The sequence below is a fragment of the Nicotiana tomentosiformis genome, chromosome 1 (assembly GCF_000390325.3).
Source record: "Nicotiana tomentosiformis chromosome 1, ASM39032v3, whole genome shotgun sequence".
Lineage (NCBI taxonomy): Eukaryota > Viridiplantae > Streptophyta > Magnoliopsida > Solanales > Solanaceae > Nicotiana > Nicotiana tomentosiformis.
Window position 1 is genome coordinate 95,342,273 of NC_090812.1, and position 72,089 is coordinate 95,414,361.

The 72,089-nt window shown below is 38.5% G+C and overlaps 4 protein-coding genes across 8 annotated transcripts; 3 read left to right on the forward strand and 1 right to left on the reverse strand.

The window, feature by feature from the left end:
• Positions 1-2,240: 2,240 nt before the first annotated feature.
• LOC104106881 (caffeoylshikimate esterase) lies at positions 2,241-6,780 on the forward strand. Of its 5 annotated transcripts, XM_009615537.2 has the most exons (8): positions 2,365-2,607; positions 2,725-2,815; positions 3,035-3,067; positions 4,989-5,135; positions 5,428-5,558; positions 5,700-5,837; positions 5,960-6,058; positions 6,181-6,780. In XM_009615537.2, the coding sequence occupies exons 1-8, from the start codon at positions 2,587-2,589 to the stop codon at positions 6,574-6,576; spliced, it is 1,056 nt and encodes a 351-aa protein (XP_009613832.1). In that variant the 5' UTR covers positions 2,365-2,586; the 3' UTR covers positions 6,577-6,780. The 5 variants fall into 5 exon arrangements, with proteins under 5 accessions (XP_009613858.1, XP_009613832.1, XP_009613852.1 ...); XM_009615563.4 differs by lacking the exons at positions 2,365-2,607; positions 2,725-2,815 and adding an exon at positions 2,241-2,358; XM_009615557.2 differs by lacking the exon at positions 2,725-2,815.
• An 11,727-nt stretch (positions 6,781-18,507) lies between these two features.
• Positions 18,508-18,834, forward strand: LOC138907249 (uncharacterized). Its single transcript, XM_070197789.1, has one exon. It carries the CDS (start codon positions 18,508-18,510, stop codon positions 18,832-18,834), a length of 327 nt encoding a protein of 108 aa, XP_070053890.1.
• Positions 18,835-45,157: 26,323 nt separating this feature from the next.
• Positions 45,158-46,863, forward strand: LOC104104824 (zeatin O-glucosyltransferase-like). The gene has a single exon (XM_009613009.2). The coding sequence runs from the start codon at positions 45,304-45,306 to the stop codon at positions 46,765-46,767; it is 1,464 nt and encodes a 487-aa protein (XP_009611304.1). The 5' UTR covers positions 45,158-45,303; the 3' UTR covers positions 46,768-46,863.
• Positions 46,864-65,758: 18,895 nt separating this feature from the next.
• On the reverse strand, positions 65,759-66,097 carry LOC138907251 (uncharacterized). The gene has a single exon (XM_070197796.1). The coding sequence runs from the start codon at positions 66,095-66,097 to the stop codon at positions 65,759-65,761; it is 339 nt and encodes a 112-aa protein (XP_070053897.1).
• Between the last annotated feature and the right edge of the window lie 5,992 nt (positions 66,098-72,089).

Sequence of the window (72,089 nt, forward strand, 5' to 3'; positions counted from 1 at the left end):
AGATTTAAAGCATGTATTAATGGTAATTTCACCATGAGCTTTTACCGAGTGTCAACTCTTGTGTCTGAACTGGTAACAAGCAGGTGAAACTAGCCACTGGAAATACTCCACTTCTCTTTAAACCCTTTCTCTTCTACTGCCTACCCCTCTTGTTTATTTTTCTCTTGAAACAAAAGCTAGAACATATGATGTCTGATACCGGATAATGTTCATATACACAGCATTTCTATTCAAACAAAAGCTAGAACATATGGTAATGGAATTCACTTTGAGTCTTACTTTCTGCAACTTTTCTCATTCTGGCATTTACCTTCTCATTGAATTTGATCTAAAGCTAACAAAATGAGCTCCTTAATTTCACCATTGTTCTGGGCAGGGTAGGATTAGGAAGCACCGTAATACTTAAATAATTCGGTATTTCGGTATATCAAAATATCGAAACCTCAGTATCGAGAATCATATCGAATCGAATCAAAAAATTGATACTGAAATACAGAATTAATTTGGTCCGATTCGAAATTCGATTTTTCGAATTTGATGCACACCCTAAGTGTGAATAAATATTTTTCCTAGGCCGTATTATTTTCCAAGGGTGGCCGGTGAAGGACAGGGAGAAAATGGCTAAATTAGTTGATGTGGCATATTAAATGGATAAGCAAAAGAATGGGCAATGAATAGATAAAATCAAAAAAATAAACGTTGGGATTCGCGATAAAGATGGGAAAGAGAAATTGGAGGAACATGGACGGATTCGCAAGAGTCTTGAGATCAGATCTACTATATATTTGTGATAGGAATGGGTGTAAACTTCCCCAATTGAAAGTCGTCACCTCATTAATGTCAATATAAGAGGACCCCCTATTATTTCCAAGAACTCTAACCAAAAAAAGAACGAAAGAAATATGCATCCGATACATTCATAAAGTATTAAAAGAATTTACTTACAAAAAAAATAAAAAAATTTGAAGTGTCATTACATTTTTTGGGGTTAATTTCATTGCACATTTATTTTTGCATGATACCCATGGATTTATTTAATATATATGTTTCTAACTACTCAAGTTACTGCTTGGATACAATGTAATTTTTGTAAGCTGCACACCGCCTAAAGTTGAATAGCTCAACTCACAAGTTATTTTTGGAAAGGTTAGGTATTATGTCTCCCTTTATTATATTTTCACTTTTTAAAATTTGATTAGGGCCATGGCCTAAACTCCTACACCATAATAGTGGCCTTTCTCCAAGTATGAACTCCTCGCTAGAGGAAGCCAAGAAAGTCCTTCTACTATTTACTCCATCTTAATTTATGGTCCGTTTGACTTAATACTAAATTTAATAAAAAAATGAACTCTTTTGTAACTTATAATCTAAAACAATTCTTAAATATTTCTGCGGCTATAATCATTTTGTTAAGGACATAATGAGAATTTTTAATGAGAGATTATTTCTACATATAAAAGGTGACCTTTTTTGGGAGAGACCAAAAACAAAAATAGTGTTACCTAAGTTGAAATGAAAAGAACAGTGAAGCATGTCAATAAATAGTTGACTTATGGTTGGATGGTTGAAATATCTCTCTCCTTAACTAATGAGTTTAGGTTTAAGTTGTGGGAACGGAGTAAGTTTGGGCAGAGGCGGATCCATGTGTTATATTGACGAGGGGTCACCGGATTCCGTAAGTTTCGGTAGAAATCTTGTATATGTAAATGTATATATCTTGAAATATGTTAATTAAAAGCACTTGGCACCTCTAAACACTAAAAGCTTTTAGGAGGCACTGGTTGAGCAGAATACATTGCCACCATTACATAAAAATCCTGGGTCCGCCTCTGTGTTTGGGTTAGAGCGCTTTACAACCTTATAAGTCTATTGTGCGCAAATCATATTAGTCGGATCACTGAATGATGAATATCAAATTGTTAAACAAAAAAATAATACTATCTACACTATACTTGAAAAAATACATATGCTTACAAAGTGTTTGTACAAAAACAAACAATTTACACTAATAAGAGTTACAAATTAAGTAAGAATACACGTGAATATGTGATTATATGATAAAACTTTATATCAATACATATGTATTCTATTAATTGATTGGGTCCAAACTCCAAATGCAATTTAGATTTTTTTTTTCCTATGTGTATTCAGTATTTTATTTCCTAATATTTCAGTGGTGATCAAAATCTAAAATTATGGGAAAGAGCAAAAGGATGGGCTTAACCAGTCACCCACGTTACCTCACAAATTTGTAAGCTTCCCTTTATCAACCAAACCAAATACTATCAAAAAAATCAAAAGTTTAATCATTTCACTCACCTCATCCTATCCCTCTCTGTATATATTCCAACTTCTCAGGTATACTTTATGCCCTCTTGCTTTTGATTATACTCCAGCTTTTATCATATCAAGAATCGCTTTGATCCCTCCTTCTTCTCTGTTTGTTCCTTTCCCTTTTTTTCCTCTGCATCTACAACTACATAAGCTGCACCATTATACACAGATCTGTCACTTACCAAATTATGTCACTTGAATGCTGAGTCACATTTTCTGAGTTGGGGTTTGGTCTTTTTTCTTGAATAGACGATGGGTGTTGAATATCACGAGGTGGGTTTTTCTCAATAGCATGCATATTTTTTTCTTAACTTTTCTATATGGGGTTTCTCTTAATCAAATATATCGCCACCTCTAATAAAGATTACGGCTTTATATCATTGGCATTAGGAATATATAAGGAATTCAAGAGGTGTTCAGCTTTTTACTTGTAGATGGTTGCCCTTTTCTTCTCCAAAGGCCCTTGTTTTCCTTTGCCATGGTCTGTTTCTCTTTCACCTATCTTTTCACTTTTTTTTCTTTATGCGGCCACGTGACAATGAGTTCAGTGGTTCAAGCCGTGAAAACAGCCTCCGGCAGAAATGCAGGTTAAGGTTGCGTATAATATATTCTTGTGGTCCGATCTTTTCTCAAAGTGCACCGGGCTGCCTTTGTTCCTTTGGTTGAAAATTAATCTAATAATTGGTAAACGATGTTGCAGGCTATGGCATGGAGTGCAGTGGATTCATGAGAGGTAATAAATGTTTCCTCATTTAATCTGTTTTCACTTTCATGGCCAATTTTCTATAGAAATAGAAGTCGTTTTTTAAATGTATGAAAAGTGCCAATTAATGCATGTCATTACGTCTTTCCTCCCACCTCCCGTGCCTCTCTGAATAGTCTCATTCAAGATATGGTTTTACTTTTACCTCTTTTTTACTTCCCTATTGAGTTTTGCCATAGGGTAACAGTACAAAAGGTACCCACTTTTTTTATATTTTTGGGGTCCATTTTCTATTTTAGTACAGTAAGATATGGTCCATTTCCTGCTACACTTGTTATTGTTTTGACTTCACAGGTGACCTACCATACCTGTGAAATTTATGGAGTACCTCCTATCTTATCATTCTTTTCTTAATCTTTTCTTTTTATATACTCACAAACTGTTGGTGCCCATATCTCATCATTCACATTTTTATAGAGAACTTCTAGTAAGTTAAATTATTTTATTTTAATTTTATATCATATTCTGATTAAGATGATCTTAGATAGAACGACACCGAGGCCAACCTCAACTGCGCTTGGGACTATAAGGATCCATATGGCCCACCTCAATTGCGCTTGGGATTGAGGCGTAGTTATTGTTTGACTATATCTTGGCATTATGGTCATATGGGTGTGGTCAGGGGCAGGGCTAGCCCTTCGGCTACGGGTTCGGTCAAACCCAGGAGCTTTGACAAATCCTATATTTGTCTTAAGAAATTCACTGAATATGCATAAATTATTAATTTAGAACCCGATAACTTGAACTAGAATCCTGAACCCATAAGTTTCAAATCATGTCTCGGCTCCTAGGTGTGGTATATCATATACAAGATTATCTCTTTTGAGGGCACAATTATTGGTGATATAAAGTAGTGCAAATGCAAGGAGCTAGTAGTTAAAGATGCAATAAAGAATGGGCCTCAAATTGATGATATCACAGTGAGAACTCATCTAGCACTATTATTCCACTCAGACTCAAGGTATTATAGATTTGTTGAAAATCAGCAATTCTCACCCTTAAATAACATCCTTTTATTGTTGCCTGCAGACTGATTGGTCTGTTTCCTTTCCCTTCTTGGTAGTTGGATAACTAACACCTATCTTGGAAATTAATTGTTTTGTCTGGTTAAAATAAGGATAAATAAAGGCTTGTTGATAGATTGGCTGACTATTGAGAAACCATTAAATTTAGAAGTCCAATCTTGGTAGTTTGATTGGTTGATTAGGTTAGCAAATAAGTTGGGATCTCAACAGAGAGATTGCTTCACGCACCAAAACTTGTGGGACACTTGGAATTCAGATAGTCAAACAAATAATAAAATTCTAGAACATAACATAGGTTTTAATAGTAGGATCTATGATAGAATACATCTGAAATCATCAAAAAATCATCTAACTTAAGACTTTGACTGTTCAAAAGAATAAGTAAATGATAAAAAAACTAAATATATTTGCTTGACCTGTTCAACTTGACTTCCAGTGAGAAAAGCTTCTGGTTTTGCAATACTTGGACCAGGGCACGTGAGCTGCTGGTCTAACCTCTACCAAGTTTTTTCTGTTGACAAACAATGTGGCATCAAACATTTGGTTTTCACTTCTATTTCTGTTTTTCAAAAAGAATGGTGGGCGGTAGATAGGAACTACCTCATTTGTGATTTACCACATACACATAACTGAATACTATTGTGAATTTACAGTGTTTGACATTGCTCAATGTCTGGTTTTGAGTGGTTCAACTAACTCTCTGAGGAAATTTTTTTGTTAATTGTAATATGAGGAAAATCTCATGCCATTGCTATCTATACCATGCCGATAGCCAATATATTGGCGCTTTTGCTTGTGCACAGTAGAACTGTGAAAACTCATGTTGTAGATCCAAACTGACATAGATATTGTACTATTATGGCTAGGCGTTGGGACAAAGCTTGCGAATCATGGATACGCGGTGTTTGGAATAGATTATGAAGGCCATGGACGGTCAATGGGTTCCCGCTGTTATATCAAAAGGTTTGACAACATTGTCAATGACTGCAGTGACTTTTTCAAGTCCGTTTGTGGTAAGATACCAAATACATGCCTCACAAGCTGTCACAGTGACAAATCATCTGTCTCTGATATGTTAATGCGGAAAAGAACATCTTTAGAATAACATTTTCTTCCTTTTTCCTTTCTCTTGGTAAATTTTTTGGAGTTCTTCCATGTGATCCTCTTTAAAACACTTCAAGACTATTCATTTTTCTTCATTTAAGTCGAATATTTTTCAACATGATATGTATGGTTATAATTGTTAAAGAGCTTCTCTGCTCTTGTTATCCTCTTTACTAAAAGACTTATTATCTTGGACATCAGCGCGGGAGGAGTACAGAGAGAAAACAAGGTTTTTGTATGGGGAGTCGATGGGAGGGGCCGTGGCTCTTTTAATACACAAGAAGGATCCTTCCTTTTGGCATGGTGCTCTTCTGGTTGCACCTATGTGTAAGGTAGGGGCCAATTAAGACTTTTTGTCTAGCACAAGTACTGTATCTTTAGTGCTTGCATTTAGTAGCGACGGACCTTTTAGAAGTCAAAAGGAAAATGAACCGGTTATGGTGTTGCTAATTTACATTGCAAAAATTCACCAGATATCTGAGAAGGTGAAGCCACATCCAATGGTTATAAGCTTACTAACTAAAGTGGAGGATGTCATACCAAGATGGAAGATAGTCCCCACAAAGGATGTCATTGATTCGGCCTTCAAGGACCCTGTTAGAAGGGAAGAGGTGAGGTTTATTATCAAGTTAATATGTGGCATTGGTAGCTTACAAGTATTAATTATATATGATGTTCATTTCTTGTCCTTGATCAAAACTTATGTCCATTTCTTGTCATTTTGCAAGAATAGGTACGCGGAAACAAGTTAATATATCAGGAAAAGCCAAGACTAAAGACAGCTTTGGAAATGCTAAGAACTAGCATGCACCTCGAAGAAAGTTTGCATGAGGTAACTATTACCTCACGCTTCACTTTATTCATGTAAACTATATTTGAGTCATTCTGATAAAAATGAAAACTAAAAGTGTAGTTACAGTACAAAAGTTGAAATTCATTTCCTTGTTTTGACAGGTCACTCTACCATTTTTAGTGTTACATGGGGAAGCAGACATAGTAACTGATCCAGAAGTAAGTAAGGCGTTGTATGAGCAATCGAGTAGTAAGGACAAGACCATAAAACTCTATCCAGGAATGTGGCATGGCTTGACATATGGTGAGCCTGAAGACAACATTGATATCGTATTTTCAGATATCATCTCGTGGCTTGACAAGCGAAATGGAGAGAATAATGATAATGCTACTTTGGTCGAGAAATCAGTTTGTCGAGCTACATCTACTCCATTTGAGATGAACACAATATCGTCACCTGCAATAACAAATGGACAAAAACCACAGAGAACACGTCCACAAGCGAATTATCTGTGTGGGTGGAAAGGGCGTCGGATGCATCATCACTCTGCAATGTAGAAGACTTGGTTGATAGGTATGGGTTGGATCTCTTTGATTTGTTCATTCACGTTATGGTAACATAAATGCTACTATTATTTGTGAGGGATATGGAAAATAACAGGTTTTCCAGAAATTGTATGATGCAAAATCTTGAGTTATTCTTGATCTCCTAATGTTTTAACCAACTTGCTCAATGAAGGTTAATTATACTTGGTACTCTTATTCCTTTTCTGTATCTTCCTTTCCCTTTCGTTTACAAAGAGTTAGCTTTAGCCTACTGCAATTTAAGGAAGTTTTACACTATCAGCTGCCTTCTTTTTTTTTCCTTCTAATTTCTTCCTATTTCTGGTATATACTCGGTGTATAACAAGTGTATAGTCAGCCTATAATATATACACATTTATTATAAACATATTATACAGTGGTTATACACTAAACTAACATTGCATACCCAGTGTATAATGTTTATAAGCATCGTAAGAGGCCTGAAATTTATAAAAGAGAAAAAAGAGGCATTCACTAGCAGCAAACACTTCTGCTTGCAAGTATAAGCCATTAGTTTGCCACTATGAACTGATTTTTTGGGTTTCTTGGTTCTTCGGATTGTGAGAATTCAAGACACGTGCAAGATAATATGAACAAAATCCTAGATATTGAGAGAGCCTAGATAAAAATTTCTGTGGCTAAAAATTGTTAATTGGCATTTGCGGCTAGGCAGATGAAGGAATGATGTGCCGATCGGCCAAAAGTGTAAAGTTCTCTTTTTTGTATTTGGGAATAACCCGGACCCTTCGTGAACGCGGGATGCCTTTTTATGTGCATTTTATTGCTTAATTCAGGTTATTTTTTAACAGTTAAACCGATAACCGATCAGCTAAAACGGATGACCGATAAAACCATACTGATTGTAAATACTGAGCCGAACAGTCCCGTTGACATCTATTTAGGAAGAGTAAGAATGCTCATGCTATTTCTTGAACTTATATCACTTTTTTCTCCTTTGGACAGAATTCTCAAGATTGTGTTTTTATTATAGAATAATGATTGGCGTAACTTATTCCTGAATCATCCAAAATTTGAAGAAAATTTACTCCATCATGTGTTTATTGTTGTATAATAAAAACTATATTTAAATGCATGGTTATATATATATAGCGCTTAGATATACTAGTATTTAATCTAAAACATTTACCAAATTAATGAATGCAAAATTGTATTTTTTTTTCCACTTTAATTTATGATTCTTAAGGTTAAATTAGTGCAATGCAAGAATTCATTTAATTGACATATCATATGCAATCCAATGCCTAGGTAAGTTTATGCATGCACCAAAATTATTTATAGTGGTTGGAGCAACTAGTTGTTGCAATTGTAATTCGAACGTTGTAGCTCTAAGTGATAGTTGCAGCAAATGCAATTGTTGTAGGATAATATTGGGGCTATATCGGTAGTTGTAGCTTTTTTTTTTTGTAATATTGGTAGGTGATGCATTTGGTGGTTGTAGCTTTTGCACGTTAGGCTAATATATTATTTTAAGTGTGAATGAAACTGTCCAATAGCTGCACCAATGATATTGTGCATAAAATATTCAATAATTTGTGTCCGTTAATTGCCTACCAATTGTCCAATTCAAGCATTCATTTGAGCTAATTCATAATATTTCCTTGACAATTCTATTCAATTGTGGCTCCTTTGAGTGAAGGAAGCATGTATATATACTGGTTGCCAACACCGAGCCATTCAATAATTTTCCTCCTAAGATCCAACAAGACAGCCTTTAGTTATCCAAGGATTTGCTCTCCTACTAGTTTTTAGGCACGTCCGTTGCGCGTGTAATCCATATTGATTAGTATAAAAATAAAAAATTATATAATTTAAAGAATATTTGAGTTAGAAAAATAAAATTAAAAATAAAAGTTTAAATTATTAAAAAAATTATAAATATGATCCTATTTAGCTCACTCAAACGATAATTGAATAGGAAAAATTATAAAATTAAAGACGCAAAATAAATTTTGCATTCGACTTCCAACCGAGTCCGAGAGTGAGGAAGTATTAGATTTAATTTCTTAGTCCACGCCCTCATTCTGAGCAACGAAGAGGGACCAAAATTGCCCAATTCGCATTCCTAATGCTTTATTTTAGGGAGGCGCACAATGATTTTGATAAACCAAAATAAAAAGATAAAATATTTTAAAACTTTTACTGGTAATATAATCATTCATAAAGACATGTATTTTTTAGGAGTTCAAGTTATCGTACTTCGAAATGATCCTCTCAATTTATTGAGAAACTTTCAGTATTATATCTTGAAAAAGTTAATGGATCAATCAATGTAAATAGATAACTCGTGATGCACTGCAGAAATTAGACTTGCATCTCAAAACACGGAACTCATTTTTATCTTTTGTAGAATAGTATGGATTGTTTACAAATAGTTAAATCTCTTGCAATTCACTAGAGAAATATATTTTTGAGTACTTGACGTTCCTGCTTAGCGTTGGAGCTAAATGCTTTGGCTCGTCTTTTGCTCAATGTTTCTGTAGAAGTAGGGAAACAAAATTAGGAAAAATAATATCACATAATTTCAAATTAAAATTTGAAAATAGAAATAACAGGAAGAGAAGAAAAGAGTGAGAAATTTCTATCAAAACTTGAACCGAAAATTATCTTGAATGAATGGAATTTAGAAAGAAAATGAGAAACGTAGTGCAAAGGAGTAAGTTGGTGAACGAAATTAGGCAAACAAAATATTCAAAGCAACTCCTCAAATTCTCTAAATATTTAATAGCAATTAAGAGAACATTATAATGTAATTATGTTGCTAATATGCTTTTTCTGTAAACAGGTTATGGAATTGTAAAAGCTAGCTCTTAAATGGGATACATGCATAGAAGGTTAGAAGAAATTAATTTTTGACAAACGAAAGCTAACCAATAAACCAAGAAATGATATAAATGATTCTTATTAGCTCATTATTTAGCAACAAAAACAAATAGAAAATACAAGGGAATTAACGTTTAAACTTTATGGTTTACAAAATAAACAGCAAATTAATGTGTTGTTATAATTCATCATTTAATAGGATTCCCAATTAACCACATTCATGTAACTGTACTATTATTTAACATTTAATAGGAGGATTTTTTTTAATGGTGAAGGTCAAAGGGTTGTCTTTATTTCAATTTAAATATTTTCTTTTTATTAATTTCTTAGAATGTTTCTTTACATCTTTGTACAAATTTATATCTAAAATAATATTATGTTGAAGGGTATTACAGTCATTCACCTTTACAAGATTATTTCGGTCTTTTAAGTTATAGTTTGGGTCTTCATACTTATAATATAGTATGATTATTACCCTGTGTCCCCTTAAAAATTGAAGGAAAAGTCATACATTTGGTCGTTCAGCAAATTATACACTAATTATATATATACTATTCCCTCTATTTCATTTTGTTTGAACTTTTTCGGAGTATGAGAGTCAAATTATCTAATTTTTTAGCGTGAATTCAAATATAGATTTTATAAATTTTTTAAAATAAAATTTGCATATTTAGAAACTATATAAAAAAATACCATGAGTCATAGTAATTAACTGAATTAGCATCCCATTAAAATAATAAACTAAAAATAAACCTAACTTTTTATATTTTACTAATATTGTAAGCGCGTAATTTTTGACTCACTCATTTTGGAGTAGTTTAGTATTTCTAGTATTTTTTTAAAAATATTTATTCGAATTATTCTAATGTGGTTATAGTCTGTTCTTACTTTTAATTTTATATTACAATTAAAAACACAAAAATAGTTTTACTTTGCCTTATTTTATATTTAAACTAAGATCATTAATATTCTTGTAGTAATACTATTTTAGTTTACTATGGTTTTAACTAATGTTTATCTATTTTTATAATTTTTAATAAAAGACCAAAACTAGTGTTATGTTATAATATAGTTTCATTTAAATTGGTTAAGATTTGATTTTTGCATTTTTTATAATATATTTTATTAGAACAATTAGCGTTTTGGGCTAGAATTTTCGGATTTATCAAAACCCAAGTATATTTAGCCCAATTTTGAGCAATGATAGCCCAAAACTCAGCAACCCAAGAGCCCTAATTTACTAGACCCGCCAACCCGGTCCGCCAACCCGCCCCAAAACCCCTTTTAATCTCAGCCTTTGATCCAATTAAATCCAACGTTCCTCCCACTACCAAATAAAAACCTAATATAACACAAACCCTAACCCTATCTCTATGCTAACCAGCCACACCCCAACCCTTCTGTCGCCCCAACCACCACGCCACCACCCTCAACTCGCCAAATCAGGCGAGTCACTCAACGAGTTACCATGGTCCCCTTCACAAATAACGGATTTCGTACTATCCGAATCTGCCTCATTCCCTCACGCGCTCATCTCATCCGAAATTGATTTGAAGACGAGATTAGGATTAATGGGGAGCGTAGGATTGAGTCTCACTCGATCTACTCCTTCCACTTGTCCTTTACTCGTTTAAAAGATTGAATTTCGGATTTTCCGTAAGGGGAATTTTTCGTTTCTTAGAGCACAAGAATAGAAGGTTCTAGGTTCATGTATTTAAGAGGATTTTTGGGAGACAGAATTAAGAAGAAAAAACGAGGGTTTCAAAGAGGGTTTCTCCTTTCATGATTTTCGGATTTTTTGTTTGGTTTTAATTTTTGAAATTTACAAAACAAAAACACAAAAGATTTCTGATTCCTCATTTTAATTTCGGATTTCTGTTGCAAAAAATGGAGTTCGATTGAATCTAGTTCGTCGCTATTGTTGCTCACCGTTCGAGGTTTCCGGTCGGGTTTTTGCTGTTTTGCTCGGAGGTTTTGTCAAATATTCTGCTCGAGATTTATTCACTGCTCAATTTTGTTCGATTCAGTTACCATAGTTGCTGAAATCCTATTAATCGGAAAGCTAATTTCATGTTTCTTTTCTAATTCTTTCTCTTATTTTATTCTTTGGTGTTGTTAAAATATGATGAGAGCCTAAGATAAGCAATTAGGATTGGTTTGAATTTCTAAAATGGTTAAGCTCGAGTGCTAATAGAAGCAGATTGTTGGATTTGGATTGACGATGAGTCCGGATGAATTCTCAGTGGTATGCGAATCTGCTCTGTTTTTGTTTTTGTGTTCAAATGTCGTACAATCTCGAATCTTCTTGATTCCAACACGCTTGATTGAAGTCGGATTTGGTTTGTGAATGTATGGATTACTGAAATATGTCACGTTACTGCTGAAAAGAGTTCGACTAGTTCCTTTGATGTTTGCAAGGTTTCCATGTTAGTGTTGGTTGATTTGTACTGATATGAGCAGCATATGCATATCTTTAGGCTTCAATGAAGCAAATCCATGCTATTTCCTGGCTGTAGGTCTGTTCTTGCTCGCAGAAATTTGAAAGTCAGACTCATGTTGGTTTGTTGGTTCTATTCTTGTTTGACTGAACATGAAACAAGTGCTGGAAATATTCGTTTTGTTTTCCTAATCGCCTTATTCTCTTGATTACCATATGTCGGCATCTTTAATCAATGCTTTTAACTAATTTGATTTGGTGACTTAGTGTCCAAGCTATGGATGCGTGAAATAATTTGTGGTTGAATTCCTGTGTCGAAGGTTCGGGGAAGATTGTGAATACTAGCCTTTTGATAGAAACTTCATGTGTGTGAATGGTTAATCTTTAATATCTGAAGAGTTTGAGTTTTTGAGCTAGGTACCTTCCGATCAAATGGTTTCTTTCGCAGTGATAATTTTCTAAACTAAATTATATGTGAGATTGATTTAGTCATGAACTTTAACTTTTATTCTTAAGGAATTTGCATCTGCTAATGGTAAAGAAGGGCATTTTCATGGTCATTAATTGAATAGTCATTGTAAAGGGTTCTTACTTCATCAAAGCCTCTATGTTAATTAAGTTTGATATAGAATACTTTTCTACCAATCAGCTTTTCTGATACATAACAGTTATAGTTAGTGAAATTGGAATTCATGGTTTGAGCATGCAAGTGTGTGTTCGAATGCCTAATAGTTGTTGAAGATCCCTGAAAGTATGCGAACATGTGACTCTTTTGAGTCATTTTTCTCATTTTATGACTAGTTAATTTCTTTATGGAAGTTGGACCCTTGTGTCAACGTGAGGATGGAACAAATTTCAAAGTTTGGGGCTTAACGTGAGTTTTAGAATCCAATACAACTGAAAGACTAAGAAAAATGGGATGGATTAACTAGATCTAGATGGCTCTTATCATATTTTAATTCACCATGTCTTTACTTCACGGTCATTTCATATGTTTTTTCTTGTGTAATTTGGATTTCGTTCTCCTTTGCTAGTATGGATGTTTTGTGTGACGTTGGGCGGTGGGGGTTGAAAGACCGATCTCATTAGTGATTAATTTGTTCACATGCTTTAGGACTGGGCTCGGTCTAACAAATGAAATTAATTGTTAAGAACATGAACATGATTTAAAATTTTCTTTTCTTTTGTTTGTTTATTTTGTTATATTGTTCGCTAGAAGCGTGTTTAGGCCGACCATATTTGGGTAGGCAAACCTTTAGAACGTTCGTGTTTTAGTTTCTTTAGAGACGAGAGGTTGTCCCTTTAGTCGATTATATTATTCGGGGAATGCCCGTGGAACTTGTAAATATTTTGGAGGCCATGATGAGCATTGTTGAGGAAGCATAGTATAGGTTAATATAGGATTTTTAATATTTTATTTTTCTTCTCTTTTCATTTTTATTTAGGTAAGACAACCTCGAACCTCTTTTGTGTTTATTTTACTTTTGTGTGTTTTGTCTCAATTAGAATATTCTTTAAAGCCAATTAGATCAAGTACGTAATCGTGACCTTCACGGGACTCGGGGAATGCCTAACACCTTCTCTCCGAGTCAAATGAATCCCCTTATCTAGATTCTCTGGTGCAAACTGGTTTAGAATCAAATATGTTTTTAAGGGAAAATTGCTTTTAAATGGTGACTTGGTACACCGAGATTATATGACAAGTGGCAACTTTGAGAAAATTCTTTTAAACAATCAATTTTGTCACTTTCAAATTGAAAACCCTTTTGAGCTTTTAAACCACTTTTATCTATTTTTAAGAGGATTAGCGAGGTAAAAAAAAAAGTGTGATAAATATTATTAGGTCAGCTATAACTTATCTACTTTATTAGCCAACTCTAACTAATTTGTCCACATGAACGCCTTCTTCTCTCTTTCTTTCCCAACTGTTTTTTATTTTAATTCAACCTTAGTTCAATTCCAATCATTTCAAAATTTCGGAATCAAGCTTGTAAACACAGTTTCAATACTTTTTTACCACACCCAATTGAGTCTAACCAATCATTTCAGTTCTGGATTGTTTCAACCCAAACATCTTCCGACAATGGTGGTCAAATTTTTCTTCAACAAATCATCAATTATGTGTTTGAGTTGCGGTCTTAAGCTAAAAAACTAACACCACAATTAAATTTTGAACAGTAATTTTCCCCAAAAAATTCGTATTTTAGATATGAGTTTTCTATTTCGAACTCTAAAACTTCATCCATGGAGATCAATTCTTCTCTTCAGAGTCCAGACAAAGTTTTGGGCTCTTCATATTTAGAGATTTGACTTCAAAATTCTTCATGTTTTAATTCTCTTCACTTTTCTGGTGTTTTGGTTTGTTTCTGATTTTGTGATTGAAAGGAAAGTGTAACCACCACCGTATACTCAGCGTATAATTAGTGTATAATATATAAATATTAATTATACGATTATACACTGATTATAAAGTTATTATACACATATTTACAATGATTATATGTTAAGCACACACTGCAAATTCAGTGTATAATGCGCAAATAAGCTATACAATATTTAAACATAATGTATATTCATAAAAAAAAAGGATGATAGACAATAGATTTAAACTGAGATTGTTCTTACTTGTGTTGAGAAATTTTTTTGTATAGAAAAACTCCATTGTTAGAAAGGAGGAGAGAGAAATCGAAGAACGGTATCTATATAAGGGTTTTCAATTGACGTGGCTACGCCATTTTAGGGCTATTATACATTAATTTTTAGGGCTAGGGAGAGTTGTAAAAAATAGTGGGCCAGCTATTTAGTTTTTTCCCTAAAAATAAAATTTATAGTTCGTTCTTTCTGAAATGGACAAAGTATTATACTATACTAGATGAGCATGAGCCCAACACGTAATTACAAAAATATTTCCTTACTTGTATTACTTCAATTGTTTTGTAAAACCATTCATATTCATTTAAATAATATATTTAAAAATAAGAACTTCATATGTGTAACGTCCGACATGTCGTTTTACTTGCTAGAACCTCGTTCCCTTAAATAAGACTTCCCGTACTTGCTTTTACTGATTTATGACTTGCGGGGATGGTTGATTCGAAATTTAGAAGAGTTTGAGTTGAAATCGGAACACTTAGTTCCTTAAGGTTGGCTTGAAAGACTAAGTTTGACTTTGGTCAACATTTTTAGTAAATGACCTCGGAATCGGGATTTGACGGTTCCAATAGGTTCGTATGATAATTTCGGACTTGGGCGTATGTTCGGATCGGGTTTTGGGTGACCCGAGAGCGTTTCAGCGCCTAATAGTGAAAGTTGGTTCTTGAAGGTTTTTGAAGTTCTTTAAATTTAGTTTGGAGTAGGTTTTTGCGATATCGAGGTCCGAATGGAATTCCGAGACAGGGAATAGTTCAGTAATGTCATTTAAGACTTGCACGCAAAATTTGGTGTCAATCCGAGTAGTCTAAGTATGATTCGACGCATTCGGAGCGATTTGGAAACTTGAAGTACAAAGTTTGATTCAATTTGGTTTTGGGGTGTGATTCTTGGTTTTGTTGTTGTTTTACACATTTCGAGAGTTCGAGCAAGTCCGTATTATGTTTATAGACTTGTTGGAGTAATTGGACGCGGTCCCGAGGGACTCGGGTGCGTTTCGGACCCCTCAAAGATAAGTTGAAACACACCAGATTTCTGCTTCTGATTTCCTTCTTCGCGAATACGGTCAGACCCTCGCGTTCGCAATGAAGGATTTGAGGTACTGTGGGCTGGGGAGCTTTTTCCCTTCGCGTTCGCGTGCACAGGACCGCGTTCGCGGAGGTTTGGTTCCTCTAGCCTTCGCGTTCGCGTGACCTAGCCCGCGTTCGCGTAGAAGAGGCTAAGCTGGGTGGCAGCTGTTCGTTCTTCGTGTTCGCGAAGAAACCCTCGCGTTCACGTAGGGTAGGCCAAGCGAGCCTATGTGTTCGCGTTACTCCTGTCGCGTTCGCGATGGGTAAAGTTTCCTGGGCCTGGGCCGTTTGCCTTCGCGATCGCGAGGCCTCTTCCGCGATCGCGAAGAAGGCAAACCTGGGCAGAAACTTTTTAAAAAACAGGACTTAGGCTATTTTAGCTCATTTCTTCCATTGTTGGGCGATTCTTGGAGCTCTTAGAGAGGGGATTTCACTTAGCACTTTGAGGTAAGTAATTTACAATGTGAGTTAAATACATAGTTTATGGGTAGATTATACATGTAAATTAGTAAAAATCATGGGTTTAGGTGAGAACCTAGGTTTTTGATATAAAAGAGATTTAACCATGGGATTTGTTATGGAATTTAGTAGAAATCATATATTTATGTTCCTACGGTTATGAGTAACAACTTTCTTTAAAAAAATTTCGAAATCCGAGCATGTGGGCCCGGGGGGGATGAATTTTAGGAATCTTGCAATTTAGGTTGGGTAATCACTTAAATGGTGGAATTATAAGCTTTTGAGCATAGATTGATTAGTTTATGTAATGTTTGACTAGCTTCGAACCGTTTGACGTCAAATTTGGAGGTTTGAGCGCGTTCTTGAATTGGGAAGTAGGCTTTGAGGCGAGGTAAGTCTCCTTTCTAACCTTGTAAGAGGGAATTAATCCCTTGGGTGAATTAAATAAATATTTGTACCTAATTGTAGGAGCTACGTACGTACGAGGTGGCGAGAGTTCGTACGTAGCTACTATTACGCTATTGTCCAGGTAGATTAGGACCCGTATCATGCTGTACTTGGAATGTTTGTGCCCTTACTTGCTAATATAATCGCTTAGTCATGATAGAAATTGATAAAAGAATTGTATAAGGTTAAATTCACTTACTTGAAGGTTTGTATGATATACTTGACTGTAAATGAAAAACTTGTGTTTTCTTGAAAATAATTATTTTTTGTGGATCGGGCCGAGCATCTCGGTAGTAAGTAGATGCATCTATGGTTCGCGCCGTTCAACCCTCTGACAATGCACAATTTAAATATTTTGTTGGATCGGGCCGTACGGCTTCGACATAATTGTGCATGTTAATTATTTGGAGCTCTCCTTGATTTATACTGCTTAAATGCCTTGAAATGTAAGTGGTTAAATGATATGACCAAAATTGAATTTTTAAATTTATGTAGAAGTACTTATCTCTTCCTGTTAATGAACTGTCAGAATTATTCATGATATCTATACTTAGCATAACACTTTAATTACATTATTATTGGCCCTAGTAAGTGTCCAGCCGACCCTTCGTTACTACTTCTTCGAGATTAGGCAGGATACTTACTGGGTACATATTGTTTATGTACTCATACTACGCTTTTGTACTTAATTGTACAGGATCTGAGGCTGGTGCATCTAGTTACCCGTCCAGCGCGCATACCGTATCTTGGACCGAGACTTCACGGTGAGCTTCCCCTTCTGAGCCGTTCAGCAGCATGCCGGGGTTTCTCTTTTGTTTTTATCTGTCTATTCTATTTCAGACAGTAGGATAGTCATCTTTTGTATATTCTACTAGTTGCCCACACACTTGTGACACCAGATCTTGGTACGTATTAGTAGACTTTGATTTTTGGGTTGTAATTCAATAGTTATAACTGCTTTTAAATGTTTCCGTTTGTTTGCCTTCAAAATCCTTTATTTATCAAATGCTTTAAATGTAAGTAAAGCTAAATGTTGGATTTTCTTAATAAAAAAAATGAAAAATCACTAAGTTGTTCACTGTTGGCTTGTCCAGCAACGGTGTCAGACGCCATCACGGCCTGACATGGAGTTGGGTCGTGACAACATGGTATCAGAGCAATAGGTTCACATGGGTCTCACAAGTTATGGGCAGGCCTAATAGAGTCTTGCGGATCGATGCGGAGACGTCCGTACTTATCTTCGAGAGGCTATGGGGTGTTAGGAAAACTACTCATTATTCGTCTCCTATCGTGCAATTGATGGTATACTAAATTTCCCTCTTATATTCTCTCACAGATGGTGAGGACGCGTACGGTGGACGTTCCAAACCCGGGAGGAGCTGCTCTCCCCGTTGCTAGAGGCCGAGGCAGAGGTTGAGGGAGGGCACCGGCCCGAGGTAGGGGACGAGGGCATCCCAAAGCTGCCCCGGTATCACCACCAGTGGATCCAGTGGAGGATCCCATTATTGAAGAGCAGGACGAGGTGCCTGCCGCAGAGCCAGCCACGATAGATTTCATGACAGCACCAGGCTTTCAGGCTGTCATGGGCCGTATGATGCGGTTCATTGACACCATGACTTGGGCTGGTTTATTTCCAGCGGACCCAGCCACATCTCAGGCAGGAGGGGGAGCACAGACCCCTACTTCTCAGCATCCTGGGTACGCAACTGCAGTATATCAGACTCCGGGTGCACTACCAGTGGACGGAGCCCAACTAGTTGCGGCGGCTGCACCTGAGCCTAGACCGGCTGCAGACGGCGATCCATAGAAGTTATTGGACAGATGGACTAGGTTACACCTTCCTGTCTTCGGAGGCGAGCGTCATGAGGATGCCCAGGATTTCATTGCTAGGTGTAGGGACAAACTGCATAACATGAGGATACTGGAGTTTCATGGAGTTGACTTCACTACTTCCAGGCTGAGGGCAGGGCCCGTAGATGGTGGCAGTCTTATCTTTTTGGCATGCCAGCGGGCTCTCCTCCCGTGACTTGGAGCCAGTTCACACAGCTTTTCCTGGATAGGTATATTCCACCCTCCGAGAGGGAAGAGTTGCGGTATCAGTTTGAGCAGCTTGAGCAGGGTCAGATGTCAGTGACCGACTATGAGGCGAGGTTTTCTGAGTTGTCTCTCCATGCACTTATGATACTTCCTATGGATGTAGAGAGAGTGCGGATGTTTGTTACAGGGCTGCACTCCGTTATTAGGGCCAATATGGCCCGAGAGGTTAAGATAGGGAGTTCTTATCAGCTGGTAGTGGAGATTGCTCGGAGGATTGAGGGCTACCGTTAGAGGGGGAGAGAGCAGATGCAGTAGGACAAAAGGGCCCGTTTCTCTAGAGAGTTTAGAGGTGCCCCGGCTAGGGGAAGAGGACAGTTTGGGAGGGGTTAGCCTAGCAAACCCCCATATTCATCACCACCACCTCCTTGAGGTACTCCAGCGTGCCCCTATTTCAGCGCCATGCCAGAGAGTTCTTACCGCCCACCAGCCCTCCAGGGTTCTTCCAGTGGGTACTCAGGTCACCAAGGTTCTTCCAACTCCTATTTTAGTGCCATGCCGGAGAGTTCATACCGCCCATCGGCTATTCAGGCTTTTTCTAGTGAGTCGACAGGCCATCAGGGTCAGACATCAGGGCAGCAGATCACCGCACCGAGGGGTTGTTTCAAGTGCGGAGATCTCATTCACATGAGGAGATTTTGCCCCAGGCTTCGAGGCAAGGCAGTGCAGCAGGGCCAGCAACCCATGATTTCAGCACCGGCTGTCCGGCTGCCCAGAGGCGGAGGGCAGGCTGGTAGGGGTCGTCCTAGAGGTGGAGGCCAAGCAGGGGGAGTCCAGTCAGCTATTGTTCAGTCAGGAGGGGGCCAGCCCGCCGACGCTCCAGCCAGATTCTATGCTTTTCCGGCCAGACCAGATGCATTGGCCTCAGATGTCGTGATCACAGGTATTATTTCTGTATGCGGTAGGGATGCTTTGGTATTATTTGATCTAGGGTCTACCTATTCATATGTGTCATCTCTGTTTGCTCACTTTCTGGAGATTCCCCGTGAGTCCTTGGGTACTCCTGTTTATATGTCCACTCTTGTGGGCGATTCTGTAGTTGTGGATCAGATCTACCGGTCCTGTGTGGTCATATTCTATGGTTACGAGACTAGGGCGGACCTTCTGCTACTTGATATGATCGACTTTGAGGTCATCCTGGGCATGGAATAGTTATATCCATACCACACCATCCTTGATTATCATGCCAAGACTATTATCTTATCGATGCCAAAATTACCGAGATTAGAGTGGAAGGGTTCCTCGGTTAGTACAGCTAGTCGGGTCATCTCTTTTCTGAAGGCTCGACATATGGTCGATAAAGGTTATTTGGCTTATCTAGCTTATGTTCGGGACACCACCGCAGAGTCTCCAATGATTTATTCAGTGCCAGTAGTCCGGGAGTTCGCCGATGTGTTTCTTTCTGACCTTCCAGGCATGCCGCTGATATTAAGGAAAAGAAATTTTATAAATAATTTTATATTCTGCTTGGTTATAATAGTTAATTATTCAATTTGTAATTATTTTTAAAATGAAATATTAAGGCAAAAAATACTTACTTGCTTCTAAGCATTAAATCAAGAGAAAAGAATGTGTAACACACTTTAAAATGACATAGTTAGTGTAATGTTTAATTAGGGTAGCCGTTTGAGAGAGAGTTGGATGTGAGATGATAATCATTAATAGTAGTTATTTAAGTGGGGCTCCCATAATCATTCTAATCGAAATATGTACATAAGAATGTGTGGAATCATAAATTCACGTGGTTCCATTGATCATAATAGCCTTTAACCTTGCTTGACATGTAAATTGCAAATTCAATGGAGCTTTGCACCAAACTCACACGTGTTTCAGAGACATTAAGTGCTATGGCAAACTGTAAGATAATTTTGTGCCAACATGTTGACCATGAGTTGCTTGGTTATTCCCATTTATAGTATACTAGTAAGGGATAGCCATGTTACGCATGGCCCAATAATACTATTAACTAAATATTGGAGTCATAAAGATGTGCATGCTAAAGTTAGACCGAGTTCATCTTCAAAGGATACTGAAGTTATTCTTAAATCACCTGAAGTCATTAAATCATAATTTTATTGGTCTTACCTATTACTTGAAAATTAAAATTTAAAAGAAACTTGTTTTCATGATCATATTCCGCGAATTAACAGGAGTTATAAATTTTCGTTTAACTTATAAGCATTGACAATTTTCTTTTGTTACAATGTCAAGTTATCTAACGCAACTACAATTAGATTCACATTTAATATTACTTCACGTCTAAAAATAAATATCGTTTTAAATTTTTTGTATGCTCATTCAAAAAAATCATATAAAACAATAATTATAAGATTTATTTGATTAAGTTATGCTTTATATCATAGTCAAATTACTCATTATACTATGTGGGTAATTTATTGGATCGAAAATAGATTTAGAAAAACACAACTAATACTGCTTTAATTTCTTAGAGCAACATTTATTTTGGCCAAATATATTTAGCTAAATAAATTGAAATTTATTTTTTAGGGAAGGGAATATAACCTAATTTAAACTATTTACATGTGAAATAAGTAAAAGTAGAGGACTCTTATTTTTCGATTTTACGTCAAATTAGACTCTATTTTACTCAGGAAAGTTGTTTACTCAAAGAAAGATTTTAATGTTATTTATAAGACTATAGAGATGCATATAATAAAATTGGATAATTTAGCTTCAATTATTGATTTTGAAAATTTATACTACTATTTCTTTATAGGAAAAAAAAACTCTTAAAATTTGATTGACGGGAAGAAATTTACGTTTAAAAGAGAACTTTTAAGTGCACATATGTCCAACTAATTATTTGTACAAACATTAACTATATAATTTAAGTTAATACAGATCAAATTAAGAGAAAAACATAATTGTGCAAGATTTAAAGAAAATACATAACCCTAGCAGCAATTATCAATTAACAAAATATGGTAGCAAATATTTATATTCTATAATAGAATCCCAACTGACCCCAATCACATTGCAACCGAAACTCCCTCATTCCATACAACAAACTCCATTAATTATATCAATCCCTAGATTTTCTATTATCATACATATATCATTCTATATATTTTTGGTCTGAAATAATTTTAGTATATTACAAAATTCAATTAGATTATTTAATTAAACAGATAGAATAATAATACAATGTATATGTGTATATACCTATTTATGCATTTTATTTATAAAATATTCCTAGTATATTTACAGAATAGGTAAAACATACATAAGATATATATCAATATACATGAAATATTTATAAATAATTTTAGTATATTTCAAATTTAACTATACAAAAAGTATAATAATTGTATAATGCATATGCCTTATTCGAAGGTCACGTAAAATAAGCTACAAAACTTGACCTTTAATTAGAATTAGGATTGCTCTTTTATTATTCAATTAATTTTATGAAAGAGAAAGAAAATAAGAGGAGAAGAAAAATGACAGTTTTTCTTTATTATGATTGGTTCTTTTATTTTTTAATTACTTAGAATAGGAAATAAAGACATGATATTATGAATGAGAGAGAAAGAGAGGTAAGATAATAATGTTATCTCTAATGACATTGAAACAACCGAAGAGAGGCCCACTTGATCAGTAAGTGGTAGTTTTAAAGTGTTTGTAGTGACAGGAGGCATGGAAAGTTGAGGTGGACCCCATAATTCCAGCAAACTTATACGTGTGTACAAGCAATAAAGCTAATAAGTACAATACCTTTAAAGCATATAAACTATGAAGTTTCAAAAATACCTCTATGCCAGGCAGACATGTTGACCATGAGCTGCCTGGTTATCCCCACTTATAGTATAGAAATAGATGTACAGATATAGATATAAATAGAGATATAGATATAGTGTATAAATTCCGAATATTTTGAATGGATCAGATTTGTTTGTTTAACCCAAAGATTTTAAACATTTTCCCCCTTTTCCTCCTCTTTTTCTCTCCCCACCAGACAAGAACCCTGTCCTTCTCTGAGTTCGGAACCAAAATGTGTGGAAAAATAATTTGGTGACCATTTTATATATAATGCCCTTTTAAAGGGCACGATACCTTAACTGTTGTTTGCCCAGTTAAGTATAACGCCCTTTAAAAAGGCGCTATATGTATAAAACCTTTTTGAAAGGCGCTATATGTATAAATCCTTTTTGAAAGGCTCTATATATATATATATATATATATATATATATATATATATTATGTGGGCCCACCAATAATTCTTCTAGGCTTAACTAACATAACAATAGTTCAACTGGGTATAGCGCCCTTATTTAAGGCGCTATATGTAACGACCCGACCGGTCATTTTGAGCTCTAGCGTGTCATTCAGAGGTTTGAGGCCATGAGCAGGTTCACTTCAGGTATTGTGACTTGTACACATGGTCGGGATTGAATTTCGGGAAGTTCAGAGTTTAATTGAAAAGAAAATTCTCATTTCGAAAGCTTTAAGTTTGAAGAATTGACTAAGATTGGATTTTAGAGTAAACAGCCTCGAAATCAGGATTTGAAGGTTCCAGCAGGTTCGTATAATGATTTCGGACTTAGGCGTATGTTCGGATAGGGTTCTGGATACCCCGGGAGTGTTTCGGCACCTATTGTGTAGGTTAGCATTTTTGGAAGAATTCCACAAATTTGGGTTGAAATGTATTTCAATATTATCGATGTCCGTTTGAAATTTCGAGTCTGGGAATAGCTCCGTATGGTGATTCCGGTATTGGGAGCGCGGCCGAAAGTAGATTTGGAGGTCCGTAGGTCATTTTGGGGTCATTTGGAGAAAGTTGGAAATTTGGATAATTTTGAGAAGTTTGACCGGGAGTGGAATTTTTGATATCGGGATCGGAATTCGATTCCTAAAGTTGGAGTAGGTCCGTAATGTCAATTATGGCTCATGTGCAAAATTTGAGGTCAATCGGACGCGGTTTGATAGGTTTCGGCATCGAATGTAGAAGTTTGAAATTCTAAAGTTCATTAGGCTTGGAATGGGGTGCGATTCATGAATTCGACGTTGTTTGATGTAATTTGAAGGATCGACTAAGTTCGTAATGTGTTTTGGGATATGTTGGTATAATTGGTTAAGGTTCCGAAGGCCCCGGATAGATTCCGGGTGGTTAACTGATCGAATTTAGAATTTGAAGAAGAGTTGAGGCAGCTGATATCTAGTGTGATCGCACCTGCGCAAAAAGGGCCGCGGGTGCGAAGCAGTAGGCGCGAAGAATTTTTTCGCGGGTGCGAATCCGCAGGTGCGAGAAATCTAACACAGGCGTGGACACCGCAGGCGCGAAGGATTTTGCCGCGGGCGCGATGATCGTTGGGCAGTGAGTGTTTAAAGCAGGGATTTGAGCATTTTTGCTCATTTCTTCATTCTTGGATGATCTTTGGAGCTTCTTGAGAGGAGCATTCACCTAGCAACTTGGAGGTACGTTAATTCTCACCTATTGCAAGTTAAATATATGGTTTATATATAGATTTAGACATGGAAATTAATAGTTATTGTAGGGTTTTGGTAGAAAATCTAGAATTTGGTATTTTTGAATTTTTACCACGAAATTAGGCATGGAATTGAGAATAAATTATATATTTGAGTTCGTGAGGTTATGGGTAAAGTTATCTTCGAAAAATTTTAGAATCCGGGCACGTGGGCCCGAGGTGATTTTTATCGACTTTTTGATTGGGGTTAGAAATTATTATAACTTGGATTATATTGAGTATTTGAGTATATATTAATGGGTTTGCATAATTATTGGCTAGTTTTGGGGCGTTGTGCATCGATTCGAGTTGTTTGAAGGGCTCAGAAGCCGGTTATGGAACTACGGAGCGAGGTAACTCTCCTTTCTAACCTTGTAAGGGGAAATTAACCCCATAGGTGAACTAAATTATTGTGTTCTTCTATTTGTGGGGGTCACGTACGCACGAGGTGACGAGAGTCCATACGTAGCTACTAGCTATGCTTATGTCTGGGTAGTTTTACGCTCACATCATGACTTATTGATATTGTTATTGATTTATGTTTATTGTTTGCCTTGAGAGGGAGCGAGATTTAGTCTGCTTATTAAATGTTTTGAAAGGAGTTGAAATTGAAGAACTTAATATTTAAAAGGTTTCGTTTGAACTTCGTAATTTTGAAAAGGATTGAGTAATGCTATAATAGCTTAAGAAATCTATGTGTAACCGTGTCGCATGTATGTTTCGCGAGCGGGGGTGATTTTCTTAAAAAGCTACAAGCTGATTTTTTTTTTATTTTGAAAAGAGTCAAGAAAGAGTTATGATTTTAATGTTAAATTTATATTTGACGGCGTCGCAAGTATGATCCGCGAGCGGGGAGATTCCTTAAATCTATATTTGACCGCGTCGCACGTATGATTCGCGAGCGGGGTATTTTCTTCTACCACTCTTATAGGATTGGGTCATTTGTCTCGGCAGGATTTATGTACCACACTCTCATGAGAGCGGGTCGTTCTCCTCGGCAGGTTAATAGATGTATCTATGGTTAGCGTTGTTCGACCCTCGGAAGTGCACAATTTACTTTTATGTTGGATTGGACCGTACGCCTCGGCATTTTCTCTCTCTCTCTCTCTCTCTCTCTCTCTCTCTCTCTCTCTCTATATATATATATATATATATATATATATATATATATATATATATATATATATTCGTGCGTAACGTTTGGCAAGAAGCCAGTGTATCTGAGGATTTTTCACTGATTTGGATTATGACAACCTCTTTGATAAAATTCACTATATTTATATATATGCTCCAGTTACGGAGGAAACTTACTAGTTGAAAGCTTGAGTAAATTGTAAAAAGAAAAATTGTACACCGTATTTTATACTTGTTTGTTTCATATATTTATTTTGGATCATATTCATTCACTTCTTTATTGTACCTGATACTATTGGACCGCTAGTAAGTGTCGAAGTCGATCCCTCGCCACTACTTCTTTGGGGTTAGGCATGATACTTACTGGGTAAACGTTGATTTACGTACTCATACTACACTTGCTGCACATTTTTTTGCAGGTGCATATATGACTAGTAGCGTCCCGGGCGCAGAGGTGTGGTTAAATACGGAGATTTAAGTGAGCTGCATTCCCATTTACGATCCGCAGCCAGCAGATTCCCTTTCAAAGTTTCTTATGTATTTTCTTGTCTAATTGTTTATTCTAGATAGGTATTGTATTTTATTTTATCTTCCTAGTTGATGCTCATGCACTTGTGACAACAGAATTTGGGATGATTATGGGTTGTTCAGTATTGAAATTGATAAAAATATTATTATTTACTCTGGAAATTTCATCCTTTACTATTTAATTTGAAGGAAAATATGATTTCAAAAATATTAAAAATGAGAACCAAATTTAGTATTTATTGTTGGCTTGCCTGACAGTGGTGTCCGGCGCCATCACGACCTTAATGAATTTTGGGTCGTGACAACATAGTGTCAGAGCACTAGGTTCACTTAGGTCTCACGAGTCATGAGCGAGTCTAGTAGAGTCTCGCGAATCGGTACAGAGACGTCTGTACTTATCTTCGAGAGGCTACAGGGTTGTTAGGAGCACTTCCCTTTCTTGATTCCTCATCGTGCGATTTGATTTCTTTGAGGATTATGTCTTCATTTCCTTCCTATTCGATCTTATGCGACGTGAAGCGCTGGTTATAAATTGGGAATTGGGGAATTTTAATGGTACTACGGATGTGGTGCGGGATGTTTCTCCCTGCGTAATTGATTGGGATATTGTCATCGCCTTGTGGAAGGATATTCTGTCAATTAAGATCAATAGTTGTACTTCTGAGAGCTTTGAGGCTATGAACAGGTTGCTATGATGCTCATGAGTTATTATCGCATAGTATTGAGGTGATAGCTTGCCTATGTCTTTTGGCAGAGTATTATAAATGGTATCGAGAAAGTGGATGTCAGAGGTCGCAGTGTACAGTGGCTTAGGATCAGATCGGCATTCCCGGTATTGATGGATCGAGAAAGATGATTTCCAGAAGGGTTTAAAGATGGTAGCGATCTATCGGTTCAAGTGATATAGAGGTAGATTTTGATTTAAGGCAACAACTGGGCAGCAAAGAATGAGGAAGGACATGTGAGAGGTGTCTTGTGGTGGTTAAGTTCCTAGAAGGCCATGTGTGAGAAACAGAAGTCGAGTAGTTGCTTAAAGGAGATGGTTTTACCAAAGTGGAAAAGTGGCAAGGTAGCATATGGGTTACGGGGTAGGATAGTTATACGTCTTGAGGAAAGTTTGGAGTGATTTGGGATTCATGGTGGACAATGACTAGGTCTACAGACTTAATTTGGAATGTTGGTTGTTATACTGGGGGAAGATTGGATGCGACAGAAATGAATTTGCCGATATGAAGAGGGATACAACATGACTTTGGATTGGAATGTATTGTCGCACCTTTAGTTGATGTCCATGAGGAGTGAACAGACTTGTACAGCTGGTGAACGAGCACGGGCTAAGGATGGTTTATTGGCTTCGTGGTTATTGTACTCGGTGCAGCGTTGTCTGAGGATGTCGGCATGGAATTTCCACAGGTGGGTTATCTCCTGTGAGCGGGTTAGCGGTTGCGTAGTGTTGACGAAGCTCCTACGGAGAATTTCTACTGACTATCCAGGAAGAGATTGAATATGTTCATGTGGCTAGTGATTCAGAGTATTCATGAAGTGTTAAACAGAAAGGAATTCGAGGAATTTGGCGGGTTGATTGTGCTAGATTATGTCGATGAAGGAAGAATCTTGGTGGGTTCCAGGTTTATGCAATAGTAGCTTCAAGATAAGTGGGAGAGTCCCACTGCCTACAATTGGATTGCATGGTCATCTATTTGTAAGATTTTTAGGGTATCAGCATATTGATGGGCTGTTACGACTAAGGAAGGAGAACATCAATGGTAATTTGAGCAAGCGATTTGAGGAATGTGTGCTATAGTTGGCCTTATCGATTCATGCTCAAGCTTTGGGAAGACTCAGGATTTATGCTTCGTGTAGAGGCGAGTTACAAGAAAGATGATTCAGCCAGGTGCTTCTTTGAGAGGGCGTCCATGTGCTAGAGGAGCCTTGGAGTTGATTATATTCGGGACCAAGTCAGAGTGGGTGACTCTCAATAATGGCCCTAGTAGATTCAAAAGTTTCGAGTCCATAGTATGGTTGAATATCGAGCTTTTGCAGCGAATTTTGATAAAATGAGCGTGGAGTGTTCCGTGTTATCCTTGGTCTACGGGGTATCATGAGAGGAAGGGGTGCATGTAACTTTGGATTTATGGAAGAGTCATCAAAATGGGTATATCAGTTGAAGACGCGATTATGCGCACAAGGAGGGTATGAAATGGTTCGTGAGTTTTGGGGACAATGTGGTCTCGTGAAATAGGGTCACTCGGGATGAGTGCGGATTGAGATCGTTATATTGATATAGGATCTGTTGTTATTTCTAAGGAAGATCCAGAGTAAATTAGGAGAAGTCGGGTTTGGTTAGCAATGGTTGAATTGGCATGATGATGGCAATGATCAACTCCTTCAGCGTGTTGAATTGTGCATGTGATTTGTGGCTGTACGTGCGAGGTTTGATGGCCGCCGTAATTGATTTTATTTGGGGGTATTCGAGCATTATGGCATGTTATGTGTAGACGGATCCCTGAAGGATTATGGTGGTTTAAACCACTAATCGAGGTTTGTATTTTCTGTGATCATGGGAATTTGGCTGCGTGTTGCAATGGTTCTCTTGAAATGAGCTAAGTAAAATGTTTCTATATGATGAAGTGTTTACCCTATTAGTGGTTCCGGAGTTATGATGAGATTTTTGGTGCTCTTGCGCATTGGCACGATTAAGTGCAGTGATTAGCATGGGATTTGGAAGTTGAGGATCAAGGTTGCAGTTCGGTGTTGACAAGAATGTCACGAGCTCAGATGAGCGATAAAGGACTCAGATGGTTAGAGTCAACTGGCATTGTTTTTGGCATCACCTAAGATCAGTGCCTGGTGTGAAGAGGCTTTGCATACTGAATGCGGATTCTTGAATTTCTTTACAGCGTTGGTGTGGCCGGTTGTATGAATGTACAAACTTGTTACCTAGTGTGGAATGTCATAGGAGCATATCCCACGGGAAGATTGTATAAGTGTGATGTGTAGTCACTTGATTGATTGAAGAATAGAAACCAAGTATGAAGATTGTGGTAATATAGCTAATTGGGAATTTGTCCCTGGAAGACGCTTGGTTCGTCTGGTGGTGGACTGTGGAAGCTTGTTCCGGTTATGATGGTTGTTCTTATGTGTTATGGGAAAAAGGGGGTTATTATGGACCCTTGAAAGGTTATTAGCCTAGTACGGTTCGGCTTGAGGTCCATGAAAGGATTTAAATATGAATATGGGCTCTGTATCAGGCTGGATGTGTTCATTTCAACATAATGCTCCTTATGGAGGAGTATTCGGACGTTGGATGTCGTTTCGTCATTGGCTTTTTCATGTAATGCTATATTGTGCCGTGTGAGTTGTGAAACGGCTTGTTAATTTCATGTGTGTTGAGGTTCCGCGCAGTGATGGTGTTATGTAAGCATGATGGCTCTCGAAATGCATATCATATATCGCACCTTAGGTGTGCTTGGGTTTTGTCTATCTGTCTCCTCGGGGATGGTATTATGCACTTAGCGTGCTTGTGGCTAGTATTCAGGTATTTTGTAATAATGAGAATTCTAGATCGGTAAGTATCTCTTTATATAGATTTTATGTGTGGATCGGGTGGTACGCCGCCACAGGCATGTTGTTTGGATCGGGTTGCATGCCACAACAGTGTGATGTTGAATGCAGTCCCCTATGTCTATTTGCGTGTGTTTTGATTTCTATTTTCCGAGGAAGGTTCGTAACACCCTTTCGGTTGTCCAATTAGTTACGCGGGTTGAGTAATCCTTTCTAGAGTTCATTTTCCTTAGGTATCACGTTCGGGTTTGTAGCTTATTGGAATATTGTGGCATCATATGTGACTTTTGGCAGCGCCTGAGGTGGCTTATTCCCTGGGCAGCTTATACTGGGTGAGACGAGATTTTTGGATATGGGATCAGTGCGATCGAATTATATGAAGCATATTAAAGAACAAACACCATTATTCGGTTCACAATGGGGTGATGATTCTAGTCAAGAGGAGAGATTCAATGATTTGTTAACTCGGTAGTTGGTTATGAATGTCTACGCGTCTCTTACGTCGTGGCGGTATTGCAAGAGTTGGAACCATACTTATATATATCACGAGGTGCATGGTGAACATCAGATTCGGGGAATTTCGGCTATTGTTATCAGAGGATGTTATTATGGTCATGTGAATTATGCAGTGCATTGTGTGAATTCTGCAAAGGTATGCAGTCATGTTTTAGTACATCGTGACGTGATTGATACGGTGATCGTATGTTGGAAACAAGTGTAGCAGAAGATTCCGGATGTTGGAATTTGGCTCTAAGGCTAGTTTGACTAAACACAAGGGGTATCTTCAGATTTGCTCGAGCCAGTGTGCTCAACCGAGTTGTTTTAGCATGGGTAGGTGCACGAGGTGTTAAGCAGCGATTTCAGACAACTCCAGAGCAGTTCTTAGCACGTTCGAGGACGAACGTATGTTTAAGTGGGAGAGAATGTAACGACCCGACAGGTCATTTTGAGCTCTAGCGCGTCGTTCGCCGGTTTGAGGCCATGAGCAGCTTCACTTCAGGTATTGTGACTTGTACGCGTGGTCAGGATTGAATTTCGGGAAGTTCAGAGTTGAATTGGAAAGAAAATTTTTATTTCGAAAGCTTTAAGTTGGAAGAATTGTCTAAGATTGGATTTTAGAGTAAACGGCCTCATAATCGGGATTTGAAGGTTCCATCAGGTTCGTATGATGATTTCGGACTTGGGCGTATGTTCGGATCGGGTTCTGGATGCCCCGGGAGCGTTTCGGCACATATTGTGGAGGTTAGCATTTTTGGAAGAATTCCACAAATTTGGGTTGAAGTGCATTTCAATGTTATCGATGTCCTTTTGGAATTTCGAGTCTGGAAATAGCTCTATATGGTGATTCCAGTATTGGGAGCGCGACCGGAAGTGGATTTGGAGGTCCGTAGGTCATTTTGGGGTCATTTGGTGAAAGTTGGAAATTTGGATAATTTTGAGAAATTTGACCGGGAGTGAACTTTTTGATATCGGGGTTGGAATTTGATTTCGGAAGTTGGCGTAGGTCCGTAATGTCAATTATAACTTGTGTGCAAAATTTGAGGTCAATGGGACGTGGTTTGATAGGTTTCGGCATCGAATGTAGAAGTTTGAAATTCTTAAGTTCATTAGGCTTGGAATAGGGTACAATTCATGAATTTGACATTTTCTGATGTGATTTGAATGCTCGACTAAGTTCGTAATGTGTTTTGGGACGTGTTGGTATAATTGCTTAAGGTCCCGAGGGCCCCGGATGGATTCTGGATGGTTAACGGATCAAATTTGGAATTTGAAGAAGAGTTGAGGTAGCTGATATCTAGTGTGATCGCACCTGCGCAAAAAGGGCCGGGTGTGAAGCCGCAGATGCGAAATATCCATCGCAGGCGCGAAGAATTTGCTGCGGTGCGAAGCCGCAGGTGCGAGAAATCCATCGCAAGCACGGACACCGCAAGCACGAAGGATTTTGCCGCGGGCGCAATGATCGCTGGGCAGTGAGTGTTTAAAGCGGGGATTTGAGCATTTTCGCTCATTTCTTCATTCTTGGACGATCTTTGGAGCTTCTTGAGAGGAGCATTCACCTAGAAACTTCGAGGTAAGTTAATTCCCACCTATTGCAAGTTAAATACATGGTTTATATATGGATTTAGACATGAAAATTAGTAGAAATTGTGAGGTTTTGGTAGAAAACTAGAATTTGGTATTTTTGGTGGTTTGCCACGAAATTGGGCATGGAATTGAGAATAAACTATATATTTGAGTTCGTGAGGTTATGGGTAAAGTTATCTTCGAAATTTTTTGAAATCTGGGCACGTGGGCCCGAGGGTGATTTTTATCGACTTTTCGATCGGGGTTAGAAATTGTTATAACTTGGATTATATTGAGTATTTGAGTATATATTAATGGGTTTGCATAATTATTGGCTAATTTTGGGGCGTTGTGCATCGATTCGAGTTGTTTGAAGGGCTCGAAAGTCGGTTATGGAACTACGGAGCGAGGTAAGTCTCCTTTCTAACCTTGTAAGGGAGAATTAACCCCATAGGTGAGCTAAATTATTGTGTGATTCTATTTGTGGGGGCCACGTACGCACGAGGTGACGAGAGTCCGTACGTAGCTACTAGCTATGCCTACGTCCGGGTAGTTTTAGTCTCACATCATGCCTTGTTGATATTGTTATTGATTTATGTTTATTGTTTGCCTTGAGAGGAAGCGAGATTTAGTCTGCATATTAAATGTTTTGAAAGGAGTTGAAATTGAAGAACTTAATATTTAAAAGGTTTTGTTTGAACTTCGTAATTTCGAAAAGGATTGAGTAATGCTATAATAGCTTAAGAAATCTAAATGTAACCGCGTTGCATGTATGTTTCACGAGCGGGGGTAATTTCCTTAAAAAGCTACAAGCTGAATTTTCCTTATTTTGAAAAGAATCAACAAAGAGATATGATTTTAATGTTAAATTTATATTTGACCGCATTGCAAGTATGATCCGCGAGCAGGGAGATTTCTTAAATCTATATTTGACCGCATCACACGTATGATTCGCGAGCGGGGTATTTCCTTCTACCACTCTTATAGGATCGGGTCGTTTGCCTCGGCAGGATTTATGTACACCACTCTCATGGGAGCGGGTCGTTCGCCTCGGCAGGTTAATAGATGCATCTATGGTTTGCGTTGTTCGACCCTCTATAGTGCATAGTTTACTTTTATGTTGGATCGGGCCGTACGCCTCGGCATTTCCTATATATATATATATATATATATATATATATATATATATATATATATATATATTACCCTCATGGAATCGTGCGTAACGTTTGGCAAGAAGCCAATGTATCTGAGGGGTTTTCCCTGATTTGGATTATGACAACCTCTTTGATGAAATCCACTATATCTATATATATGCTCCAGTTACGAAGGGAACTTACTAGTTGAGAGCTTGAGTAAATTGTAAAGAGGAAAATTGTACTACGTATTTTATACTTGTTTGTTTTATATATTTACTGTGGCTCATATTCATTCACTTCTTTACTGTACCTGATACTATTGGATCACTAGTAAGTGTCGAAGTCGACCCCTCGTCACTACTTCTTCGGGGTTAGGCGGGATACTGTGATGACCCAAAAGGGTCATCTTATGTTTTAGAACTTGATTATGCACTCTCAAGCCTTAAAAATATTATTTTTACCCTCCTCGATTTGTGTGCACAGTCCGGGCATGTTTCCGGAAAGCTTTTATGTTGAAAATAAGAATTTATGCCTTAAAAGTTGATTTTAGTTGACTTCGGTCAATATTTTTGGTAAACGGGTCCGGATCCGTATTTTGATGGTCCCGGTGGGTCAGTATCGAATTATGGGACTTGGACGTATGCCCAAAATTGAATTCGGAAGTCCCTAACTCGAGTTATGAATTTTTGAGGAAAATTAAAAGTGTGAAAATTAATTATTTCTAAGAATTGATTGATATTTGGCATTGTGAGTACCGGGTCCGTATTTTGGTTCTGGAGCCTGGTACAGGTTCATTATGATATTTAAGACTTGTCTGTGAAATTTGGTGAGAAAGGGAGTTGATTTGACATAATTCGGACGTCCAGTTGAGAAGATAGAAATTTTAAAGTGTTCTTGAGAATTTCATTTGATTTGGTGCTAAATTCATAGTTCTAGGTGTTATTTTGGCGATTTGATCGCCCGAGCAAGTTCGTATGATGTTTTTAGACTTGTGTGCATATTTGGTTTGAAGCCTCGAGGGCTCGGGTGAGTTTTGGATAGGCCACATGATGTTTTGGACTTTGAAAATCTGGTATTTTGCTGCAGCACGTGTTCTGGCATGTCCTTCTTCGCGTTCGTGAATGTACTCTCGCGAACGCGAAGAGTAAACTGGGCAGCTGGAGTTTTCCTCTTCGCGAGTGCGAAGCGATGGGGGCGTTACTGTCACGACCCAATTTACCCTCCGTGTGACGTCGTGACAGCACCTAGTCTCTACAACTAGGTAATCAGATTCGCTTGTACGTGTCCTCACCATCTGTGAGAGAATAGAATACAAAAGTTTAAAATCTTTGAAGCCAAAAATTTTAGCATGACAAGGAATCAAAATAGTGAAATTTTCCTAACAGTTCCATAGCCTCCCGAAGAAAAGTACAGACATCTCCGTACCGATCCGCGAAACTCTAATAAACCGGTTTGTGACTCACGACACCTACGAACCTAAAGCTTTGATACCAACTTGTCATGACCCAATTTTTTCTCCGTGTGACGTCGTGACGGCACCTAGTCTCTATAACTATAAATTTAACCAACTATTCAAAAAATACACAACAATCCCCAAAACCCGAAACATCATGAATCACAAACTACAGAAGGAAAAGTCTAGTGTCTCTATACATCAGAATCTAACAAGGAAGATACAGAAAATAATGGACATGAGAAGGAGTAGAAGGGGACTCCGAGGTCTGCGGACGCGGCAGATATACCTTGAAGTCTCCAAAGTTGTCCCGTCTCACTGATAGTACGGCTGATAAGGTGCACCTAGATCTGCACACGAAAAACATGTGCAGAGAGTAGCATGAGTACACCACAATGGTACCCAGTAAGTGCTAAGCCTAACCTCAGTCGAGTAGTGACGAGGTCAGGTTATGGCCCTTCCGGAGTAAATATAATAAATTAAACAGTAAAAGATATAAGTAAAATTTACGGTAATACAGTTAAGGAAATTCTCGAAAATTTAACAGTTAAAGGAGCCCTCGGATCAGAACAAATTAAACACAATGGGGAATCTCCCGGGATGCCGTCCCGTTGTTCCGAATGAATATGCAGTACAGGGGGATCTCCCGGAATACGTCCGTAGTCCCAAAGTAAATATACAGCGCTGGGGGATCTCCAGGAATACGTCCCTAGTCCCAAAGTAAATATGCGGTGCTGGGGGATCTCCCGGAATACGTCCGTAGTCCCAAAGTAAATATGCAATGCAAGATATAATGACAAGTATAACCTCGAATTATACAGTTTACACTAATCACAGATAAAGAAAATAGGGATTTAACTAAGCATGACGCACAGAATATCAATTAGGCAGTTAAAACACGTAAGCATGCTTTTCTAGTCTAAACTAAACAATTAAATATTATTAGTGCAATTCAATAAGAGAAACCATTTATGATTTAAAAAGGATAAACGGGATTTTTTTGCAATAATAGCCCATGTACGTACTCGTCACCTCACGTACACGGTGCCCACACACCAAATAATATCGAAATATCCTAAGGGAAAGTCCCCAACACAAGGTTAGGCAAGCCACTTATCTCGAACCAAACTCAATCAATCGGTCATAATGCCTTTCCCACGAATATCCGGCTATAAATGGCCTAAATCTAGCCAAAAGCAATTACATATCATAAATACAACCATAATAGACTCATCTAATTAATGAAATCAACATTTAACAAAAATTTCAAAATTAACTCAAAAATTGCCCGTGAGGCCCATGTCTCGGAATCGGGTAAAAGTCGCAAAATACGAACACCCATTCACTTACGAGTTTACTCGTACCAAAACCCCAAAATTCGGCCTAAGAACGCTTCTCAATTTTTCACCCCAAATCTGAAATTAAACGATGAATTCAAGCATAGATTAGTGGAATATAACCATAAAGGAGTTAAGAATCGTTACCCAATCGATATCTCTGAAAATCCCTTAATCCCTCGTCTAAAATCCAAGCTCCTAACTTAAGTTTTTGATAAAAATGGCATAACCTCCGTTTTTGGTACTTTAATATTGCCCAGACGCGTCCTTCTTCGCGAATGCGGCCATACCCTCGCGTTCGCGAAGTACAATTTACTTCGGCCCAAAATTCCTCCATCGCGAATGTGATGCACATGTCGCGAACGCGAAGACCACTCAGCTTGACCCTTCGCGAACGCGGGATCTCCATCGCGAACGCGAAGCACGAAATCTCGCCTGCCTCCAGTTCTTCTTCGCGAATGCATAGCTTCGAGGTTCCACACCTTCGCGAACATGAGAGCGACATCGCGGATGCGAAGAGTAATTCAGCTGCCCTTCCCAGATACCTTACGCGAACACGAGGACTCCCTCGCGAATGCGATGAAGAAAATGCCTGCAATAGAACACCAGAAATCTGTTATCTTCCAAAGTCCAAAAGTGATCCGTTAAGCATCCGAAACTCACCCGAGGCCCCCGGGACCTCAACCAAACATACCCACAAGTCCTAAAACACCATACGAACTTAGTCGAGCCCTCAAATCACATCACAAAATGCTAAAATCAAGAATCACCTTCCAATTCAAACTTAAAGAACTTGAAACTTCAAAATTCTACAACCGATGCCGAAACCTATCAAACCACGTCCAATTGACTCCAAATTTTGTACGCAAGTCATATTCGATATTACGGACCTATTTCAACTTCCCGAATCAGATTTTGACCCCGATATCAAAAATTCCACTACCGGACCAAAACTCCAAAAATTTGACTTTCGCCATTTCAAGCCTAAATGAGCTACGGACCTCCAAAACACAATCCGGACATGTTCCTAAACACAAAATCATCTAACGGAGCTAACGAAATTGACGGAATTCCATTCTGGAGTTGTTTTCATACAGTTCCGACTACGGTCCAAATCCTAAGGCTTAAGCTCTCATTTAGGGACTAAGTGTCCCAAAACACTCCGAAGCTCAAAACCAATCATCCCGACAAGTCACAATAGCAGAAATTGATATGGGGAAAGCAGTTAATAGAGGATCGGGGCTATTACTCTCAAAACGACCGGCCAGGTCGTTACATCCTCCCCCTCTTAAAATAATTGTTCTTCCTCGAACGAGTATAAAGACATACCTGAAACTGTGAAAAGATGAGGGTACTGGCTGTGCATATCCTGCTCGGTCTCCCAAGTTGCCTCCTCGACCGGCTGGCCTCTCCACTGGACCTTTACTGAAGCAATATTCTTTAACCTGAGCTTTCTGACCTGCCTGTCTAAAATGACTACTGGCTCCTCAACATAATATAGATCTTTGTCCAACTGGACTAAGCTGAAATCCAATACGTGAGTCGTATCACCGTGATACTTCCGGAGCATAGAAACGTAGAACACCGGGTGAACTTCTGCTATGCTGGGAGGCAAGGCAAGCTCATAAGCAACCTCCCCAACTCCAATATCTCAAAAGGACCAATGAACCTCGGGCTCAACTTGCCCTTCTTCCCGAACCTCATGATGCCCTTCATAGGCAATACCCGAAGCAAGACCCGCTCACCAACCATAAATGCCAAGTCACGAACCTTCTGGTTCGCATAACTCTTTTTCCTGGACTGGGCTATGCGAAGTCTCTCCTGAATCACCTTCACCTTATCCAGGGCATCCTGGACCAAATCTGTACCCAATAATTGGGCCTCGCCCGGCTCAAACCATCCCACTGGGGACCGGCACCGCCTACCATACAAAGCCTCATACGGTGCCATCTGAATGTTGGACTAGTAACTGTTGTTGTAAGCAAACTCTCAAGTGGCAAGTATTGGTCCCATGACCCTCCAAACTCTATCACACAGGCACAGAGCATATCCTCAAGAATTTGAATCGTGCGCTCGGACTGCCCATCCGTCTGAGGGTGAAAGGCTGTGCTCAGCTCCACTCTATTGCCCAACTCCCGTTGTACGGCTCTCCAAAACCGTGATGTGAACTGTATACCTCTATCTGAAATGATGGATACTGGAATACCATGAAGGCGGACAATCTCTATTATATAAATCTCAGCCAACCTCTCAGAAGAATAAGTGGTCAATACTGGAATAAAATGAGTTGATTTGGTCAGCCGATCCACGATCACCCAAATAGCATCGAACTTTCTCAAAGTCTGTGGAAGTCCAACTACAAAGTCCATGGTGATCCGCTCCCACTTCCACTCTGGGATCTCTAACCTCTGAAGTAATCCACCCGGCCTCTAGTGCTCATATTTGACCTGCTGGCAGTTGAGACACTGGGCCACAAACCCAACTATTTCCTTCTTCATCCTCCTTCACCAATAGTGCTGTCTCAAATCCCGGTACATCTTCGCGACACCGGGATGAATGGAGTACCGCGAGCTGTGGCCTCCTCGAGAATCAACTTCCGAAGCCCATCTACATTGGGCACACAGATCCAGCCCTGCATCCTCATCACACCATCATCACCAATAGTCACATCTCTGGCATCACCTCGACGAACCCTGTCCTGAAGAACTAGAAGATGAGGATTATCATACTGGCGCTCCCAAATACGATCATAAAGAGAAGACCGAGAAACCACACAAGCTAATACCCGGCTAGGCTCTGAAATATCCAATCTCACGAACTGACTGGCTAAGGCCTGAACATCCAAGGCTAAGGCCCTCTCAGCTGTCGGAAGATACGCCAAACTCCCCAAACTCTCTGCCCGGCGACTCAAGGCATCGGCCACTACATTGGCCTTCCCCGGGTGGTATAATATAGTGATATCATAGTCTTTAAGTAGCTCCAAACACCTCCGCTGACGCAAATTAAGATCCTTCTGCCTGAACAAGTGCTGAAACTCCGGTGATCAGTGTAAATCTCACAAGGAACACCGTACAAATAATGATGCCAGATATTTAGGGCATGAACAATAGCTGCTAACTCGAGATCATGAACCAGATAATTCTTCTCATGCACCTTCAATTGTCTAGACGCGTAGGCAATCACCCTACCATCCTGCATCAATATCGCTCCAAGGCCAATCCTCGAGGCATCACAGTAGACAGTGTAGAAACCCGAACCTGTAGGCAATACTAATACTGGGGTTGTAGTCAAAGCTGTCTTGAGCTTCTAAAAGCTCTCCTCACACTCCTCGGTCCACCTGAACGGAGCACCCTTCTGGGTCAATCTGGTCCTATGTGCCACAATAGATGAAAATCCCTCTACAAAGCGACGGTAATACCCCGCCAAACCAAGAAAACTCCGGATCTCCGTAGCTGAGGACGGCCTGGGCCAACTCTGCACATCTTTAATATTCTTCGGATCCACCTGGATCCCCTCACTCGATACTATATGACCCAAGAATGCCACTGAGTCTAACCAAAACTAACACTTTAAAAATTTTGCATACAACTTCTTTTTTCTCAAGGTCTGAAGTTCAGTCTTCAGGTATTGCTCATGATCTTCCCGAGACCGGGAATATACCATGATGTCGTCAATAAACACAATGACGAATCAAGATAAGGCCGGAACACACTGTGCATCAAATGCATAAAGGTTGTTGGGGCATTGTTCAGCCCAAATGACATGACAAGAAACTCATGGTGACCATATCTGGTCCTGAAAGCAGTCTTCGGGATGTTCGGCTCCCGAATCTTCAACTGATGATAGCCAGAATGCAAGTCAATCTTGGAAAACACCCTGGCACCATGTAACTAATCAAATAAATCATCAATACGAGGCAATAGGTACCTGTTCTTCACTGTGACTTTGTTCAACTGGCGGTAATCAATACACATACGCATAGAACCATCCTTCTTCTTCACAAATAAGACCGGAGCACCCCAAGGTGATACACTGGGCCAGATGAAACCCTTATCAAGAAACTCCTGCAACTGCTCCTTCAACTCAGGAGGGGCCATACGGTAGGGAGGAATAGAAATGGGCTGAGTGCCCGGCAACAAATCAATGCCGAAATCAATATCTCTGTCGGGCGGCATGCCCGAAAGATCAGTTGGAAACACATCTGGAAAGTCCCTCACTACTGGAACTGTCTCAACTGTAGGGGTATCAATACTTACATCTCTCACACAAGATAGATACGCGTCACACCCCTTCTCAACCATTCGTTGAGCTTTAAGAAAAGAAATAACTCTGCTGGGAGTATACTCTAAGGTACCTCTCCACTCTAATCATGGTAAACCTGGCATAACCAACGTCACGGTTTTAGCGTGACAATCAAGAATAGGATAATGGGGGCGACAACCAGTCCATGCCCAAAATAATATCAAAGTCCACCATGCTGAGCAATAATAAATCGGCTCTGGTCTCAAAACCACTAAGAGCAATCAAACATGACCGATATACGCGGTCCACAACAAGAGAATCTCCCATATGAATAGATACATAAATAGGGGACCTCAAAGAATCCCGAGGTATCCCCAAATGTGGAGAAAAATAAGAAGACACATATGAATACGTATAGCCTGGGTCAAATAATATTGATGCATCCCTATGACAGACAAGGACGATACCTGTAATGATTGAATCTGAAGCAACGACCTCTGAACAGGCTAGAAGGGCATAGTACCTGGCCTATCTTCCCCCTCTAAGGTGATCTCGACCTCCCCGACCTCCACCCCGAGCTGACTGAGGAGGTGGGGTGGCAGCTGGTGCTGGAAGAATGGTCGGAGGACCCGGTGGAGCACGTGGAGGCTGATAAGTCTGTGGAGGTGCACCCCTCCTGGCTCTGGGGCAATCTCTAACCATGTGACGAGTGTCACCACACTCAAAATAACCCCTCGGAGGACGCGGCAGCTAAGACTGACTTGGAGGACGTGGAGGTGTACCCCTCCTGGCTCTGGGGCAATCTAGAGTTTTTATTGTAGAATTAGGGGTCAGGGTAGAAACTAGGGATTTCGAGAATTTGAGGATTTAGACCTCAATTTGAGGTCGGATTCCAAAACCAAATACATATTCGGGCTCCGGGGTGAATGGGTAAATAGATTTTGGTCCGAATCTCGGGCTTTGACCAAACAGGCCCGGGGTCGATTTTTTGACTTTTTGGAGAAAAATTTGAAAAATTTAATTTATGCAATATAATTGATTCCTTTAGCAATATTTGATATTATTGAGTCATTTTTGAATAGATACGAGTAGTTTGGAGGTGAATTCCAAAGGAAATATTGTGATTGCGAATTAAGTGGCCTTCAGAGCGAGGTAAGTGTTGTGTCTAACCCTTACTTGAGGGAATTAGGAACCTCAGATTATTTGCTATGTGAAATTCATGTGAGCGAAGTATATGTGAGGTGACGAGTACTTATGCGTCGCCAATTTACCTATTTTCTCCCATTTTTCTTATATTGTCTCTTTCCTATGCCTAATTGCTACGTGTTTATACTAGTGTTGTTAAATTGATCGTTCTTATCATGTTTACGGATTTTCTGGTGATAATTGAGTATTTATTTCAAAGTTGAGATTGATATTGTGGAACCAAATGTTGAAGTAAGGTTTGTACTTGTTATTCTATCTCCCTGTTGTTATTTATTCATTGCATTATGGTAAGGGAGAGTGTTAACGCACGAAGGGTGATGACGTGCCATATTGTGAGTGTTAATGTACGAAGGGTGATGACGTGCCATATTGTGAGTGTTAATGCACGAAGAGTGATGCTGTGCCATATTTGTGAGTGTAAAAGCACGAAAAGTAATGCCCTGGCATATTGTGAGTGTTAATGCACGAAGGGTGATGTTGTGCCATGATATGAGAGTTATGTCATGTCATTTCTATTGATTTTATAGTGAGATTGAGAGTAAAAGCACGAAGGGTGATGCCGTGCATTTTTTCTTTACTGTATCTTTGTTTCTGTTGATTCATAGTATATTGCTTGTACTAGTTATTACTCTGGTGTAATTCTTTATCTCGTATTTCGCTCAGCAAGTTTCCCCCTCCCGATAATTCTTGTATAGCTCTTCATTAATGTTATTTGTATATACACTGTTAAATTGTACAGGTTGATTTGTAGGTGCCTTGCCTTAGTCTCGTCACTACTTCATCGAGGTTAGGCTCGACACTTACCAGTATATGGGGTCGGTTGTACTGATACTGCACTCTGCACTTTCTGTGCAGATTTTGGTACCGGCTCGGGTTGATCGAGATTTTGCTATTGGACAGCTATCCATAGACTCAAGGTAGATCTATCGGCGTTCACATACCTTGAAGTCCCCGTCTATCTTTTCTGTTCTACTGTTTCTCTCATTCAGACAGTAATATTTCTTTTAGACTATTACTTGTAGTAAATTCTAGAATACTCGTGAATTGTGACTCCAGATCCGGGTAGTAGTAATTAATACAGTCTTTATATTATTCCGCACTCATTATAATTCACCTTAACAAATTTGTTGTTATTTACTGAATGGGATAAGAATTGGTTTAATAATTCTCTAACGTTGGCTTGCCTAGCAAGTGAAATGTTAGGCGCCATCACGCTCCCGACGGTGAAAATTGCGGGTCGTGACAGATACTTACTGGGTACACGTTGATTTACATACTCATACTACACTTGCTGCACATTTTTGTGCAGGTGCATCTATGACTAGCAGCGTCCCAGGCGCAGAGGTGTGGTTAAATGCGGAGACTTAGGTGAGCTGCATTCCCATTTACGATCCGCAACCAGCGGAGTCCCCTTCAAAGTTTCTTATGTATTTTCTTGTCTAATTTATATTCTGGACAGGTGCTTTATTTTATTTTATCTTCCTAGTTGATGCTCATGCACTTGTGATAACGGGTTTTGGGATGATTATGGGTTGTTCAGTATTGAAATTGATAAAAATATTATTATTTACTCTGAAAATTTCATCCTTTACTATTTAATTTGAAGAAAAATATGATTTCAAAAATATTAAAAATGAGAGCCAAATTTAGTATTTATTGTTGGCTTGCCTGACAGTGGTGTCCGGCACCATCACAGCCTTAATGGATTTTGGCATCGTGACACTATACCTCAAATAATTGTACCCCCAGACTGATTTTTGCCTTATTTAAAGAGGTTAAGAATTTTGTAAAAACCTATTCATAAATATTCTGAATTCTTCTGAAATATTTATTCATTAAGTTGTTTTGTATTTTGTTGTTTCATACATATGTCGTTGATCATAAAAGATTTTTGCCTTATTTAAAGATGAAATGGTGAAAAAAGGTCAACGTTATAAATGATTCAATGATATACTATTGCAAATCTTAACATACTATTACTAATTACCATAGTATTTATTTATATTAAGCAAACATTATTATATAAACATAAGAAATAGTTTGATTTTTTTGAATCGTATTGCATAGCAATTAATGAAATATTTTAATAAAGTTTCATATTAAATAAAATTTCTGTGAATAGCAATAAAGTATTTTATATCTATTCATTAAAATAATATAATTAATAGTATATTAATATATTATATTTTTTGATATAATAAATAATAAGAATTAACTTTTACATAAAATACACATACATAACACTAGGTATTTGAAATGAAGTGATAATAATTGATATTAATTAACATCACTGGAGACAATTTTTTCACAATAACATCTGATAAATACAACTTTATAAATATTTAAAACATCATATTGTGTTTCTTTTTTTTTTTTTGCTATCTATATTTTTTTTACTATTAACATCAAATACCTAATCCACGTTCACCGCACCAATAGTTCATAATACTGTGCATAAGTTAATCACAGAAAAAATATAGTACGTATAATTATGCATAGATGTAGAGCCTGACAATAAATAAATACTTACAAGGTGAGACAAAGCATGTAGCATAAATTATTTATTGTGAGAATTATATTTTTATGTATTATTATTAATATAAAATAGTGCTGGAGATAAAATTGTGAATAATTTAATAATATAAATTTGAAAAGTTATTTATTTTGATAATATTGTTCAATTAATCATTAATGGTGACACATAAATAATTAAGTATGTAAATATACTTTTAGTATTTCTTATACATATGAATCATTATTGAAATTTCAATTAGTATATAAAAATGATTTGAGCTAATGTATTTTTATTATGTTTAATATTATTAGTTCATTTGAAAAAAATCCCTTAATAATAAAATATTATTTAACGTAAGACAAAGCATGTAGCATAAATTATTTATCGTGAGAATTATATTTTTATGTATTATTATTAATATAAAATAGTGCTGGAGATAAAATTGTGAATAATTTATGAATATAAATTTGAAAAGTTATTTGTTTTGATAATACTGTTCAATTAATCATTAATGGTGACACATAAATAATTAAGTATGTAAATACATTTTTGGTATTTCTTATACATATGAATCATTATTGAAATGTCAATTAGTATATAAAAAATGATTTGAGCTAATGTATTTTTATTATGTTTAATATTATTAGTTCATTTAAAAAAATTCCCTTAATAATGAAATATTATTTAACGTAAGCCATGTATGTATATAACTAATGATAACAAAAATAATAAATGCATGTCATATAGCAAGTACCATGTAAAATGAAAAAAATATTTATTTTAAAAATAAAAAAGAAATAAATACTAACATTGATGAAAAAAATAATATTATACATGAAATAAAAATATCATAAAAATGCTAGTAATTAAACTAGTCAGTTAAGCCTAGAAGAATTATTGGTGGACTAACATAATATATATATATATATATATATATATATATATATATATATATATATATATATATAGAGAGAGAGAGAGAGAGAGAGCCTTTTGAAAAGGCTTTATATATATAACGTCTTTCAAAAAGGTTTTATACATATAGCGCTTTTTAAAATTGCGCTATACTTAACTGGGAAAACGACTGTGAAGGTATAACGCCCTTTAAAAGGGCGTTATATATAAAATGGTCACTAATTTTTTTCCCATATATTTTGATTCTTTGAATTCAAAAGAACCATATTTTGATTCCGGACTCGTTCTTCTCTTTCCAAATCGATCAATTAATAACAGCTTTTTGCGATTGGATGTACATTATATAGAGATAACGATTTTAAAGTGTATGGTGAAATTCGATCTAAGAATCTAATAAATCACTCCAAGTCCATACCGTGGCAATATTTTAAAGCCTTTATTGGCTAGCATGTTCGGCCAAGCTTTTTCAGGTTGAAAAATATATTTTTTTAAAAAAATACTTTTTTTTTTTTCAAAGTTGATGTATTTCACCAAACTTTTAGAAAAGTTTTTTTTTTTTTTTAAGGAGAAGCAGAAGCAGTTTTGGAGAAGCAGAAAAAAATTACTTTTTCTTTAAGCACTTTTGAGAAAAATACACTTAAAAAGTACTTTTTAAAAGTTTGACCAAATATTAATTTCTGCTTAGAAGTGATTTTCAAATTAATTAGTCAAATACAAATAATTTTTCGCCAAAAATACTTATAAAAAATTCTTTTAAAAAAATACCCGATTTTTCCGCGAACAGGCTACAAGTGTCATTCCCAAAACCATGTGGCACCCCCTCTGAGAAGCCATAAGATAAATGGCAAAATGCTTTTGAAAAGTGACAATTGCATTTGCCACGTTCTTGCCCCATACCATGATGGATCCATGCACATGTGCCTATAAATAGGCTCTCAACTCGACAAGTAATCACCGTTAGCCGGACAAAGAAATCCTTCTACTTTTTTTCTTCTAATTTCCTCTTCTACAATAGTTAATTTGCATTAAATATTAGTTGTTCTTTTCTTTTTTCCTACTAGCTGGGAATTGTAATTTTAATATTTTGGTATTTTCTCTTCTTTTCCATTAATTAATAGTAATGGCTACGACAAACAATAACATTGTCGTTGTGATGATTCCCTTACCAGCACAAGGCCATCTCCAGCCACTGCTTGAGCTCGCTCGGCGCATTTTATCTTCTTCTAATTTTACCATACCCGTTCACTACGCCGGCTCCACCACACACTTACGCCAAGCACAGAGTCGCGCCCATGGTTGGGACCCTCTCACTACTCCCAATCTCCATTTCTCTGAGTTCCAAATGCCTACTCTCGACAACATTCCTCCTGATAGCAATGACTTTTACCCTTCAAATTTAATACCCTCTTTCTACGCTGCTCTGGAGTTTCGACAACCAGTGGCAGATCTTGTTAAGAATTTGTCTGCAGCAGATAAATTCAGGAGAGTTGTTGTCATTCATGACATTCTAATGTCTTGGGTTGTTCAAGATGTTATTACCATACCAAATACAGAAATGTACTTTTTTCATGCTGTTTCTGCTCTGGACGTATGTTCTAGAATTTTGGAAGCAAAACTAAATCCTGATCCAGTCACACCGCCAGCTGATGTTGCAGAAATATTGCAAGAACTTGCATGCATGGAACCTGGATCAGATTCACCACCGCCATTAATGGTGAAATACGTGGAGAAACAAATGAGTTGTGCGGTAAATTATGGTGGCCGAAATATTTTCAGTACTTGTAGACCCATTGACGGTATATATCTTGATTTGATGCAACAAGCTTTCAAATCGTATGATGAGCATTGGAAAACGTGGGGTCTTGGTCTTTTTATGAACCCTTTGGAAATGGATCAGAATATAAAAAAAGACACGACGAGTACCCCGCCACGTCATCACCTATTACAGTGGCTGGACAAACAAGAACCAAACTCAGTGTTACTTGTTTCATTTGGATCTGCAGCTTCATTTACTGATGAACAAATAAGAGAACTGGCACTTGGTCTTGAACAAAGCCAACAAAAGTTCATTTGGGTACTGAAAGAAGCAGACAGAGCAAATGTCTTCGCTGAGAATATCAATGGCGGCAGTAGTACCCGGGCCTTTGTTTTACCAGAAGGGTATGAGAAAAGAGCAGAAGGAAGAGGAATTGTAGAGCGGGGATGGGCCCCACAACTAGAGGTGTTAGGACACGCGTCAACTGGAGGTTACTTGTGCCATTGCGGATGGAACTCTGTAATGGAAAGCATTTCAATGGGAGTTCCAATTGCTGCATGGCCATTGCATACAGACCACCCGAGGACCGCTCTGTTATTGATCAAAGGTTTGAAAATAGGGATTTACGTTAGAGATTGGGCTCACAGAAATGAGTTGGTGAAAGCAGAGACAATTCATAATGCTGTAAAGATTTTGATGGATTCGACCGAAGGTGAAAAATTGAGGCAGAAAGCGGCGGAGCTGAAGGATACCGTGAAAGCATCGTTCATGGATGGTGGTGCAACAAAAAAAGACATTGAATCTTTTATGTCTTATATTACTAGATAAGTTCTTTAAATTTAGAGCCTCTTTGGAACCAAATCTTGTAATTGGTAAGATATATGGAATAAGATGCAATTGAGGAGTAGCAGTTAGACTCTTTAATTCTCAAGGAGATATCTCTTTTATTCTTATTTTTTAAAATAAATTGGTTTTTGACAATCTGTCTGTTTCATTTCAAATATGAGAAGAACACTTGTTAAAATCAATTTCATGTTTTGCTAGGTCCTTTTTTCTATCTATACAAATATTTATTGGAAAAATAGTTTCTAAACTCATCATATTCTTTCGCTATTTAAAAAATGGAACAAATCATAAATCTAGTTATATTCACATGATTGCGGAGATACCAGTTATTCTTTTTGATATTAGTTATATTAATTTAAAATTATTAAATGTACTTTTGGAAAATATGTATTTTAAATACCTAGTACTAATAATAAAAATTAGTATTTCTTATATGCACGCATGCTTGTCACACAATAAAGTTTATTTACTTATCCATATATTTAAAAATTTGTTCAATTTTTATGGTTAACTTTATTTTAAATAAAAATTAAATATCTAATTATATAATTACACTTGTGCAATCAAGCATGATTAAATTACATTGTGATTAAGTTGATTATGACAAACAAAAACAGGTCCTTTTAACTACTTTATTTTGAAATTACTATGTTATAAATTTTTGCGCTCTCAGATGGTAGTGTTTTGGGATTAAGATATAGTTTTTGTTGTTGTGTCTTCTATGCAAGTCTAGTGCAATATGTATTGGAAATACTATTAAAGTCACTAGCTAATTAATTTATTTGATGTTTCAAGTTTTATTTGCTTCGCTATGAATGAAGTCATTTTATACATGAACAATAGGTATTTCCCGTTATAAACGAAAAATGAAGTTGGGTGGGAGCTAGAGACAAGCGCCGAGGAGTGAGGCATGGGGTGTGAGCAAAAAGACTAGTGTTTGAAATCTTAATAAGATAGCAGACAGCTTGGTTCCGGGGTAGGCTTCCGAGGCACTAAAAAGAATATTGATAGACAGAAAATAAAGTGTTATTTAGGTTGGAATAATGTGTAGCATAAGTTTATCGAAAATTTCGTCTCTTACAATGGCTGTTAAAGTCATTATTTATAACTATACTTAGGGAACAAAGTCCTAGGGATCAAGCCTCTCTTATATGATAATAATGGGGGCCATTGATGAATCTGTAACGGCAGACTATGAATGTCAAAATTCTCTGTAACGGATTGTGTATTTAATACCGAGGAATATTCTTCATTGTATATCTTCCGGTGGTAAATATTCCTTTGCTCTCGTTAGCAATGTACCCTTCGGACCCGATGCCAACCGAAGTTGTTGTCCTTGGTCTTGGTTTCCACTCGCTTCGTCTTCCGTCAGTCCCTTGTTCCACGTATGATGATAGGCTAGAATCACGTGTTTTAGTCATAGTTTGCCCTCTAATTACTGCATTTTACTTGTGTTTGAGCTTGAATGTTAGTGTATTGTGCTTATTATGTATTTTATGCATTACAAGAAGTGATTGCGAGCTATTAAGATAATTTGGAGCTAATTTGAACAAGTTAGAGCTTTGAAATTTGAGTAGAAGTTCGAGAGATAAGTCGGAATCGAGTTCAGGTATCAAGGACCCGGTGCGCATATAAAATAATAGAAGAAAAGGCCAAAAGTGCATTAGAAGTTTAAAGTTTCAATCCCTCTGAAAAGTGGCACTAACACGTCATGTGTTAGGTCTTGGTAAACGATGGGATAACCCTTTTGTTTTTGGCTTTTGGCGAGAACAAGGCAGCATACATTCTTTTGGTTACAGAAAAGTTCCACTAACGCGGCGCGCAGTGCGTCGCGGTGGGCGGCGCACTAATGTAATTTTTCACCCAATTAATTCTAATTCGGTTCAAAGAAGGTATTTTAGTTCAGGTCCATCCATACTCGATATAAATACATTGTAAAAATATTTTTTATAGGGGAATCGCCCTAGGAGAGTTTTGAAGAGCTACTACGGCTTAAAGACACAAGATTTCATCAATTCTCTTGCCAACAATCGGTCTAAAAATAAGAGTTTTTATTGTAAAGTTGTCTTTGATGTTTTCTATGTTCTTAAACTTATTTGTGATGACTTTCTCCATATCTAAGGAGTAGTTCCCTTTAGGGTTTGATGGATTTGGTGTATTGATAATTGTTTATGGATTATAACTCTAACTTTATGTATTGAATCATTTTGGAAGATTTAATTGTTGCATCTATATTCACTAGTTCATGTAATCGAGAGAGGCATAACTTATAATATCTTTGCATTATATTATTTGTTGAGTTCATAGATTCTTCTAAGTTATTGAAAGTTTCTAGTCGAATCATTGATTAAACCTAGTTAGGAGTAGGTTTTTCTAAAGACTAATCCGCTACGCATTCTTGCATATCTTCATAGTGCTTAATTTAGTTCATCTCGTGAGGTTAAGGATTAATCGAGAGAGGAATTTCTGCTGAACGTTTGAACTAATAATTGAGTGAATTCGAGAGACTCACTTGAACATTAGAAGTGAATTATCTAGAGTTAGATCCCGAACAATTATCTTGCACCTATCTTGTCAAAACCCTATCTTCTCCCACTCATAACCTTATTTGTTTATTTCTTGTCTCGATAGTCACTAGTCAATAACTTTAAATTCTTAGTTAACTTTAATTATTAGTTATATAAATTTCAACTGTTGATCCTCCTAGATAGCAATCAAGCTAGAAATTACTCGAACAATATTTAAATCAAATCCCTATGGAGACGATAATTTAACTATACTATATTTGGCTAGCGAGCATTAATTTCGTGTTGTGTTTTGCGCTCGTCAAAATTTTGGAGCTATTGCCGGGGATTGGTAATTAATATTGTTCAAAATAATTTTTGGTGCTAATTCGGAAATTATTATTATTTTTTTTTAGTTAACTTGTCTTCAAGATTTCTTTTGTAGTACCTCACAAGTGCTAGGGATAAAGCTTTAAAAATTATTCTTGATTTTGAACTCTAATTGTTTTGAAGATGGAGCACAACCAGCCTAAGAAGACGGTTGCAGAGTTAGCAGCTCAACATTATCATTAGTCTGCTATTTGTTTTAAATGTGGTGGAAATCATCTCTGGGTTGATTGCCAAGCAGGTAAGTATTCCTCATATGGTTTATCTTTTGAACAGTCTCACTCTATTTCTAGTCCGTATAGGTATGAGGTTTCATATGGGCATAATCTTAACTCTGGTTGGGATGAATACCCTTTTTATGACTGAAATAAAAGTGAAGTGAGACAACCACCTCAAGAGGAGAATGATAGTTTAGAAGAGCTTATGTATAGGTTCATGAATAGTGTTGAAGAAAAATTTATACAAAATAATGAAGCCATTAAGAACCTAACAACGCAAGTGAATCAAATAGTAAGTATACTTTCAGAAATCTCGTTGCATTGTGATGGTGAATATATAGAGGAGATACCCTGTGAGAATGAGCCTACCTAAGAGGATGAGCATCTACAAAGAGAAATTATTACTCTGCAAGAACACTCTGATTCAATTAAGATGATTGAAGACGAGACTTTGGTTAATTGTGAAGCAATAAAAGAAGAGTTCAAGCCCTCATCCACCTTTTCACATTTACAACCTTTAGTAGTAGAGAATGAGAAAGAATTGGTCTTGGACATACCAGAGGAATATTCACATGGCCTTTCTTATTTTTTTTCTTATTCTAACCTTAATTATGTAGATTTTATTTTTGGAGATTTGCAGGAAGATTTATGGATTGATCCTGTAAAATAATGCAGGAATAAGTTGAAGATGATCATACAAAAATAATTCACCGCTCAAAAATAGGCCAAGAAAGAAAGAAAAGACCGGGTGTTGCAGATATCCTCAGAAGACTTGGGCTTAATGAGATCCATAAATAATCCCAAAAAGCGAAAACGAGGAATAAATTCAGAATTAGGGGTGGAGTTCATAAGTTCTCGAAAATGAAAAATATTCAGGAGAGTTTTATTTACCTCTTGCTTTTTACTTGTGTATCATGGGGACATGCCGCAATTTAAAGTGTGGGATTGGGGATGTAAATATGTGTATTTTGTTTTCTTTGTGTGTTTCTGTTAGTATTTTAGAAAAAAATTGACTTTTCCCGATGATGGATTACTTCGACTGTCTTCTTGAGGGATTAAAGTTGAAAAGAAAAGAAAAAGAAAAAAATAGTTGTTTTGTTTTCTTAGGTAGTGTAACAACTCCCCCTTGGTTTTTCTTTGTGCCACAGTTCTTTTCCAAGGATTTTGCTTGAACCAGGTGTAGTTAGTTTTTTTTTATATTAGGAATAGAGAAGTCTTGTGTTGTGGTGTTAAAGAGAGATAACTTGCCTTAACGGTGTTGTACTTTGAAAATAGTAAGTGCTTTAGTTGTGACGCTTAGACTCAGTTTTTGACTCTTAAATAAGTACCTTAAATTGTTTGATCTTGACTTTGCTTAACTGCTTTGACTAGAGAGTCGGGATAGATCCGACCCTGAGTGAGTTATGTGCCAATGTGCGTGTGTGAGGTTTTTGTTGATATTCTGTGCATGTCAGTTGATGTCTAGAACTTGACTCGTGTATTTGTAAAGCGAAATAGTAGTCTTGTTCAGTCTAGGAAGTGATATAGACATTTCGTTGTTGAGCCAATTATATGTTTATGGCCCGCCTAATTGTTGTGTATCCTAGTCAGTCCCTTTGAGCCTATAATCCTACTTCTTTGGTAACCACACTGCAAGCTTGATCCATTTTGTTTGAATTGATTATCTGTTTGAATCTTTTACCTCTCTTGAGCACCTGAATTTGTTATGAGCTTGTAAAAGCTAAGTAAGGTATGGTCGGGTTTTTGAGTGGAACTATTGAAAAGGAAGAAAGGTGCATTGTTTGAAAAATTGTGAGAGCCACTTGTAGGGAATTGAAAAAAAAAATGAGTTTGCTCAGAACTTAGAAAAGAAAAAAATTGATTCTTTGCTAGTGTAGTTCTCATCGTTTTTGTGCTTAAAGAAATTGGGAGCTTGATGTTGTTATATTGTGAAGGTTGGGGTTTCGTTCAACATAAGTGTGGAGTTTGAATTGTTAATGTACATGTATTAAAGTGCTCAAGGAGGTATACTCACTATATCCAAATGTATCCTACCCGTCCCACAGCCTACATTACAACTAATTAAAGTCCTAATTGATCTTTGACTGAATGAGCTCAATAAGTAGAGTATTACACTACGGGCAAGCATATGGTACATTCTCTATCGTGCATGAATTTTATTTTCGAGAGTGAGTTAATTCTTTCTATCTTGAGTTCCTATTTGCTCTTGAATTTATTATCTGTGGAACTACTCTCTATTGTTTGTGTGAGGGCACATGATTTGCGAAGATAAGATGAATTCTTTGACCTCTGCATTAGAATAAGTTGGCATGTTGTGAAAAACGCGTGGTGCTTTTGAGTCGAGTCTTGAGGTTAAGATGTTATGATAGGGTGCTTAGTCTATTTTAAATATTCCTGGCATGATGTGTTAGGGAAGTTGTCTGATAAGAAGGTCGTCTCTATGTGAAGTGCAGTTTGATTGCTCGAGGACGAGCAATAGTCTAAGTGTGGGGTGTTGATGGTAGGCTAGAATCAAGTGTTTTAGTCATAGTTTGCACTCTAATTACTGTATTTTACTTGTATTTGAGCTTGAATGTTAGTATATTGTGCATATTATGTGTTTTATGCCTTGTAGGAAGTGATTTCGAGCTATTAAGATAATTTGAAGTTAATTTGAACAAGTTGGAGTTTTGAAATCTGAGTAGAAGTTCGAGAGTTAAGTCGTAATCAAGCTCGGGTGTCAAGGACCCATAGCGCATATAAAATAATAGAAAAAAGCCAAAAGTGCATTAGAAGTTTAAAGTTTCAACCCCTCTGAAAAGTGGCACTAACACGTCATGCGTTAGGCCTTGGTAAACAATGGGATAACCCATTTTTTTGGATTCTGGCGAGAACAAGGCGGCATGCATTCTTTTGGTTAAGCTTCAGAAAAGTTCCACTAACGCGGCGCGCAGTGCGTCGCGGCGGGCGGCGCACTAATGTAATATTTCACCGAGTTAATTCTAATTCGGCTCAGAGAGGGTATTTTAGTCCAGGTCCATCCATACTCGGTATAAATACATTGTAAAAATAATTTTTATGGGGGATTCGATCTAAGAGAGTTTTGGAGAGCTACCACGCATTAAAGACACAAGATTTCATCAATTCTCTTCCCAACGATCGGTGCAAAAATGAGAGTTTGTATTGTAAAGCTGTCTTTGATGTTCTCTATATTTTTAAACTTATTTGTGATGACTTTCTCCATATCTGTGGAGTAGTTCCCTTTAGGGTTTGATGGATTTGGTGTATTTATGATTGTTTGTGGATTATAACTCTAGTTTTATGTATTGAATCGTTTTGAAAAATTTAATTGTTGCATCTATATTCACTAGTTCATGTAATCGAGAGAGGCATAACTTGTGATATCTCTGCATTATATTGTTGGTTGAGTTCATAGATTTTTCTAAGTAATCGAAAGAGGCTAATTAAATTATTGATTAAACCTAGTTAGGAGAATAATCGAAAGAAGTTTTCCTAAAGACTAATCCACTACGCATTCTTTCATATCTTCACATGCTTAATTTAGTTCATCTCGTGAGGTTAAGGCTTAATCGAGAGAGGAGTTTCCGCTGAACATTTGAACTAATAATTGAGTGAATTCGAGAGACTCACTTGAACATTAGAAGTGAATTATATAGAGTTAGATCCCGAACAATTATCTTGCACCTATCCTGTCAAAACCCTATCTTCTCCCACTGATAACCTTATTTGCTTATTTCTTGTCTCGATAGTCACTAGTTAATAACTCTAGATTCTTAGTTAACTTTATTTATTAATCATATACATATCAACTGTTTATCCTCCAGGTCCCGGATAGCAATCAAGCCATAAATTACTCAAACATTGTTTAAATTCAATCCCTCTGGAGACGATAATTTAACTATACTATCTTTGGCTAGCGAGTATTAATTTCATGTTATGTTTTGCGCTCGTCAAATTTTTCACGTGTCACTCTATCATTTGAGAATTTAATGTGAACCGCTTTTACCCTATACAAATAGTCTCCCTGCTTTCCGGTGGCACATCTTTGTATCACCGGGAAGTTGGTGAAGATTCTTTTCTTGGCGAGAAATTTTTTGAACCCTTCTGAAAAGTTTCTGATGCTTGATTAGACGCACGTCTCTCCGCATTTAATATCCCGAACACGTGTAACTCCACAATTTAGCAATATTTTTTCCGTTTCTCAAGGTAATCATGGCCACGATTTTAGCCGCCTATTCTTTTGCTTATAAACAGTTTTACAAACTCTCTCAACCTCTTTGCATTCAACTCTTTCCTTCTTTCATCCTTTTTTAATCTTCTTCTTCAAAGAATTTTTTGTTGATCGTGGCTTCTTTCTCTAATTCTCCCAAGAACTCTGATTTTCTCCTAGGTGGGGGTCCGAAGGAGAACATAGATAAAGAAAACAACATTGATGCTGACCCCCTTACGGTGAGCACCATCATACCCAAACGACTCAACAAAGCCAAATACTTCAGAGAGAATTTTTTTTCTTCAAGTTCTCGTACTTGGGTTGTTAGTATATACCCTTATTCAATTTGCCTTTCCAACATTCCTGTTGTGAAGGAGGGTTGTGATTGCCATGACCTGAACATCATCATTCCTGAACTGGTGGAGCGAGTAACCTTCACTAAGAAGGGGTTCACATATATTTATACGTACCCATTCACTTTGGGTGCATTTTCTTTGAGGGGGGGACTCGACCCCGTGAATTTGGAGATGTGCCACAAATACCAGATTTGTTTGGCACAGGTTGGCCCTTCAGTATGGCGAACGATGGCCTGTCTATGACGGTTGTGCTAGGAGACGAAGGAGGAGCTCACCTTGGCTCGCATGATGAATCTCTACTCCCCCAATAATTTTTGTGGAAGAGTAATAAATTTTAGGAAATGTGGCCACCATGCTCTTCTCACTAGGATGGATGACGACAACGACCGTGAATGGATGGAGTGGTATGTCTTTGTTGCCACCAGGGATATCATCCCGGCCACAATTGCACATTTCGCCGAGTCCTAGACTCGTACACGTAAGTTCAAAATCTGCCTTTTTCTTGTAAAAAGGGTTGTTTCGTGTCGTTGTTGATCTTTCTCTTTTCATTATTTTAGTATCTCGGTAGATGCCACAAATGGTTGAAGGTTTGGACCGGTGAGTTCAGAAGATTCTGGACATCACCATGCCTAAGACCCGCCGGTGGAAAGAATTGGCCCCCAAATATGGATGGAAGGCCAAGAATCATGGTAAGTTGACATATTCTGTCCTCATTTCATTTTTGTTCATAAGAAAATTGGTTAACTTCTCTTTTTGTTGAATTCAGGTCACCCACATGGCTTTGTTACCATCCCTGAGGAGGATGTTTTGGTTGATCCCTCGGAGGCTACAAGGTTGCTGAAGGAGGCTCTCACCCGAATAGGAGCCATCGGATCTGCTTCCGATACAAACACTTTCTCTGTGTTGAATTCAGTCTTCTTGGAGTTCACTGTGCCGGAGGACAAGTAACAAAAAAGACGGTGTTCTTCCTCGGCCGAGGGCAAGAATAAAAAGGTGAAGAAAGCCGCACCTGAGCCATCCGCAGTCATTGTGGTGATTGATGATGATGGGGAAGCCAGTGATGAAGGGGCTTCCCTACAAAGGAGACAACGCCCTTCATTAGCTGAACAAAATACAAAATCTGAAGAGCTTACAAACCCAATCGAGGACGATACCCAAGCGCTCTGGGGAGAGTTTGACTTGATGAAGAATGTCAATTCTTCCTTTATGGTCCCAGTTGCTGCTCCTGGTACTGTGAGTCCGAGTACCGGGCCTCTTCCATCTTCAGTTGGTGAGCAACCAACAACCAGCACTACCTCTGCCGCAACTGCTTCTCAACCCACAATACCATCAGATTCATCTCCTTCTATGCCAACCACACCTTCATCACCAGCAACTGCTACATCACCCCCACCGTCCGCAGACACCCGAGAGGAGGATGTACCTCATCCCTAGTCCCAAGACCATGGGAATTTGGGGCACAACTATTCATCCCCTTCTGCAGATTTCCAGAGAAGGATGAGTGTCTCCCTCTCAGTATCTACCGAGTGTCATCTGTTGTCCAGGCCGGTGGAACTCTACAATTATCTTAAGTCGCTGGCCTCAAGGAAAGATAAGAAGAAAATACACTCTCTTTCGGATGAGTGTATGATAAATAATGCCATGTACAACGCAACAGCGGTATTGTACTTGTTTTTTCTTTGCTACTTTTTTCTTCTCAATTTGCTATGACAGAGTTTCTAATTTGGGTTGTTGCTTTGCAGGCCAACTTCCTTGCTTCCGAGTGCCTTCAGAAGTTGATCCTCGGTAAAAAAAGCTTAAATTCGAGCGGGATCAACTGTTGGCCGAGAGGGACCAAATTGTTGCTCGCCCCCCGGTGCTGGAAGCAAAAGCTACTGAAGCGGGTGAGTTAGAGGCTCGGTTGCAACAGAGTGAGCAGGAAGTGATGGCCCTTAGCCAAGAAGCCTCTCAATTAAATGTACAGTTTCAAGAAGCCAAGGCTAAATGGTCTGAGGTCCAGAATCCAATGCTTGCTGCTGCCGAGCGCGAATCTACAACCATTGAGAGATTGAATAGCTTAGAGGTAGCCTTGAACTCCAAAGCTAAAAAGGTTGCTGCTATCGAGGATAAGCATTCCCAGATGGAGGATAGGTATAAGAGGATCATGGAATATAATAAGGTTCATTGACCACTATCTGTGATATTGATCTTAGCCTTAGCGCCGCAAGATCTGAGTGGGATGACCTTTCGATCGAGGTTGAGCGGCTTAAATCAGAACTCCAGCGCTAAACCTGTTTAACGGGCCGGGTTGACCCGTTTTCGGACCTACCCAGACCGGTAGTAACCTGGACCGGCCCAGACCGGTAGTTAGGGGGCCGGGTGGGCTGGGTTAGGGGTTGGTCCGTATAAAAAAATTTTACCGGTTAACCGGACCGAACCGGCTCGTTTGGCCCGGTTCAACGGCTATTTCTGAATTTTTTTAAATGCATTTGACCGTTAGCAACGGTCAGCTTCAAATTTGACCGTTGCCCAACGGAATTTTTGCAAGAATGGCCCTTTTTTGGGAATTTTTTTAAAAATAACAATTTTAGTAATTACTAATTTAGCCTTTTGAAAAACTATAAATACACCCCCTCTCATTTCTCAAACTCAAATCTCAATTGTCATTCTCTTATTCTTCACCTAAATTGCAATCAAGTATTTGGCTCTCATTTTTTTGGAATTTAATTTATCATATTATTTGAAGTCTGAACTTTGAACTTTGAACAATTGACGTTTCTTCGTGGTAACATTGGAGTTGTGAAAATCATCAAGTGTTCAACTTATTGCGGAATTCGGTGCACTCCCTCCAACTTTTTCTCTTATTTACTATTTTATTTGCATATTTACTAGTTATATGGAGATTGGACCAACTAAAACTCCAGATATATATTGTTGTATGAACAAGCTAAATGATTATTTACTACAGTTATATAATTATTATGCAAATATAATTGATGATGATGCTATTAATGTAGGCAATGTTAATCCCACTATGCATTGCACTACTTCTACTACATCTGCTAATATGGATGAAGATGAAGGTCTTGATGGTTATAATATTTGGGCTACGTTTCCTTCCACTCAAACCAGTAGCAGGAACATTGATGAATTTCAATTCTACTTGCAAAAGCAATCAGAGGCTCGCAATAAGGAATTTTTACCGTTGGGATAGTGGCATGAGAATGAAAAGCAATTTCATGTTCTTTCAGCTATGGCTTGGGACATGCTGAATGTGCCAATTTCAACTGTTGCATTAGAGAGTGCATTTAGTCAAGCAAGACAACAACTAGGAGACACCCGCCACTTATTGGGAAGCAATGCTTTGGAAGTTTTAATATGTTTCAGAGATTGGATTAGATCGGAATGAAGAAATTAGGGACGTGAAGATGTTGATAAACCAGAAGACGAGAAACTTGGAGATATATTAACACATGGTCACCCATCTGAATTTAACACTCCAGAAGATGGCCAAGAAATTCATATTGATTATTAAGAACTTACTAAGGCAATGCAAAACCTTTGAAGTTCTAGATTTATATTTAATAATTAAACTTTGAATTTACTCTTTTTTTGTTAATTTAGTTGTTGTTAAATGTAAACTTTAATTTGCAAGTTTGAAATAAAAAAAGAACTTGCAAATTATAAGTGTAATTTTTTCCCATCTTTATTGTATTATATTATCTTAAATTCTTAATGAAATGTTCAAATATAAGAATTTTAAAGTCTTTGCATCCTTGATTCAAACACTCTTTTTATAAGATTATTTTTTTGTTTTATATTTTTACTTTAGTTATACAAAATAAATTTTAAAAAAAATACATAAACCCGGCCCGACCCCTTAGGCCTGGAACCATTCCGGTTCAATTTTTGACCGGATGGGGCCGGACCCGTTAAGCCCGGTTTGTAAAACTCGAAACCCGACCCGGATTGGTGACCGGCCAATCACTATTTTTCTCGACCCGGACCGGCTCGGCCCACTCGTTTGTCACCTTTATCCAGCGCCGAGCGGATTCCCTCATTATTGAAAAAACACATTCTATGTATAGCATGCGTAGAAAAACCTTGGAAGAGGCCAAAGCGGGCGTCATTGATATTGATGCTGAAATCGCCAAGGCTCGAGAGCTAGAGCCAACCGCTTGAAGACGCCTCCCAGCTCATCTCGATGCAGCTGAATCTTCTGGTTTCGATTCCAAGTTCTCGGGAACCGAGGAAGAACTTGAAGAGGATAATGATGAAGGCCAAGATCTCGAGCTGACGACAGATCTGCCTACTTCTCCTGGGGGCGCAGATGCTTCTCCTCCCCCAAGTTTTGGGGGTGTTGATGTTTCTCTTCCCCTGAGTTATGGGGGTGATATAGTTTAGTTTTTTGCTTTCTTTTTCCTTTGTTGATTTCTTTTCGTATTTTTGTATGAGATACTTGGCACATTTGATATAAAAAAGTGTTTTTCGTTTAAGTATTGTGCAAAGCTTACTTTTTTGCGTCGAATTATGCAAGACTTCGTTTGCATTTTTCCCCGATAGTATTTGGGTTCCGGGCATAAACTCTTCGGGGACCAACTCTTTAATTTGAGGGTTTCATAAGAGAGAGTCGTTTTATGTTTATGGTGCTTGATCTCGTCCAATTTCACTTCTCTATTTGAGGTTATGAAAACGGTCGATGCAATAGTTATACCCAACAAGAGTCATTCCGCAGGGAGCTATATGAATGAGAGTTAGTAGTATATATCTTAGCGTGTGAGTTTGTATATCTAAATTTGCACTTTCGCAAAGTTTGGTTGTTTAAAAATCTAAATTACACTACGATTACAATTTAAAGACTGAAACTAGGAAATTATTTTTGTTGTTTTTCAAATGATATAAAAGGCCTAGGGCTATGACCTTCACCTAGGCGTTTGCCTAATAGGTTGTAAACTTTAAAGCTTATTTTATTGGTCGGGGTGTATTATAGCTATCAACACTCGGTTACCCACTTAATACCTCTCGGTCAGAGAGTGATTTTTACCCAATTTGGCTTTCTCAAGTCCAAATGGGTATTTGAACAAAACGGTTGAATAAAAGCTCAAGTAAGGTTTTACTATCTCTAGGTTCAACCCTTTAATTGGGCTTATCAATCTCTCGATTGAACCAATTTCTTGTTAGCCAAATTTTCCTAGACTAAGTCTCTCTTTTTCAAGTAGAGACCAAGTCAAATAGGCATTAACTAATGTTTACAACCATTAATTCTTCAAATAAAAGAAAGAAAAAGGCTAAATATTAAACACTCAATCATAAACAAGCAATAAATCAAACACCCATTAAGATTACACACTAGGGTTGGGTTACAACCCTAGTAAAAATCTAGCTACTCATGCTTAAATTGGAACAAAAAGAAGAAGAAATGATAATTAAACCCATATTGCTAATTAAAATGATAAAATCTATGTTCAAAAAGCTCAAAATAGCAAAAACTACTAAAAAGAGAAAAAGAAATTGTCTACTGTAGCAGCTGATGTCAAAAGTTGACCTAAAAAAGTGAAACTCTTCTATTTATATAGGGCTAGAATTTTCGGACAAAAATGCCCTTTTGGAGGTTCTGCGGCCGCACAATTCCATGTGCGGTCTGCACTTTTCTTCAGCTTGACAGGATTGGAAATCTGCGGCCGCATAATTCTGATATGCGGCCGTACTGCACTCTTTCTGTGGTCCGCACAATTGTAAGTGCGACCGCACCTTGTTCTTCTGCGGTCCGCACAAATGTGATTGTGGCCGCGTAGCTCTTCTTCGGCGACCGCACAATTTCACTTTTGGTGCACTTGAGATGCAGGTTCTCTGAACTTTTGCTCTGACCCAGCTTCTGCGGCCGCACACTTCATGTGCGGACCGTACTTTGCAACATTCTCTAATGGAAGATTCTTCACAACCTGCGGCCACAGATGATATTTTGCGGTCTGCACTTCTGAGCTTTTGTGCCTGTTTTTGTCCTTGAGTTCAGATTACTCCTTCTTGAGTTAGATTTCATCTCGGGAGCTCATCTTCCAATATTCCTGCAATTAAGAATATTTTATCAGTTTTCGAGAACACAGTTAAGTGCTTTTGGACTAAAACGAAAGCAAAAGGGCGCTAATAAGTAGTCAAAATCCCCACTTATCAACTCCCCCAAACTTAAGCTTTTGCTTGTCCTCAAGCAAATAAAGTAGTTCCCGCCTCCACAAGCTAGGAGCCATTCCAACTAATCAAAAGTGAATCAATCACACATCAATTGGGACCAACAATTATCCATACCACTTATGAATTATCAGCAAGGCAACAAGTTAAACTTTTAAGCACAAATAGTTCTAGTGTGACACTTGAGCATCAAGAGTTGACTTTGTTTATCAAGGAAGCTCGCTTTTTCATGTAAGTTATTGTGGATCCCAAACTCCTCCTCCTTTACTCTTCGTTTGCCTATCTCACTTAAGAATATAGAACTCAATCCAAAGATTTGTGAAAGGTTCTGTCATCTCTCTCAAAAGAATGTCACATGTACGACTTTAAGTACCATAGGCTTGCCCCTCATGTAAATCACCACTAATGTAAGCTACTCGGCTTGTAATCACATAGGGATTTTTCGGAATGCAATGAAGGCTTTTGGACTAAGGTTGGAAATGCTATGATAGAACGAGTTCATCTTTCCTTAAGCACTCCATTTTCTTTTCTAGGCTCATACTTTGCCAACTCTTTGAGGCATTTTCTTTTCCTTAGGGGAATTAGAGAGACTTAACATCACTCTTTATTGGTCATGATATTCATTTTCTCATTCTTTGATTTCTCCATGCTTTGTATCATTACTTTTCTTTGAATTCCTTCAACTTTTTAACTTATTCAATTTCTTTTTGTATTTTTCTTTTTGTTCTTTCTTTTTCTTGCCTTTTCTTCTCTTCATTTCTTTGATCTTTTATGCCTTGATACCTTTTTCAAACTCCTCGTCTCTCCCACAAACTTATATTTTTAGCCAATTATTTCACAAGAGTGTTAAGGAAAGCTCTGGTGCCAAGAAAGGGGGTCACGACAAAACGGGTAAAGGCTTGTTACATGGTTATCAAATGAGAAAGGTCTTAGGCTCGAATGGGTTGACTAGGGATAACAACATTGGTGGGCAATGAAAAATTTTAAGCGGGTCAAGGAGAGCCTACAATCAATTCTCAAGCCAAGCAAAACCTAAAATTTCACCTAGAAACACATCTAGGGCAAGTTCTAGACCATTCGCCTGGGTACTTGGACTTGTAAGAACAACATCTCACCTCTCACGCAACTAGATTGTTAAAGAGGGTGGAGTCGAGGGCCCACAACGATCATATTAAAGATTGAAAAATACTATGGTTCGACTAAACCACTCGATGATTTCCTAAGTCGACACAAGAGTTAGAAGGTCACTAACTAGAGCTATTTCTTTTCAAAACCTCGTTTTAATCATAAGCATGTAGTTAAGTGTATTGGTACCAAGTGAAGCATGTTTGACTCTTTGAACATGACTTAATTAGGTCTTTTTTTTTATAATTACTACTATTATTACCTAAACACCAAAAACAGACTCAATCCTTTAAGAAGGTTATCACGCCATCCATCGTTGGGAAGAGCCACCCAGTTCACACAAAAATCACATTTGGAAAGAACCGTGGCATTAAGAAAACCAAAGGCTTATTATCCACTAAGACATAAAAAGAAGCTATTAAATCAATAAAGAAGCTACTAATTCAAAAAGAAGACAAACATAAAGATAAAGAAGCTTTAAAACAAAAGAACTATTGAAAGCTAAACGAATATACATAATGAGAGATAAGAGGGAATATATACATAATGAGAAAGAGAAAGAAAATAGTAATAAGTTAATTACAGGCCAAATGTCTCATAGTTATCAAAATACAGACTCATGAGAATGTGTCAAAGAAACTCTAACCCCCCTCCCCCCCCCCCCCCCCCCCGAATAAAAATAAGCATTGTCCCCAATGCTTAACAACATAAGAGTAAGAGAAGGGTGAGAGTGAAGAAAACTCGCTATGGCTCTATGGCCATCTCTGTGTCCCCAGCAGTGGCACTGACCTCAATTTCATCCAATTGGATCTCATCATCCTCAAGTTCAGGAGTGGCTGGGTTGGTGAACATCTGATGGACTGCCTCAGCAGTGTCTGGCTCCTCAGACTGGCCATCTGGTGTTGTAGGTGCTGTGGGAGCTGTGCCTGGGTGGTGCGGGTCTATCAACATGTCAAATGGAATGTCTCTGGCTACTGCAAGCTTTGTAACCTGGCTCCGAAGCTTGTCCACTGACTTCTTAGATGCATGTCGCTTTCTCATTTTCTTTACCTCTTTGCCCAACTCTTCGATCACTACCCCATGTTGCACTAAAGTAGCCATGATCGTGTCTTGATTTTCCAGGAGCTTCTTTAAAGTTTCATCAACTATGCGAGGGAATCTGGGGTGCTGGAGAGGATGATTGTGCTGCAACATGACTTGATATGTCAGTCAGCTTTGCAATAGCTATCTACATCGAGTTGTTGAGGCTCGCCAGTGTCTAGGAGACTCGCAGTGCAGAGAGTGGAGCAGATGGCATAGGTACCGGCTTCAAAGCCGAGATGGGAGGTACTGAGGCTGAAGGTGGAGGCATGGTAGCTGCACTGGTAGAAGGCTCTGCTAAAGTGGATGGCATATCAGTTGTCTCTGTACCCACCACCGATGGCTCATCAGACTGGCCTACGGTGGTAGTCGGCTGACCCTTTCTCTTTGGGTTGTGTGCATCCATCAGATAATACTAAGAGAAGGGCTTCTTCACGCGAACCTTCATGTCATAATCTCTGGGCTCTACCGTGCATTCGTAAGGTACTCAGTGATGGTGTTGGGATACGGGTAGGAAATATCAGCCTGCCTGGCGACCACTAACATGTTGGCCGACATCACGGCACCCACTTTGATCGGGTCCCCGGCCATAATAGAGGCGACTAGAACTACCTGTGGAATAGGTAAGTTTGTCTCGTTCTGGCACGGGCCTAGTCTGCTGTATACGAAGGTCTGCCATCCCTTCGCCTCAAAATTTAGGGTGTTCTGTTGAATAGGAACCCCTGTAGTGATTTGTGGTGGTGATGGCCCCGGGATTGCAAGAAGCTCAGCTAGCCATGGGCGAGCTGCATCACCCATCGCCAGCTTCTCCAAATATTGTGCCGGCTCAACTTCCTCAAACCCCAAGTAGGAGTTCAGTGTGTGTTGGTCGAACCGCACCTTCAGATTTCTCACTTTTGTAAATTTGGTCCCTTTCTTTATATGTGCCACGCTTTCAAATACTCCTTGGGATCCACAACTGACTGGGTGAACCACATCCACCCCTGCCTCTCTCGAAACTGTCTCAACATTTCTGGATTGTACTTTTCAAGATCTTTGAGCTGGAACTATCGCTCAAGAGTGAATGATCTCACTGGCCACCACCCACACAAGCTGGTGAAGAAAGCTAGACTCACAAAACGGTCCTCCCAGACCTCTTTCTTCTTCGACCTCTCAAGGCCGGCAATTGTAGTATCACCCCCTTGGCCATCATCCGAAATATCATCAACAGTGGCTATTGGTGCCTCATGGACAGGTGTAGAAGAGGGCTCTGAAGCCTGACTTGCGCTCTCCGAACCCTCGGTGTGAGGAGGAAGGCTCATCCCAGAGTTGATACCTTCCCTGTGATTGTTGTGGCTGTGATTAGACTGCATGTTGCTCTTGTACTGAGTCACCCTCCGATGCTTCCCGAGATGGGGCATATGAACTAGATTCGGAGGGCTCGGGCTGTCTTCCTCGACCTATTGTAGCTTTCTTGGTGATTAACTTCTGGAGGGCGATGGGTAAAGTGCTTTTGGCTCAGCCTCTGGAAGGTTCACCCCTCCTCTTTGAAGTGTCACTGCGGCCACGAGATCTCACCATTTTCTGGAGGCTCAATAGCCTTTGTTGATCTGCGGTCCGCACGATTTATGGTGTGACCGCAGATTTTGACTGCGGACTGCATAATTCGATGTGCGGCCGCAGATTGGCCATTTCTCTGATAGACCAAACTTCAGAGAGTTTGTAATTTCCCATCTCAATTTGTGCGGTCGCAGTTGCCTTCTGCTGTAGCATTCAAAATTATGTGGTCCGCACAATACATGTGCGGTCCGCACTTTTTCTACACTTAGCTAATTTTTTGAGCATAGTTCCTGTAAAGCACATCCATTTCTGCAATGCACTTTATTTCCAGTTAGCACAAAATAACATCTATCTACAAAATAAGAAAGAAAAAAAAACATGGGTTGCCTCCCAAGAAGCGCCTAATTTAACGTCGCGGCACGACGCAGATTACCATCACTTCAAATGAATAACTTCCACCATGTGGCCATCATCAGCTTGTCCCAAATAATGCTTCACCCGGTGACTATTGACTCCGAATACCTCATCATTTTTGTTCTTCAAGTCCAATGCACCAAAAGGTGTCACACCCACAATTTCAAAGGGACCACTCCATTTGGATTTCAGCTTCCTGGGAAACATCTTCAATCGTGAGTTGAACAACAAAACAAGATTGCCCATCTTGAACTCCTTATTTCGGATGTATTTGTCATAAAGGTACTACATACTCTCTTTGTACAAGGACGAACTTGCATATGCATGGTACCGGAATTCATTCAATTCATTCAATTGTGCAACCCGCAAGTTAGCGGGTGCATCCCAATCAAGATTTGGCTTCTTTAAAGCCCACATGGCTTTGTAATCAAGTTCCACCGGAAGATGAAAATCTTTGAAAAACACCAACCGGTATGGAGACATCCCAATAGGAGTTTTGAAAGTAGTCCGATAGGCCCATAGTACATCATCAAGCTTCTTTGACCAATTCGCCCGATTAGCATTAACCTTTTTTGACAAGATACTCTTTATCTCCCGGTTGGAGACTTCCACTTGACCGCTAGCTTGAGGACGATAGGGAGTTGTAATTTTATGAGTGACACCATACTTACTAAGCAAAGTGTCAAACTCCTTGTTGCAAAAATGCGACCCCCCATCGCTTATGATAGCCCGCGGAGTACCAAATCTTGTGAAAATATTCTTCTTCAAGAACGCCACCACACTCTTCGCTTTATTGTTAGGTAGAGCAACGGCCTCAACCCATTTAGACACATAATCAATTGTGACCAAGATGTAGGTGTTTCCATAAGAACTCACAAAAGGAACCATGAAGTCAATACCCCACACGTCAAAGATATTGATCTCCAAAATGGTAGTGAGAGGCATTTCATTCTTCTTCGAGATTCCGCCGGCCCGTTAGCGTTCATCACATCTTTTCACCATATCACTTGAATCTTTGTAGATAGTGGGCCAATAGAAACCACAACTTAGCACTTTACCCGCAATTTTTGCTCCGCCATGGTGACCACCATAAGGCAAAGAATGGAAAGCCTCAAGAATAACATTTTGCTCTTCATCCGATACCCATCTTCTAATTACCCCATCCGTGAAAATCAAGAAGAGGTAAGGCTTGTCCCAATAATAATCTTGACAATCCTGTTTGAGCTTCTTCCTTTGATTTGAATAGAACTCATCTGGGATGATTCCACTTACAAGGAAGTTTGCTAGATCGGCGAACCATGGCACCTCATTCATTTAAATGGCCAAGAGTTGCTCATCGGGGAAAGAGTCATTGATTTCAAGGCCATCATGCGGCCTCCCCTCCCCTTCCAAATGAGACAAGTGGTCCGCCACTTGATTTTCATTCCCTTTCGGATCTTGAATGTCAATATCAAACTCTTGCAACAATAACACCCATCTCATCAACCTAGTTTTTGAATTTTTCTTGCTCATAAGATAGCGAAGTGCTGCATGATCTGTATGAACAATAACCTTTGCACCCATCAAGTATGTGGCGGAACTTCTCAATTGCAAACACAATGGCAAGGAGCTATTTTTCAGTAACGGTGTAATTTACTTGGGCATCATTCATGGTCTTACTAGCATAGTAGACCGGATAAAAAATCTTGTTGATACATTGCCCCAAAACTTCTCTAACCGCTAGATCACTAGCATCGCACATGAGCTCAAAAGGAATACTCCAATTAGGAGCGGTGATAATGGGAGTTGTTGTCAACTTGAACTTTAGCAATTCAAAGGCTCTCACGCAATTATCATTGAAGTGAAATTTAGCATCTTTCTCTAAAAGCTTGCACAAGGGGTTCACCACTTTGAAAAAATCCTTTATGGTGCGCTAGTAGAACCCTCGTGACCTAAGAAACTTCTCAATATCTTTCCCTGAATATCCGCCAAAGTCCACCCAATATCTTTCTTCCTTTTATGGAGCACCGCCAATGTAGAGTCAACCTGCACGTTAGTCAAACAAGAGGAAGTAATAACCGGTAAAGTAGAACAAGGGCCATGGAATTCATACCTGAGATGTGGAGGCAATGACTTCAACTCCAAGATAGGTGGCTCTTCAATTGAACGCTTTGTAGGAGGAGTTTTCCTGTTCTCAAGGTCCAAGGAAAACTTCCGGGGTGCATAGTTGTACGACCCCATTCCTTACAAAGAACTAACACATTCCATGAAGTCATCCATCTCGTCATCATCAAAATTTAGCAAGACAGCCTCCAACATGTCACCCACATTAATCGTGACACTTGTATCATCAATAATCACATCGGTCACCAAGTCCACGAACAAACACACTTCATTGCTATTCGGTTGCCTCATAGATTTGCACACGTGGAACACTACCTTTTCATCACCCATCCGGAAAGTGAGTTCTCCGGCTTCCATATCAACAAGAGCCTTCCTCGTAGCAAGGAATGGTATACCAAGAATAATCGGGACCTCATAGTCTACTTCACAATCAGGAATAACAAAATCCGCTGGAGAATGAACTTGTCAACTCGAACCAATACATCCTCAATCACCCCCAACGGTCTCTTCATTGTACGATCTGCCATTTGTAATCTCATAGATGTGGGTCTTGGTTTCCCAATTCCCAATGTTTTGAAAACCGAATAGGGCATCAAATTGATACTCACCCCAAGATCACAAGGAGCTTTTGCAAACTTGGCACTTCCAATGGTACAAGGGGTTGTGAAAGCACCGGGATCTTCCAACTTAGGAGCCATCGAATGCATAATTTCACTCACTTGGTGAGTGACTTTGATTGCTTCAAAATTCATCGATCGCTTCTTTGTCACTAAGTCCTTCATAAACTTTGCATATCCGGGCATTTACTCCAAAGCTTTAACTAGTGGCACATTTATCGAGAGACGCTTCATCATATCAATGAACTTTTTGAATTGATTCTTGCCATTTTTCTTGGCAAGCCTTTGAGGATAGGGAGGAGGTGGCTTAGGCAATGGTTCCTTAGCTTTTTACACTACCGGTTCCGATATGTCAATCACATGATCCCTAGACGGGTTCACATCCACTTGAGTATCTTCCACCGTTTCATCAATATCAATCCACACTTCATCATTTGTTTGTACCACTTTGCTCGGGATCTCCGCTTCTTATACCACTTACTCATCATCCACAAGTTGCCTTTGACTTGAGGTGGGGGCACTCCCACCTCTTCCACATCTTGTAGTAACAGACATGGCATGCCCCATGTTGTTCCTACCCTTTGGGTTCACCACTGTATCACTTGGTAGTGTTCACTTAGGATGAGAATTTAACGCTTGAGAGATTTGACCCATTTGCACCTCTAGATTGCGGATCGATGTGTTGTGTGAAGCAAGTTGGGCATCGTAATTGGCATTCTTCTCTATCATTTGTTTGAACATGTTCTCAATATGGCCCATTTCATTGTTAGACAAACTAGCACCATGGGAAGGATAATGAGGTGGGTTGCTCGGTTGTTGAGACATCGGGGGCCTTTGAAAACCCGACCCCCGATTTCCTTGATTGTTGTTCCACCCACCTTGGTTGTTACCTCCCCAATTGCATTGATTATTATTGTTATGCTCATTCCCTTGGTTATTGCTTCCATTCCAATTGCCTTGATTGTTTTCACTATTCCAATTACCTTGGTTGTTTGAAGGTCTCCATTGTTGTTGACTAGGGCCTTAGAAGTTATTTCTTTGCCCTTGAAAGTTGTTCATATATTGTACCTCTTCCTCTTGGTCAGCATAAGAACCATCTTGATCAAATCCATTATCATCTTGCACAAAATTGTCTACTCTTTGTTGCACTTATAGATTTCTTGTTCTTCTTTTGTTCACCATCATACTGACTCCCTCCATTGCATTGACTTGAATCGAGTTTTGCATTTCTTGATGTTGAGCCTTTGCCAATTGGTTCATGGTGGTTGTTAACTCGTCTATGGCTTGTCCATGGTCATGCAACTCTTTGTGAAGAAGAATCACATTTGGATCACCTTGTGGAACATTGGATCTATAATGCCATGCCGATAAAGTATCTGCCATCTCATCCAAAATATCACATGCCTCCGCATAGGGCGTATTCATGAAGTTCCCACCGGCAAGTTGATTCACTATACATTGGTTGATGGTATTGATCCCCTGATATAAAGTTTGTTGAATCGTGTTCTCTGTCATATCATTGTTGGGGCACTCTTTCACCATTGTTCTATACCTTTCCCATATCTCGTGCAGTGGTTCATTGGGCTCTTGCTTGAATGCTAAAATTTTATCTCGAAGAATAGCTGTGCCCGGGAGAGAAGTACTTTGAAATAGATTTCTCCGCTAGTTCATCCCAATTATGAATGGAATGATTTGGCAAATGTTCCAACCAATCTAAATCTTTCCCCCGTAGAGAGAAGAGTAAAATCCTTAGCCTCAAAGCATCATCGGAGTCATTTGTTTGTTTGCTCTCCCAACACATATCTACAAATCCCTTCAAGTGTGTATATGCATTTTGCCCCGGTGCACCCGTGAAGAACCTTCGTTTCTCGAGCAAAGTGAGCATCACGTTGGTTATTTGGAAGTTACCCGCCCTAATACGGGGAGAGACTATAGCACTTGCATACCCTTCATTCAGCAACACCCGGTGTGGAGCCGCTCGTGGTGGAGTTGGGGGCGGAGAGGGTACATTGTCTTGAGTCAGCCGGCCTTGTCTATTGGCTTGAGGTTCAAGAGGGACCTCATCCATTTAATCATCCTCAACATTCACACCCCCACGACTATGTTTTCGAGCTCGTTGTTTGCCATGACTGCACCAACAATAATCACACATTAGTAACAAATAAGGAAATGAATATATCCCAAAACATACCAAAATATATAGCTAACACCGTTCTTTATCTCCCGGCAACGGCGCCAAAAATTTAACTCGTCCAATTTCACTCATCTATTCGAGGTTATGAAAATAGTCTATGCAATAGTAATACCCAACTAGAGTCGGGGTTGAATTCCGTAGGGAGCTATATGAATGGGAGTTAGTAGTATATATCTTAGCGTGTGAGTTTGTATATCTAAATTTGCACTTTCGCAAAGTTTGGTTGTTTAAAAATCTAAATTACACTACGATTGAAATTTAAATACTGAAACTAGGAAATTGTTTTTGTTGTTTTTAAAATGATATGAAAGGCCTAGGGCTATGACCTTCGCCTAGGTATTTGCCTAGTAGGTTGTACACTTTAAAGCTTGTTTTATTGGTTGGGGTGTATTATATCTATCAACACTCGGTTATCCACTCAATACCTCTCGGTCAGAGAGTGATTTTTGCCCAATTTGGCTTTCTCAAGTCCAAATAGGTATTTGAACAAAACAGTTGAATAAAAGCTCAAGTTGGGTTTTATTATTTCTAGGTTCAACCCTTTAATTGGGCTTATCAATCTCTCGATTGACCCAATTTCTTTTAGCCAAGTTTTCCTAGACTAAGTCTCTCTTCCTCGAGTAGAGACCAAGTCAAATAGGCATGAACTAATATTTGCAACCATTAATTCTTCAAATAAAAGCAAGAACAAGGCTAAATATTAAATACCCAATCATAAACAAGCAATAAATCAAACACTCATTAAGTTTATACACTAGGGTTGGGTGACAACCCTAGTAAAAATCTAGCTACTCATGCTTAAATTGGAAGAAAAAGAAGAAGAAATGATAATTAAACCCATATTGATAATTTAAATGATAAACTCTATGTTCAAAAAGCTCAAAATAGCAAAAACTACTAAAAAGAGAAAAAGAAATTGTCTACTGTAGCAGCTGATGTCAAAAGTTGACCTAAAAAAGTGAAACTCTTCTATTTATATAGGGCTGGAATTTTCGGACAAAAATGCCCTTTTGGAGGTTCTGCGGCCGCACAATTCCATGTGCGGTCTGCACTTTTCTTCAGCTTGACAGGATTGGAAATCTGCGGCCGCATAATTCTGATATGCGGCCGTACTGCACTCTTTCTGTGGTCCGCACAATTGTAAGTGCGACCGCACCTTGTTCTTCTGCGGTCCGCACAAATATGATTGCGGCCGCGTAGCTCTTCTTCGGCGGCCGCACTTTTGGTGGACTTGAGATGCAGGTTCTCTGAAATTTTGCTCTGACCCAGCTTCTGCGGCCGCACACTTCATGTGCGGACCGCACTTTGCAACATTCTCTGATGGAAGATTCTTCATAACCTGCAACCGCAGATGATATTCTGCAGTCTGCATCTCTGAGCTTTTGTGCCAGTTTTTGTCCTTGAGTTTATATTACTCCTTCTTGAGTTGGATTTTATCTCGGGAGCTCATCTTCCAATATTCCTGCAATTAAGCACATTTCATCAGTTTTTGGGAACACAATTAAGCTAATAAGTAGTCAAAATCCCCACTTATCAGTGCTTTTGAAGAGGACGTCTCTTATTTATTCCGGCACTAGCATTTGAAGTACTTGATTAACTTTCAAATGATAAAATCAATTCATCGTATGGACAAGAAACAAGATAAAAATAAAAGGACTTTATTCTATTCCTTCTATCTTCAAAAGTACATAAGCATTCGTTTTGCTGAAAGAAAAGAGATTGTCATTACATGTGGCTAATTTGTACAACTTGTTTCTACGGGACTTGATGTGCAGTCCCCGATCTCGATGATGCATATTTGTTACCGGACTTTGTAGTCCCAGTTTCTGTGGCAATCGGGTTGCCGTATTCTCATATCATTCCCTTCCCAGTGTTCGAATGCGAAGAATGCGAATTGGAACACTATAAGTCTTGATCCTTTGAAGATCCCACTATTGAATGGTTGGATAATCTTTGGATCGGTAGCAAACTTATTTTTCCATTAGGAAATTTGCTACCGAGCCAAAGATTATCTAACCAACCCCAGTGGCTTGTAGGGAAGGAGCACTCATGAACAGTTGAATAGCCTTTGGTCTGATAGCAAGCTTCGTTTCCCGTTAGGAACTTTGCTATCGAGCCAAAGACTATTTAACCATCCCGCAATGGCTTGTCATTTTTGTGCCTTGTCATTTAAAGGTCTGCCGATGACATTTCCTTCGTAGTATGCATTCCATTGTTGCCTCGTTAAAAACCTTGCCTGAAAACCCCAATTGGGACAAAAACTGGATGAAGGAAAAAAAAAATGCAACTCATACTTTCAGTATAAACGGTGCTCGTCAGCAATAATACCTTTTGAGGTGGGTCACATTCTAGTTTCTTGGCAATTTTACTCCGTCTTGGTTTTCCAGTTCAT

Bases quoted from the DNA above. Each gene is read 5' to 3' on its own strand.
- LOC104106881 (XM_009615537.2), top strand. From the start codon at position 2,587: ATGGGTGTTGAATATCACGAG. The intron at 2,608-2,724 runs GTGGGTTTTTCT...CATTGGCATTAG, and splicing joins TGGGTGTTGAATATCACGAG to GAATATATAAGGAATTCAAG. The intron at 5,559-5,699 runs GTAGGGGCCAAT...AAAATTCACCAG, and splicing joins TGGTTGCACCTATGTGTAAG to ATATCTGAGAAGGTGAAGCC.
- LOC138907251 (XM_070197796.1), bottom strand. From the start codon at position 66,097: ATGAATGAGGTGCCATGGTTCGCCGATCTAGCAAACTTCCTTGTAAGT.
- LOC104104824 (XM_009613009.2), top strand. From the start codon at position 45,304: ATGGCTACGACAAACAATAACATTGTCGTTGTGATGATTCCCTTACCA.
- LOC138907249 (XM_070197789.1), top strand. From the start codon at position 18,508: ATGCCAGCGGGCTCTCCTCCCGTGACTTGGAGCCAGTTCACACAGCTT.